This window comes from Hippopotamus amphibius, unplaced genomic scaffold (assembly GCF_030028045.1).
Source record: "Hippopotamus amphibius kiboko isolate mHipAmp2 unplaced genomic scaffold, mHipAmp2.hap2 scaffold_274, whole genome shotgun sequence".
Classification (NCBI taxonomy): domain Eukaryota; kingdom Metazoa; phylum Chordata; class Mammalia; order Artiodactyla; family Hippopotamidae; genus Hippopotamus; species Hippopotamus amphibius.
Genome location: NW_026648393.1, coordinates 1 through 72,089, shown reverse-complemented (window position 1 = coordinate 72,089; position 72,089 = coordinate 1). Strand labels below are relative to the sequence as shown.

The 72,089-nt window shown below is 39.8% G+C and overlaps 2 protein-coding genes across 2 annotated transcripts in view; both read right to left on the bottom strand.

Moving 5' to 3' along the window:
* LOC130843322 (adhesion G protein-coupled receptor E2-like) overlaps nucleotides 1-30,226 on the bottom strand; it is a gene marked incomplete at its 3' end in the record, with an annotated part of 50,942 nt that extends 20,716 nt beyond the window's left edge. Inside the window, exons 1-2 of the mRNA XM_057719749.1 lie at nucleotides 30,199-30,226; nucleotides 4,510-4,563 (exon numbers count right to left, since the gene is read on the bottom strand). Of these exons, the coding sequence (XP_057575732.1) occupies nucleotides 4,510-4,563; nucleotides 30,199-30,226 (82 nt within the window). The remainder of the gene's footprint in view (nucleotides 1-4,509; nucleotides 4,564-30,198) is intronic.
* A 6,369-nt stretch (nucleotides 30,227-36,595) lies between these two features.
* On the bottom strand, nucleotides 36,596-72,085 carry LOC130843323 (adhesion G protein-coupled receptor E2-like; the record flags this gene model as incomplete). Its single annotated transcript, XM_057719750.1, has 13 exons — nucleotides 36,596-36,919; nucleotides 48,862-48,972; nucleotides 49,058-49,226; nucleotides 50,124-50,215; nucleotides 50,481-50,547; nucleotides 52,350-52,585; nucleotides 52,867-53,064; nucleotides 63,491-63,670; nucleotides 63,854-64,074; nucleotides 64,254-64,361; nucleotides 71,256-71,433; nucleotides 71,862-71,939; nucleotides 72,056-72,085. Coding segments are annotated over 13 exons (1,740 nt in total), but the record flags the coding sequence as incomplete, so codon positions are not given.
* Between the last annotated feature and the right edge of the window lie 4 nt (nucleotides 72,086-72,089).

Genomic DNA, 72,089 nt, shown 5'->3' with positions numbered 1-72,089 from the left:
TCCCAGAAGAAACTGAAGAAACAAAAACTTACAGCCCAGGAATAAATGCTGAAAAAAATGCAAATAAAAGTAAAAGGAAAGAAAGGAAGGAAGGAAGGAAGGAAGGAAGGAAGGAAGGAAGGAAGGGAGGGAAAAGAAAAGAAAAGAAAAAAGAAAAGGAAAGGAAAGGAAAGGAAAAGAAAAGAAAATGCAGAGCAGTGATTCTCTCCTGTTCCTCTAGTAACTTCCCATTTCTTTCCCATTAACTGAGACATACTTGTGTCTGGATCAGACTCTGGGGTCAGGCAGAATTACATACTCACCTTGGTTCTCTCAGGGTCAGAGTCCCAGACTTCTATTATTCCCTCTTTACCCATAAAACACTCCTTTTCTCTTAGGTCTCTGTCCAGTGATAAAGAGAGCCAGGCTCCAGGGCCAGACCGCCTGAATCCAAAACCCAGCATGGAGCTGCCCCTTGGGAGAGCTGTTCAGGCATTTCATGCCTCAGGTGCTGTATCAACTATGCCTCTTCAGTGTTCTAAAGTGTGGCATCTAAAGCAGGATCAAATGAGTCCTAATGTCCCACGTGTATGAACAAAGTTGTTTATTCTTCTGAGTATATTGTACATGCACACCTAAAAGTGTAAATATCTTGAAGAAACTAACTTTGCTATTCATTTCTTTTAACTGTCCACAGCAACTCGTACATTACACCCTCCAAAATGTGCCCAGTTTTTACAAAAATCATATTCCACAGATGAAAAGAAATGTGGCTATTTTCATAAAAACCAAGAAATAAATTACAACCAAGGAGGACAACATATAAGAAACACCTAACCTACTAGGGAACAGGTGTAATCCTAAGCATTGAAGGAAATAAAGACTAATCAGAATTAAGCTGACCTCACTGATACTGGTTTTTAATAATTCACTGTTATTGTACTTCAAATTATATGATCTTGCATCCCCATCCCTGGGTGTGTATATTCAGAGAAAACCATAATTTGAAATGATGCATGCACCCCAATGTTCATTGCAGTACTATATACAATAGCCAGGACATGGAAACAACCTAAATGTTCATCAACAAAGGAATGGATAAAGAAGATGTGCTACATATATACAATGGAATATTACTCAGCCATAAAAAAGAATGAAATAATCCCATTTGAAGCAACATGGATGGACCTGGGGATTGTCATACTGAGTGAAGTACGTCAGAGAAAAACAAATATCATATGATATCTCTTCTATGTGGAATCTAGAAAAATGATACAGATGAACTTATTTGCAAAGCAGAAATAGAGACACAGATGGGGCATGGGATGAACTGGGAAATTGGGATTGCCATATATACACTACTATGTATAAAATAGATAACTAATGAGAACCTACAGTTTAACACCGGGAACCCTACTCAATGCTCTGTGGTAACTTAACTGGGAAGGAAATCGAAAAGAAAAAATGGATATAAATACATTGTCTATATATATGTATAGCTGATTCACTTTCCTGTATAGCTGAAACTAATGCAACATTGTAAAGCAATAATACTCCAATAGAAATTACCTAGAAAAAGGAAAACCCAACCTACTAGGGAACAGGTGTTATCCTAAGCATTGAAGGAAATAAAGAATGATCAAAATTAGGCTGACCTCATCGATACTGGGTTATTATACTGTTATTGTGCTTCCAATCACTCCATGACCCATACAAAGCCCAAAACCAAAGGACAGGTTTTTCTTAGTGCATTAGAGTTTTTAGAGAGTTTGGCTGTGCACCTGTCTGAAAAAACTAGTACAGATGGCGTGATGGTTAATTTTATGATTCAATGTGGCTCAGCCACAGGACCCAGATATTTGGTCCAACACTAGCCTAGATGTTGCTGTGAAGGTGTTTAGATGAGTTAACATTTAAGTCAGGAGACTTTCAATAAAGCGTATTACCCTCCATAATCTGGGTGGGCCTCATCCAATCAGTTGAAAGCCTCACAGGAAAAACATTGACATCCTTCAAGAAGGAGAAAATTCTACTTCCAGAGGCCCTCAGACTTGATGCAACAACAAGTCGTCCTGGGTTTCCAGCCTGAACCCCTGTCCTGCAGATTTTGGACTTTCCAACCTCCATAATCTCATGAACCATTTCCTTAAATAAATCCCTTTCTCTCCCTCTCTATGTACCTCCTCTTGGTTTTGTTGCTCTTGAGAACCTGGACTAACACAGGTGGCAAAATGAGACATCTATGTTAAATCCTCAAGTTTCCCTAGGAATAAGTTTCACCAAATTTCTCCTTTGAGTACTTAATATATTTGAGTAAATACCCTTCTTGAAATTTCTCCTCTGCTCTCCCTTGTAGAGATAGTGGGAAACCCAGAAATAAAGCAAAAGCCAGAAGTAAAGCAAAGAACAGAGAAAATTCTCAAAACTGGATAAATAGTCCCAGATAGCTTTAGCTGCCTATCGCCATTGTTATAATTCTACATACCTGGCAGAAAACTTAAATATCCATTTCTCATGGTGCAGAGACCAACAAGCCCAGCCATGCAGGATGCCTTATCTTGGTCCGTGTGTGTTGAAAGGACTTCTAGTTTTCAGTGCAACTTGTGCTTTACGTGACCTGAAAGGAAACTGCTGCTCTGGGTGATTTCTTTCCCATCTTCTGCCTGATGATTACGTCTCTGAAATTTCTAATTCTAAGTATTTGCATGGCATTACTAGCATTTGTACTGCAAGCTTCCTAAAAGGTGGTTCTTATACACTTTTTATATAGGAAGACCTCCTATATCAAATACAAAGAATCATTCTATTGGTCTTTTTGGCCCTATGAGGACCTTGGCTCAGAGTGACTAGAACAATCTATTTACTATATATTAACAGATTTCTTAATTTTTAAGTTGTTATTTTCAAATGTAGTTTCAGAGGAAGTTGCAAAACAATACCAAGAAGTCCTGAGAAAGCTTCAGCCATTTTCCTGCAAACATGACATTTTTATGTAATGATTAGTCTGTATGTGTAGATTCCTGTAACTGTTACTGCAATCAAGATACATAAATATTCCATCACCTTGAAGGTCTCCCTCCTGCCACCCCAACATCCCTAAACACTGGGATTTTTGCTCTTCAGGAATCAACATGGTCTGAGATTCATATTTGCTGACAAAAGAAAATATTCCTGATATATTTTCAAATATAGGAAAAACATACCCCTCAAATTTTCCAGGAGTCTGTGTAGTGGAATTATGGCAATTGTCCTTTTCTGCATTTTTTACCTATGTTTTGTTTTCTGCATGGCTATCTGTATTAGTCTGCTAGGGCTGCCACACCAGAATAGTATATAGACAGTGGCTTAAACGGCAGAAATTTATTTTCTCACAGTTCTGGCGGCTAGATGTCCAAGATCAAGGTCCGCAGGGTTGGTTTCTTTTTTTTTCTTTTTAACTGAGAATGGAGTTTTTTAATATTTATTTCTTTTGGGGGGGGTTGCGGGGTGCGTCAGGTCTTAGCTGTGGCATGTGTGATCTTTGTTCTTCGTTGAGGCACATAGGATCTTTCATTGAGGTGTGTGGGCTTCTCTCTAGTTGTGGTCTGTAGGTTTTCTCTCTCTAGTTGTGGTGCACTTGCTCTCTGTAGTTGCGGTGCCAGACCTCTGGAGCACATGGGTTCTGTAGTTGAGGTGCGTGAGCTCAGTAGTTGTGGTGCACGGACTTCGTTGCCCCAAAGCATGTGGGGTCTTAGTTCCCCACCAAGCGTTCAAACCCACGATCCCTGCATTGGAATGCAGATTCATTACCACTGGACCACCAGGGAAGTTTCAGGGGTGGTTTATGATGAAAGCTCTCTTCCGGCTTGAACAAGGTCCCCTTCTCACTCTGTCCTCATATGACCCTTTCCTCTCTATGTGGAAAGAGAGAGATCACTGGTGTCTGGTGGCCTCTACTTCTACAGCTTGAGCTCTTCACTCTACATCTCTTGGCAGCACCACTGCCCCTTTCACTTCACTCTTCCTTTGGCCTGTGTTCCCTTGACAAAGTGCTTCTGTGCTGCTCCCTAACTCTGCAGGTGCCCCACAATCTCTGATGTGGCTGTCCACCACCCTCAAGCCTCTGAGGCTTCACAGCCCATCGTGGGATTGATAAAGGTCTCCCCATATGGAGATATGAATCCAGGATAACAGCGACAGGCAGAAGCACCAAAGCATGTGGAGTAAGAAGGGCACCTCCAATCACAGCACACTGTGGACATGGAGACCATGGTCAGAAGCCGCAAGGAAGGGAGGATGCCAGCTGCCAGCAAGGGACCAGAGAATGGAGGAGGGGAGGGATGGCTGCTGTCAAAAAAGGAAGAGCTCAGGAAACCCTGGGCATCTGGGGAGAAAGAAATCATTTCTCTGAACCCTGGAGGAAGAGTATTTCTGAGGGTCAATTTGCAGAATAAGCCTCCTCTCCCTACACTCCCTTGTTGGTGAAGGAACACAGATGCTGGTATGCAATCCCCAGCTTCCATCCCTAATGGGCTGGCTGGGCAGACTCACCTCCAGGGTTCAGGGCTACAATTCCCATTGGCAACATCAGCAGCACAGAAAGTCCTGGGGCAGAAAGACGGGGTGACAGAAAGGAGAGTAGAGCCCCAATTTCAACCTCTGTCCCCAGGGCCACTGCCTCTCCACTAGGTAACTCTTGTCCTGCAGCCCACAGCTTTCCAGCAGGATCCTGGAGGCTCCCTGCACCAGGCTCCTGCCCTTTTCATGGAAACTTTCCCCTCCAGCTCCTGGGATTCCCCAAGGCAGCAATCACCAACAGTCATGGCCCTCCTGGAACCTCATGTCTACAGGTAAGCCAGAATATAGGCAGACAGCTGATGACAGGGACAGATCTTAGAATCTGCAATCTCTCCCAGTGGAGAGGATAAATCTCAAAGGAGAAATTCTTTACTTTGGTGTGCCTTTGTTCAGACACAGACAATGGTAGAAATCGCCTTTCTCTTCAAGGACTTCTTTCTCAGGATTACTCTTCTACCTGTTTTAGGACATACAAGTGGAGAGTGGATTTTAGTCAGCCCAAAACCTGAGTCCTAGACCCTCCACTTACTGTATGACTTTAGGCACTTCACCTTTTGAATCTGTTTGCTCAGCTGCTTAATGGGTATTATAACAATGAAAATAGGGACTTCCCTGGTGTCACAATGGTTAAGAATACACCTGCCAATGCACGGGACACGGGTTCTATGCCTGGTCTGGGAAGATCCCATGTGCTGCAGAGCAACTAAGCCCATGTGCCACAACTACTGAACCTGCACTCTAGAGCCCTCGAGCCACACCTGCTGACCCCAAGTGCCACAACCATTGAAGCCCTTGTGCCTAAAGCCCATGCTCCACAACAAGAGAAGCCACTGCAGTGAGAAGCCCATGCACTGCAATGAAGAGTAGCCCCTGCTCTGCACAACTAGAGAAAGCCTGCATGCAGCAATGAAGACCCAACTCAGCCAATAAATACATACATTAATAAATAAGAAAAAGAGGGGAGTTTCTGAGAAAACAATGAAGTCTTGGAAATTTAAAAACTATACATGAATGCCAAAAATTCTTTTAAAAATGAAAATAGGCTGCCATTATTATATAATGATACAATCAGGATTCATTGAGATGTTAAATCAAAGTGCTCGGTAAAAATAAAAGTAAAAAGCAGTCTTTCCTCTTTTTCTCTATACTGCTTTCCTGACCTAGGATACACTTAATTTTGAGGCATACTCAAGGATCTGACCATCAATAACTTTCTTGGCCTGGGTCTCCTAATGACAAGATTCCTTCCTTTTTACTGGTTCCCATTCTCCCCAGTAATCCTTCTTCCCTTCCTCTATGTGGCACAGCATGTTGTTCCAGTGAGCGAATTCCACAACAAGATGGACAGTTTGTAACTGTGACATTGGACTCTCAGCTTCTTCATCTGCAAAATGGAAATTATGAGTCCCTATTCGTAAGGTATTTGTGAGCCTATGACTTCAAACATGGAGAAGAAGCCCTGGAACACAGTAAGTGCTTAATAAATCTTGGGCTTTGGTTACACTCTCCTTGAGTCCCTTTATTATCAAGCAGGACAGCGCAACTAAAACTTTACGTTCACTATTAGGTTTCTCTTGTGGAACTTTACTAATTTATTCACAAATGTAGATATACGTTCACTAAAATTATAAAAAATAAATAAATGAGTAAATAGGAGGAAAACAACCTTTAATCCCACAGCTTTGATCTTTGGAACTCATCCAACCTCCTCCAGGCTGATCCTTCCTTAAAAACCAGTTTGCTTTGTGGATGGACCTAGAAATTGTCATACACAGTGAAGTAAGTCGGAAAGAGAAAAACAAATATCTTATATTAATGCATATATGTAGAATCTAGAAAAAATGGTACAGATGAACCTGTTTGCAAGGCAGAAATAGAGACACAGATGTAGAGAATGGACATATGGATACCAAGCGGGGAAAGGAGAGGTGGGATGAATTGGGAGATTGGGAATGATATACGTGCACTAATATGTATAAAGTAGATAACTAATGAGAACCTGTTGTATAGGACAGGGAACTGCCCTTCACCCTACAGTAGAAACTAACACAACATTGTAAAACAACTATACCCCAATTTTTTAAAGAAACCACCATACATAGTAAAAACAAACAAACAAACAGAAAAACAGTTCTCTTGATTGTCTTAAACCCACCCCCAACCCACCCCCCACACACACATACACACTCGATACTACTCTCTCCTCTTCCCTTTTGTTGACAAATGCCTAAAAATCAATATCCAAGGCAAGTACCTGCATTTCATCACTTCCTTCACATTCCTGGGCACTACCTATGAAGATGTGGGGTCCAGGGTCAGAAACAGAGGCTGAATCTGTGCAAGCCAAGCCTGGGTGGGTGTCTCAGGTATTCCTCGCCAATAGCATCACTTTCAATAGGCTGGCACCAATACAACACCCGCTACAAGTATGAATGAGCTTGGAAATCCTTCCCCTGTCAAGCCTTGAGATGAGACCGAGCTGCAGCCAACAGCTTGACTGAAGCTTTGTGAGAGACCCTGAGCAGAGGACCCAGCTAAGCTGCACCCATATTCCTGACACAGATAAAGCTGTATAATAAATTTGCATTGTCTCAAGCTGTTAAGCTTGGGGGGTAATGTGTAATGCTGTCACTAATTTTTTTAATTTTATTCCTTTCTCTTTCTTTCTTTCTTTCTTTCTTTCTTTCTTTCTTTCTTTCTTTCTTTCTTTCTTTCTGGCTGTGGTGGGTTTTCCTTGCTGGGAACCGGCTTTCTCTAGTTGTGGCGAATGGGGGCTACTCTTTGTTGCAGTGTGAGGGTTTCTCATTGCAGTGGATTCTCTTGTTACAGAGCACTGGCTCTAGGCACATGGGCTTAGTAGTTGTGGCACACAGGCTCAGTAATTGTGGCTCATGGGCTTAGTTGCTCTGTAGCATGTGACATCTTCCCGGACCAGGGATTGAACCCATGTCCCCTGCATTGGCAGGTGGATTCTTAATCACTGCACCACCAGGGAAGTCCCAATGCAGCCATTAATATCTAATACACCCCATAACAGAATTCTCCTTGATGAGGCTCTAAATTATCTTCTCAGCCTTATCTTCCCCTCCACAGCAGTGTGTGCTCCTCTCACACCTGAGTGTTGGAAGGCCAGGACTTATCTTACCCTGCTCCTGCCTCAACAAGGCTCCAACTCCAGCCAAGAAATGATCCATCCTATGTATTGGACAACATGGGGAATATAGCCAATATTTTGTAATAACTGTCAGTGGACTGACTGGAACTTTCCAGAGTTTTATTGAAATTTTTTTTAATTTTTTTAACTGATGAACATAGTGCCCAGGAGCACAGCTGCAATGATGTATCTCTCTGCATTTCCTCTATTGACAAGCCTCTATTTTTGGAATTCATAACTCAACCACAGAAATAGCTTTGCATTAAAGCAAAAAAAAAAAAAAAGGAAATGATCCTTTCTAAGCCAAGCCTAAATGTCTGCTCTTTGATAAAGAAAAAAAGATTAGCAGATATGTAAGCCCAGTTTGGTCAGTCCTCCTCAGATACAGCTGCCTGGGCAAGGAGCCTGAGGTTGCCCACTTGCAGTGAGTCCCCAGTAAAATACAAGGAGAGGAAGGGAATGAGTAGAGGGACCGTGTGGCTAACTCAGCCCATGGGTCCCCCTAATTTAAGATCACCTGTGAAGTGGGCTGAATGGTGTATTAGTCAGCTAGGACTGCCATCACAAAATAGCAAAGACTGAGTGGCTTAAACAACACAAATGTATTTTCTCACGGTTCTAGAGGCCAGAAGTCCAAGATTAAGGTGACAGCAAGATTGGTTTCTGGTGAGAACTCTCTCCTTAGCCTGTAAATGGCCATCTTTGTGCTGTGTATTCATATGGCCCTTCCTCTAGGCACACACTCCAGGTGTGTCTTTCTCTTCCTATAAAGACACAAGTCCTATTAGATTAGGACATTACCCTTATAACCTCATTTACCTTTAATTATCTGCTTAAGGGCTGTATGTCCAATGATAGTTTTACTGGAGGCTAGGGCTTCAACATACGCATTTAAGGGCAACAAAATTTAGTCCATAACAGTAGTATCCTCTGAAAATGCATGCCTACTCCATCTCTGAATGAGATCCTATTCCAAAATAGGGCCTTTGTGTGCATAATTATTTAAGGTTCTCAGGAAAAAATCATCCTAGATTAACAAGGTGGGCCCTGGATCCAATGACTGGTGTCCTTATAAGAAGAAGGGAGGATGCAGTGAGACACAGAAAGACAGAAAAGGCCAAATGAAGACAGAGGCAGAGATTGAAATGATGCTATCTTACGACAAGTAACACCCAGGGCCACCAGATACTGGAAGAAGTAATGAAGGATTCTCTTCCAGAGTTTTCAGAGGACGTATAGACCTGCCAATACCTTGACTTCAGATTTCTGGTATGGAGCTGTGAGAAAAATTTGTTTTCTTTAAAACCACCAAGTTCGCTGTGCAGTGGAAGCTAACACAACATTGTAAAGCAACCATAAGCCAATAAAAAATTAACTAATTAATTAATTAAATGTTTTTTTTAAGGCACCAGGTTGGTGATAATTTGTTACACCAGCTGCAGAAAACTAATACTACCTACAACTTGGATCTGGATCTAGCATACAGGTTCTGGAGGCAGCCTGGTTCCATCCCTTACTGTGTGTCTTTAGGCAGGTTACAGAGCTTTTCTTTGCCTCAATTTTCTCATCCATAAAATTGGGATAATAACAACACTTACCCCACAAGGCTGATGTATGGATAAAAATGAGTAATATTCATAAACTACTTACTAGAGTAACTATTACATAGTATGTGCTCAATAACTGTTAGTAGCATTAATACATTCATATGGGTATTATGATTTGAAATCAGCTTTTCAGCCATCAATGAAATCAATTGTGATTGGATTTGTATCCAATAAAATATTCCAAATTTTTCCTTTCAAGATTGAAATATTTTGCAAGAGCCAATACATGGAAACAACCTAAATGCCCATCAACTGATGAATGGATAAAGTAGAAGAGGCACATATAAACAATGGAATATTACTCAGCCATAAAAAGGAATGAAATTGAGTTATTTGTAGTGAAGTGGATGGACCTACAGTCTGTCATACAGAGCAAAGTAAGCCAGAAAGAGAAAAATAAATACCATATGCTATTTCATATATATGGAATCTAAAACATGTGATATTGATGAACCCAGTGGCAGGGCAAGATTAAAGATGCAGATGTAGAGAATGGACTTGAGGACATGGGGGTGGGGGAGAAGGGGGGCAAAGGGGAAGCTGGGATGAAGTGAGAGAGTAGCATTGACATATATACACTACCAGGTGTAAAATAGCTATTGAGAAGCTGCTGCATAACACAGGGAGATCAACTCCATGATGGGTGATGACTTAGAAGGCTGGGACAGGGAAGGTGAGAAGGAGTCATGAGAGGGAAAGGATTTGGGGATATATGTGTAGATGCAGCTGATTCACTTTGTTCTATAAAAAAAATTGGCACAAGTGTGTAAAGCAATTATATTCCAATAAAGGGCTTACAAAAAATCAAAGAAAAAAGAAAGACTGAAATTCTAAGCTCTTCAGGCAATTTCTTTTCCCTTTTCTCATTATATCCTTCCCTAAAATGTGACACCCAGAGTAGGAAATATATGAGTTTTGGTAACATATATGTCATTTTATATTTTGGTTTATGTCATGGATTCTTGAGTGTATTATATGTAAATATCTACCTTTCCAAATCTGTGAAGGCAGTAACTTTGCTTTCTACTTCTTTTACCATCTGCATAACACGTAGGCCAATATTTTATATGCAGAAGTTGCCCAAGAAAAGTGGCCACTGGTCAGATGTTGCGTATCCCACAGCAGACTAATAAGAACTGAGGCTACATAAGTGATAAATGTTTCCTCACAATCAGCAAACAAATTAGAAAGCATGTACTGAGCACCTGCATACTCACCAGGCATCAGAGAGAAAAAAACAATAAAGACATGAAAGTTGACATCTCAGGACCTCCTCCTCCATTCTACACTAATGTACTTCAAATTATCCAGTGGCCCACAAAGAGCAACAGATTAACCACATCAGATCTTTGTTAACACGCTTGGGGAGGGAGAGGTCATAGTATTCTGGGATTTCATCCAAAGCAATAATCCCATGGGTAGAAAAATGAAAAATCCCATAGAAGCTCCAAGTCTTTCCCTTGACCAAAGTGCCATCCTCTTCTCTTCAAGAAGCTAATACAAGTAAAATCCTATTTTCCCCTTTATTCTTTTACTTCTCCAGATACTACAAAGCAAGTCAAGAAAAAAGCCAAAAAAACAAAAAAAAAGGAAAGGATTCTCAAACTGGATAAATAATTTCCATATCACATTTGGGGGGTATAAAACACATTCAATGGGGTGCATGAAGTGTGCAGATCATAAGTTCCCAGCTTGATGAATTTTTATGTGTTGTAAACCCATGTAACCAAGCAATCAAGACATAAAACATTTCCACTCCCCCAGAAAGCCCCCTCTACATCTTCCAGGTGATAATTCCCCAAAGTGGGCATAATTCTGACTTCTCTCACCTAAGATTACTTATTTCCTGTTCTTAAACATTCCCAAATAGTTTGCAATGAATCATACATATTGTTATAATCCTACCTTCCTGAATGAAATGGTAAATAGCTACTCCTCATGGTGCAGAAGCAACGAAGCTCAGTTGTAGAGAACTTTTGACTTTTGATTTTAAGTAAAAAAAAAAATTCCTATTTAAGTAAACCACGTGAGAATTCATATGTGTGGGTTCCCTAGACAAACTGGGAGGAAATATCTAGCATGAATGCTTTCTTCCTCATATTTTATTATCAGACCCACAGTTCTTCTTTTTACTCCTGGTATTACCAGTAAAAATACAGCCAGCTTACTTGGTGGTGGATCAGATTTCCTATTAATATAGGAGCAAAGGATGAGACTGGCCCCAACACCCCCCCCCCCCAATAAGGCAGTTTTGTGAATACTTCATTAAGCATTCCCACAACTCTTTAAAATTAGCAAAAATTTACTGGTATTCAAAGAGGAAATGTGTCTGATATCATGAACTAGCAGGGCCAAGAATCAGATTAAGCAAAGCCTCTGCTCTTTTGACTAAATTGCTATCTTGTCTAATTAATATAACCTGAGTGGATGCACAGAAATACAGAAAATGAAAAAGAAAATAACTGGAATAGAGAACCTAGCCTGCTGCCTGGAAATACACAGGGAAGGTCATCAAATATGGCATTAATTGTAAGATGAATCCTGAGGGATGGCTAGACAGTAGGCAGTGTGAGCTGAGGGAAAAGAGGATGGAGAATCTCAGAGGTGGGTATTCTACCAGATAAGTAACTGGGATCACGTGACTGCAATCCTTCAGGGCTTGGCTAGGAAATGTGAATTTCTTCTGGAGATCGGTAGAGAATCAGAAAGAATCTTGGTCAGGGGAAGGATGTTTCGAAGTTCAGAATCTATGGGAAGTGTGTATCTGTGCAGAGGGTAAGCTGGAGGTCAACACAACACCCAGACCACTCTACATTGGGGAACAAGATTCTAGTTGGCATCCACCCACAATTAGAAAACTCCCTGGGCAAGTCTATTCCTACAAAGAAATCAAACAAACTTCCAAACACCGAAGAAAAAAGGGTTTCTCTGTTAAGCTGTCAAAATTGGGATGATCATGAGGGCATCATCTGCATCTCTCCGGTCACTGGGTATGGATGTCAAGTAGCAGATTGATGTGGCAGAAACACAGCCTCAATGTGCCCTCTCTGGGGGATCATGGAATTGAAAGACTCCCAAAACCGGAAGTCAGGTATCTCCAGAGTCCCCAAGCTAGAAGTTCTGGATTCTGGACCTGGAAATGGAAGTCCATAGGTATAGTGATTCTGCCTCCATTGAAAGCTGTTCACCTTGGGATTCAGGAGTGCAGAGCACACTTGGGGAGACATGGATTAGGATTCTTGGGGTCTAAGCATGCCTGATGCCCAGCCTATGGTTCAGGATCTGGTGTTTTGGGAATTAAAGCAATAGGAATCAAAGTGTGGAGGGACCCAAATAAAAAATGTAAACTTGAAGTAGTCAGATAATCAATGGACTCTGAGGGACAAGGACGTAAAGTCTTGGGCAGACTGACCCTGCAACCCAGTGTTCTTCCAGTGCAGGGCATGGTCTCCTGAAGTATCTCATTATGGGAAAAACAAAACTCCAAATCAAGGGCTGTTCCCTCAGGCTGGCACTATATAGAACTGGTATAAAATCCCTGTGATGGGCACTAGTCCCCACCACCAGGAAGCCTACACAAGCCACTGGAGCAACCTCCCCACTGGGGACAGACAACAGAGTTAAGAAGAACAGTGACCCTGTAGCCTGAAAAAGAAAACCCTAAATACAGTAAGATGAACAAAAGGAGAACACAGAGAAAGATGCAGTGATGAAGGAACAAGGTAAAAACCCACAAGACCAAGCAAATGAAGAGCAGATAGGCGGTCTACCTGAAAAAGAATTCAGAATAATGATAGGAAAGATGATCCAAGGCCTCAGAAATAGTACAGAGGCACAGATGGAGCAAATGAAAGAAATGTTTAACAAGGAGCTAGAAGAACTAAAGAGCAAATAAATGGGGATGAACAACACAATAACTGAAATGAAAAATACTCTGGAAGGAATGAAGAGCAGAATACCTGAGAGAGAAGAACAGATAAGTGACCTGGAAGATAGAATGGTGGAAATAACTGACATGGACAATAAAGAGAAAAGAATGGAGGACAGTTTCAGAGATCTCTGGGACAACATTAAATGCACCAACATTAAAATTATAGGGTTCCCATAAGAAAAAGAGAAAATGAAAGGGCCTGAGAAAATATTGAAGTAAACTTTTGAAGAGATTATAGAGATTATAACTTCCCTAACATGAGAAAAGACCTGGTCAATCAAGTCCAGGAAGCACAGAGAGTACCATATAGGATAAACCCAAGGAGAAACACACCAAGGCACATACTAATCAAACTATCAAAAATTAAATAAAGAGAAAAATATTAAAGGCAGCAAAAGGAAAGCAACAAATAATATAAAGGGGAACCTCCATAAGTCTAACAGCTGATCTTTCAGCAGGAACTATACAAGCCAGAAGGGAGTGGAAGGATATACTTAAAATGATGAAAGGAAAAAACGACAACCAAAATGACTCTACCCAGCAAGGATCTCATTCAGATTTGAAAGAGAAGTTAAAAGTTTTACACACAAGCAACAACTAAGAGAATTCAGCACCACCAGACCAGCTTTACAACAAATGCTGATGGAATTTCTCTAGGCAGGAAACAAAAGTGAAGAAAACACTTACAAAAATAAACCCAAAACAATTAAGAAAATACATATCGATAATTACCTTAAATATGAATGGATTAAATGCTCCAACCAAGAGATACAAATGGCTGAATGGATACAAAAGCAAGACCCATACAAATGCCATCTGCAAGAGACACACTTCAGAACTACAGACACATGCAGACTGAGAGTAAGAGGATGGAAAAAGATATGCACATGGAAATCAAAAGAAAGCTGGGGTAGCAATACTCATATCAGACAAAATAGACTTTAAAATAAAGACTATTATAAGAGACAAGGAAGGACACTATATAATAATAAAGGGCTTGATCCAAGGAGAAGATATAACAATTGTAAATATCTATGCACCCAGCATAGGAGCACCTCAATACATAAGGCAAATGCTAAAAGCCACAAAAGGGGAAAAAATAGTAACACAATAATAGTAGGAGACTTTAACACCCCACTTACACCAATGGACAGATCATCCAAACAGAAATTAAATAAGGAGACAAAAGCTCTAAGTGACCCATTAGACAGATGGAATTAATTCATATTTATAGGACTTTCCATCCAAAAACAACAGAATACACTTTCTTCTCAAGTGCACATGGAACATTCTCCAGGATAGATCACATCTTAGGTCACAAATCAAGGCTCAATAAATTTAATAAAATTGAAATCATATCAAGCATATTTTCTGACCACAACACTATAAGACTAGATATCAATTACAGGAAGAAAACAAACAAACAAACAAACAAAAACAAAAGCAAACAAACAAAAAAAACCACGTTGGAGACGAAACAACACGCTACTAAATAATTAAGACATCGCTAAAGAAATCAAAGAGGAAATTAAAAAATAACTAGAAACAAATGAAAATGAAAACATGATGACCCAAAACCTATGGGATGCAGCAAAAGCAGTTCTAAGAGGGAAGTTCATTCCAATACAATCCTACGTCAACGAATGAGAAAAATTTCAAATAAGCAACCTAATCCTACTTCTAAAGCAATTAGAGAAAGAAGAACAAAGAGTCCCAACGTTAGCAGAAGGAAAGAAATCATAAAGATCAGATCAGAAATAAATGAAAAAGAAATGAAGGAAACAATAGCAAAGATCAAGAAAGCTAGAAGGTGCTTCATTGAGAAGATAAACAAAATTGAGAAGCCATTAGCCAGACCCTCTGGAAGAAAAAGGGAGAAGACTCATATTGACAGAATCAGAAAGGAAAAAGGAGAAGTAACAGCTGACACTGCAGAAATACGAAGGATCATGAGAGACTACTACAAACAACTATATGCCAATAAAATGGACAACCTGGAAGAAATGGACAAGTTCTTAGAAAAATACAAACTGTCAAGACTGAGCCAGGAAGAAATAGAAAATATGAGCAGACCAATCACAAGCACTGAAATTGAGATTGTCATTAAAAATCTCCCAACAAACAAAAGTCCAGGGCCAGATGGCTTCACAGGTGAATTGTATCATACATTTAGAGAAGACCTAAAACCTATCCTTCCAAGCTCTTCTGAAGAATAATAGAGGGAGGAACACTGCCAAACTCATTCTACCAAGCCACCATCACCTTCATACCAAAACCAGACAAAGATGTCACAAAAAAAGACAATTACAGGCCAATATTACTGTAGTACATAGATGCAAAAATCCTCAACAAAATACTAGCAAACAGAATCCAACAGCACATTAAAAGGATCATACACCTTGATCAAGTGGGGTTTATCCCAGGAAGGAATCATCAATATATGCAAATCAATCGATGTGATACATCATATTAACAAATGGAAGGATAAAAACCATATGATCACCTCAATAGATGCAGAAAAGGCTTTTGATAAAATTCAACACCATTTATGTTAAAAACTCACCAGCAAGGGGCATAGAGGGAAACTACCTCAACATAATAAAGGCCACATATGACAAACCCATAGCCAACATCATCCTCAATGGTGAAAAACTGAAATCATTTCCTCTAAGATCAGGAACAAGACAAGGGTGGCCACTCTCACCACTGTTATTGGGCATAATTTTAGACACAGCAATCAGGGAAGTAAAAGAGCAAAAGCAATCCAAATTGGAAAAGAAGAAGTAAAACTCTCACTGTTTGCAGATGACATGATTCTATATATAGAAAACACTAAAGATGCTACCATAAAACTGAGTTAATTACAGAATTTGGTAAACTAGCAGGATACAAAATGAGAGTTAATCACAGAATTTGGTAAACTAGCAGGATACAACATGAATGCACAGAAATCTCCTGCACTTCTATACACTAACAATGAAAAATCAGAAAGAGAAATTAAGGAAACACTCCCATTTACCACTGCAACAAAAAGAATAAAATACCTGAGAATAAACCTACTTAAGGAGGCAATAGACCTGTACACAGAAAATTAAAAGACACTGATGAAACAAATCAAAGACAACACAAACAGATGGAGAGATATACCATGTTTTTGAATTGGAAGAATTAACATTATGAAAATGACTATGCTACCCAAAATAATCTATAGAGTCAATGTAATACCTCTCAAATTACCAACGGAATTTCTCACAGAACTAGGACAATAAAATTATGTATATGGTAAAACAAAAGTCCCCAAATAGCAAAAGCAATCTTGAGAAGAAAAAACAGAGCTGGATGAATCAGACTCGCTGACTTCAGACTATACTACAAGGCTACACTAATCAAGACAGTATGGTACTGGCAAAAAAATAGAAATATAGATCAACAGAAGATGATAGAAAGCCCAGAGATAAGGTGCATATATGGGCAACTTATCTTCAACTAAGCAGGCAAGAATATACAATGAAGAAAAGGCAGCCTCTTCAATAAGTGGTGCAGGGGAAACTGGGCACCTACTTGTAAAAGAATTAAATTAAAACATTCCCTAACACCATACACAAAAATAAACTCAAAATGGATCAAAGATCATAGTGTAAGGCCAGACACTATAAAACTTTTAGAGGAAAACATAGGCAGAACACTATGATATATCAAAGCAAGATCCTTTTGACTCACCTCCTATCATAATAGAAATAAAATCAAAAATAAACAAATGGGACTTAATGAAACTTAAAAGCTTTTGCACAGCAAAAGAAACCATAAACAAGACAAGAAGAAAACACTCAGAATGGGAAAAAATATTTGCCAATGAAACAACTGAGAAAGGATTAAACTCCAAAATATAGAAGCAGCTCATGCAGCTTAATACCAAAAAAGCAAAAAACCCAATCCACAAAAGGGAGGAAGACCTAAATAGACATATCTCCATGGAAGACATGCAGATGGCTAACAAACACATGAAAAGATGCTCAACATCACTCGTCATTAGAGAAATGCAAATAAAAGCCACAATGAGGTATTACCTCACACCAGTCACAATGGCCATCATTAAAACATCTAGAAACAATAAATGCTGGAGAGGAAGTAGAGGAGAGGGAACACCCTGCACTGTTGGTGGGAATCTAAGTTGGTACAGCCACTATGGAAAACAGTTTGGAGGTTCCTTAAAAAAGTAAAAATGAAACTACCATACCACCCAGCAATCCCACTATTGGGCATACACCCAGAAAAAAAACATAATCCAAAAAGAAAAAATATATTTTATCACTCACCATGCACTGCACTAAATTAGGACAAATCCAGTTTCTAATTTCACAGAGCTTACATGTAAAAGAAAATTCTTTCTCAGCTAGAGTGAAACCAGAACCCCATGAATAAAGTCTCAAAGTCCTTACATTTTGTAAGCTGAGATGGCTAAAAAGGTGTATATAGAACTGCACATTTTTTAAGTTTTATACACATATATAATCGATTGTTTCATCCTCAGCATGTGATCTAGGCAAGATCTAAATCCAGAGAATTGCACCTACAAGAAATGTCCTATGGACTGCCACTGACCACATTTGTATCACTTTGAACAAAAACAAAAATGATTGTAGGTAATTATAACACATTAAAATCAAAATATCCATGAGTCCACCATGATGTTGAAAATATTAGCCAACAAATACAGAATATATGATAGGATTAGAAAATCATACTTATTCAATATCCAGGAACTGGCAACTAAAAACACCAGGGGAAATCGTTGTTCAAGAACAGTCTAGTCCCACAGTGTCAAAGAATCCCCTCAGAGACTACTGCTTATTTACAATGGTCAAAAGGTACACTTACAATATAGAGATTGGACAGTCCCTAGCTGAACTAATATCAAGCTTAATATCATTAGTAGTGGTCAGCCTGACATGATGTATATTCTGATGAGACATGAAGTTACAACAACCCATTGGTGCTAAAGAATTTGTGTCAAATTGGTCTAACCTAAATTTAATCTAGCCTCTAGACCAAGAGTTGGCAAACTATAACCTCCAGGTCAAATCCAGGAAGCTGCCTGCTTTTGTAAAAAAAACTATTATTGGATCATAGCCACACCCATTCACTGATTCATCGTCCACGGCTGCTTTCAGGCTACAATGTCAAGGATGTCATCTGCTTTGACTGCTTGTGAAAGAGACTTCAAGGCCACAAAGTCAAAAATATGTACTACCTGGCCCTTTCTAGGAAAAGCTTACAGGCACCTGTTCTTTCAGCCCTGACTTTCAGTATACATGAAATACAAGGGAAAGGCACACAACTTAAATGACATCAGGAGGAAACAATCAGGCAAATACAGAACATAGGGCATTCAACAAGCCCATTGGTTTGGACTCTTTTAAAGTCAATATCATTGTAAAAACTGACTAAGGCTATTCTAGACCAAAGTGACATAACAGTCAAACTCAATGTCAATTTTAGTAGGGCTCTTGTTCAGACACACAGCTATAAAAAAATATTTTGGAGACAATTGGGATAATTTGAATATGCATCATATATTTAAAGTTATTATGAATTCTTGATTTTCCTTAGTGTAATAATAGTACTGCAATTATGTACAGCATTTTCTTTAAATTCTTCAATATTTGAGGAAGACATATTTAAGGATGAATGTTACAATGTGTTCATTGAAAATCAACTATAAGCAAGAAAATACACACATTGAGAAATATTTTGTAATGTGGCAATATCTTAATAATTGTTGACTCAAGGTAGAGTCTATGTAAGATCTTATTTTTCATTATTCCAAATTCTTTCTGTGTTTAAAAGTTACAAATAAAAGCTATCATAAAAGTAAATAAATGTATCATTAGTTTTTAATTGCTTAAAAATATATACACCCATGAAGTTTTAGATGTACAAAAATGCCTTTTTCTACACAAAACTAATTTTGTAAATAGATATATTACAAATACATGAATTTGTTTGGCTATATGCTGATGCATTTAAAATCTAAAAATTAAAAATAAAACACAAGTGTTAAAACATTACCAGAAAATAAAGAGGACTTCCATGTCTGCCTAGGAAATAGAAAACTGAAAAAGGGCCACCCACAACTTAACAATGAGAAATATCCATACAAACTACAACAAGATTCATTCTCTTGGACCCATAGAGAGCTGAGGTAACAAACCACAAAGGAGCCTAAATTCTAAGAAAAGACAAGATAATCCACAGAACGATCATCAGGAACACTGGCTTACATATGGCAAAACAAAACAAAATTAAACAAAACCAAAAAGACTGATTTGACTGCCATAGAAACGCTTACAGGGAAATCATCTAAATATTGAAAATAATTGCTAAGGGCCAAGTGTGGGAAATCATAAGAATATAGAATATCTGAGGAAGTGGCAAGAATGTGGAGACATCCTCTCAGAGATGCAGCCACAATGGGCAGATCTACAGCTGAAAGTAAAACCCTCTGGAAAAACCACCCCACAGTAGGCACAAGATAACAAGGTAACAATAAAATAAATTGGAGGTAGAGTGCAGTGAATCCTAGCTAGATACATTCAACTTCCTCAAAAATAGCCTACTGAAAGAACAGATTGCTATTTCTGATAATAAATTAAATATGCTTCAGTGTCTGGAGTCGTACACACACTGTCCGACATTCAGCTGAAAATTATGAAACACAACCAAAAGCAAGAAAAGAACAACCATGAAGAAATCAATGGAACCAGATTTAAAGATAAACTAACAGACAGGAGATACTAAATAATTATGATAAATATTTTAAAGGCTCTAGAACAGTAGTTCTTACCTGGGGGACAATTTTGCCCCAGGGAACATTTGGCAAAGTCTGGAGACATCTTTCATGTCACAGTTGGTGGGGAGCCTACAGGCATGTACTGACTGAAAGCAAGGGGTTCTGCTCAACATTCTACAATGCACACAACAGCCCCAGCCACAAAGAACTATACAGTCCCTCAAATGTCACATGGTTCTGAAGTTGAGAAACTGGGCCCCATATCCCCTATACTATACAGACCCTAAAAGCAGGTGTCTTTCTTTTCTCCCTTACAAAAAGATTTGCTACAGAAACATGTAAAGTGTAAAGACAAAAAAAATTTTGAACAGGAAAATTCACTCTCTTTTGTTACCCCCAAGGTTGAGAAACCCTGTTCTACTGGGAAAAGTGGGCAATATGAACATACGGGAAATTACAAAAGAAAAGAGAAGCTAATATTTAACATTTCATAGATTACATTCTTTTACACAAAATCCAAAGACATTTGACTTAAATAGTCATACATTACAAATAATCTATACAGTTAAGTAAAAATATACAATACAAATTAAAAGTAATGTTTTCAGAGTTTTATGATGACTCTAAATTCAGTATTTTACAAAAAAATCTGGCCTCAATCCTTGGCAAAGTTGGGAAGTTCTTGCAATGCCACATGTTTGCTAATAATTGAAGTTTCTACAGTTTTGGGGGAGGATGCTTTGTCAGATGTAAGACATCAAAATTTTTCTCAGTTGGTCCTGTTTTCAATTAACTAGATACTTTCTAATTAAAAAGTGTTCTTACTTTGAAATTTGCAAGCCTCCATTCATACTGAATGGCAAAATAAATGGGGATATATATGTATGAATAAAAAACAATAAAATACATATATCTGTAGCATAGCTTCTATAAATACATGAAAATATCTCCCATATACAATACTGCATGTAAAACAAAACCAGCCTGAAACACAATATGCACATTATAACTGAGTTAATTCTTATAAGTCATAATGTATATTTTACAGTTGCAAAGTCAAGACCCTAAGCTTAGAGGCATTAACAAAAGGTTTCACAACTTCTTTTGTATTATCTCAGATGTTGCAACAAGAAGATATTACTACTAATATGATTTAAAGGTTGTAATTTTTGCCTTGGGTTTGTAAGGAAGAATACACATTTGAGTCATAATGTGTAAGATTTCTTCTGAGGGAACAGGGATTGAGACAGGGTTCAAGAAGAAATTTGGGAGAATCTTTCATTTCTAGTGAATTATTTAAAGTTACAACATAAGCACTTACTGCTTGTCTACTTCACAATAGATAATGTACATAATGAGATGTCTTCTACATGTTTGGACAAATAATTCAAATCTTATAACTACTCATTTTTGTTTTGACATGAAGATCAAACAGAAATACAGAAAACGTGTAATGTTGAAATTTATCAGGAAGAGCATTAGTCGGGATTACAGGCAGCTCTGCGGTACCAGCTTCCCCAAGCCTATTCTGTGTGCTTATAGGCAGTCACAGCTCTCAACTCAGTGTGGGGACCATGATGCTGTGCGTGGAGTGGAAACAGTAAAACAAGAGTATACGGAGGATCACCCTCTCCCTGCCCTTTAAGTTGAATACTCTCTTAAGACTTTCAACTTCTCCTGTCTCCCAACAAAGAAGCCCTGTGATTTGTACTTGATTGTGGGCCTTACTTTTTCATATCAGGGTCACAGCCCAAGGATTTCACAGACAGGTATGGGGTTTCTCCTCCTCCACTCTCAAAATCATGTCCATATATCTATCAAATGATCAAAAAGCATCCACCTCAAAGTTGCAATTCTTGTTTTAATACTAAAATATTTACTAAAAAGGATCAGCTAAACAAATCAGACTTCAATTATAGTAGGAAAATACATAGCTCTGGGGAGAAAAAATGAAGGAATATGTATTTAAAAAGGAATATTTTCATGTGAAAAAAACTAACCACAGAATCATACACATAGTTCGATACAAGTTTTCTGATATGTAAATACATAAATGCCTGTAGATAAACATTAAGAAAAATTAATGGCTATGTTGCAAAGTGTAAATCATGAATACCTTTGTAAACAGAAAAGAAAATGCATGTCCACCTGTGCCTCTGTGTTGAAGGAACCAGCTGTGGGATAGGGAAATTTTTTCCCATTTTGCTGCAAGCATACATTGTTTAAGTGCTTTAACGAAGAATATTCAAATCACAGTTTTGTGATTTAAAAAATCAAAATAAAATTCTAAGACATTATAAAAGAAAAAGACATTCATGTATAACATGGGGTTTATCCCTGGAATGCAAGGATTCTGCAATAAATGCAAATCAATCAATGTGATACATCATATTAACAAATTAAAGGATAAAAACCACATGATCATCTCAATAGATGCAGAAAAAGCTTTTGACAAAATTCAACACCCATTTATGATAAAACCTCTTCAGAAGGTGGACAGAGAGGGAACCTACCTCAACATAAAAAAGGACATATACAACAAACCCACAGCAAATAACATTCTCAATGGGGGAAAACTGGAAGCATTCCCTCTAAGATCAGGAACAAGACAAGGATGTCCATTCTCACCACTACTATTCAACACAGTTTTGGAAGTCCTTGCCACAGCAATCAGAGAAGAAAAAGAAATAAAAGGAATCCAAATAGCAAAAAAAGTAAAACTGATACTGTTTCAAAATGACATGATACTATAGATAGAAAATCCTAAAGATGCCACCAGAAACCAACTTGAGCTAATCAATGGATTTGGTAAAGTTGCAAGATACAAAATTAACACAGAAATCTCTTGCATTTCTATACACTAACAATGAAAGATCAGAAAGAGAAATTAAGGAAACAATCCCATTCACCATTGCAACAAAAAGAATAAAATACTTGGGAATAAACTGAACTAAGGAGGTAAAAGATCTGCATGCAGAAAACTATAAGACACTAATGAAAGAAATCAAAGATGACACAAACAGATGGAGAGATATACCATGTTCTTGGATTGGAAGAATCAACATTGTGAACATAACTATACTACCCAAAGCAAGCCACAGATTCAATGCAATACCTACCAAATTACCAATGGCATTTTTTACAGAACTAGAACAAAAAATCATAAAATTTTATGGAGACAAAAAAGATCCTGAATAGCCAAATCAATCTCCATGGGGAAAACCTGGAGCTGGAGGAATCAGACTCCCTGACTTCAGACTATAAAACAAAACCACAGTAATCAAGACAATATGGTACTGGCACAAAAACAGAAATATAGATCAATGGAATGGGATAAAAAGCCCACAGATCAACTATGGTCAACTAATCTATGACAAAGGAGGCAAGGATATACAATGGAGAAGAGGCAGCCTCTTCAATAAGTGGTGCTGGGAAAACTGGACAGCTACATGGAAGAGAATGAAATTAGAACACTCCCTAACACCATACACAAAAATAAACTAAAAATGGATTAAAGACCTAATGTAAGGCCAGACACTATAAAACTCCTAGGGGAAATCATACGAAGAACACTCTTTGACATAAATCACAACAAGATCTTTTTGGACCCACCTCCTAGAGTAATGGAAATAAAAACAAAAATAAATAAGTGGGACCTAATGAAACAAAATCTTCTGCATAGCACAGGAAACTATAAGCAAGACGAAAAGACAACCCTCAGAATGGGAGAAAATATTTGCAAACGAATCAACAGACAAAGGATTAATCTCCAAAATATGTAAACAGTTCATGCAGCTTAATATGTAAAAAACAAACAACCCAATCAAAAAATGGGCAGACCTAAACTGGCATTTCTCCAAAGAAGACATATGGATGGCCAAGATGCACATGAAACGATGCTCAACATCACTAATCATTAGGAAATGTAAATCAAAACTACAATGAGATATCACCTCACACCCATTACAATGGGCATCCTCAGAAAACCTACAAACAGTAAATGCTGGAGAGGGTGTGGAGAAAAGGGACGCTCTTGCACTGTTGGTGGGAATATAAATTGATACAGCCACTATGGAGAACAGTATGGAGGTTCCCTGAAACACCAAAAATAGAGTTTCCATATGACACAGCAATCCCACTACTGGGCATATACCCAGAGAAAGCTATAATTCAAAAAGACACATGCACCCCAATGTTCATTGCAGCACTATTTACAATAGTCAGGACATGGAAGCAACCTAAATTTCCATTAACAGATGAAAGGATAAAGAAGATGCGCTATACATATAAAATAGAATATTACTCAGCCATAAAAGGAACAAAATTGGGACATTTGGAGAGACATGCATGGACTTACAGATTGTCATACACAGTGAAGTGAGTCAGAAAGAGAAAGACAAATATCCTATATTAACACATATATGCACAATGTAGAAAAATGGTACAAATAAACCGGTCTGCAAGGCACAAATAGAGACACAGAAGGAGAGAACCAACATATGGACACCAAGTGGGGAAAGCAGGAGGGGCTGGGGTGAGATGAATTGGGAGATTGGAATTGCCATATATACATTATTAATAAGAAAAAATATATATGCAGTTTATTGTATGTCGATTGTATCTCAATACATGTTGTTAAAGAAAAAAAAGAAATTCAGATATATTAATAACGAACTATGTCTCACTTTAAAGTGTTCACCTCTAGAGGAGATTTCTTCTCTGGATTATGGGGCCAATTTACAATTTTGGGGTGTGTTTGTATCTTCCATACTAGTTACTCTGCCTGCAATCTCTCTCCCTGGAAACGATTCATTCTCCACAAAGCACACAATATCTTTCAGACGTGGAGGAAGGAGGAAGAAACAACACCTAGTCACCCCCAATATGCTAGCTTTACTTCACTGCTTGAAAATGTCTAGCTCCTTCCTCAATCAGACAGTACACAGTACTTTTCCAACATGCAAACCCCTAAACAGAAGGCCCTCCCCCCAAAACTATGAAATAATGCCACAAACAATGATGCCGCGTTCACCTCCTACCACATCTTTACAGTATTTCAGAGCTGAGAAATTCCGTTTATACTGAATTCAGTTTAAGCACTGGCTCAGCCAGTTGCCATTTATTCACCTTACAGAAATTATTTCATGCCATATGCCTTAGCTTCCTCATCTCAAAGCCCTCTCGTTATCTCCCCCAATTCTGTCTGGCATCACTCCATTTTCCCCTCTAGCTCTTCCACTCTCTTCTCACAGTCAGTCATCCACATTTTCTCACCAGGACACCGCTGCCATCTGGCTGATCAATTCAGGCCCACAACAGTTTCCCCTGTTCTCTGACTCTCTCCAGCTCCTTTCCAGGCTCTACATTCTTCCGATTTTTTCACATCTACCATGCACGGAAATCTTATCTCTTGGTTCTCACAATCCTCAACGCCCACACCTTGGGTCCTGAGTCCCTGACTCAGTGTTCATGGATTCCCTGACGCCCATGCAATCTCAGTTCCACTTAGTGCAGATCCACCGCTCTGGTTTCCATTTACAGGAAGTCGGAATGTCTGGTTCCCAGAATCCTCTTGTCACAAACTTCCGGTTTCCAGACTCTAAGGATACCAACTTCTGGCAATCAGTTACAAAGGACTGAATCCTAGCAAAGGTCATTGATATTCACCAGACCACAGGAAGTCTCTCCTCTAAAAGCCTCTGTAGTAGGGAGCTCAAGGAGAACACTGACCTCAAGATGTGCATTGCAGCTTTGAGGGAGGAAAACAGAAACCACTGAAATGAGCAAAATGGTTGAAAAAAGACACCATTAACAAAGCCTGAAGACAAGTTAAAATATTTGCAATATTAATAAGCAATGAATATCTATAATGTATGAAGAACTTCTAAAATTCAATATTAAGACTAACAAAATAGTAGAAACAGAAATTCATAGGTAATTATCAGAAAAATATAAGCAACTTGCTAAAAGTACATAGTAATCAAGAATATTGATATTCATACAAGGAGCTAATGTTGCCAAGTATTAGTTTGAAAAAATCTTCAGTATCGTAATCAAAACATTCAGTATTGATTAGACCAGGGTGAAATGGATATTCTCATATGGTTCTACCCTAAACAGATATAAACACTTTATTCAGCAATTTGTCACTAGCTATAAAAATTTAAGATGCACATACCCTAGGGCCCAGAAATCCCTCTTCTTTTAATACACTTTAAAGAAACAGTCTCTTATTCATAGAAAGATATTTATGAGAAGGTTTTTTGCAGTAAATTTGCAAAAATGGAAGACTAAGATATATGCAAACAATAAAAGGTACAACACCAAGAGTGGACCCTAATGTAAACTATGGACTTTGGGTGATTATGATGTCTCAATGTAGGCTCATCAAGTGTAACAAATGGACCACTCTGGGGAGGGTTGTTAATAATGGGGGAGGCTACACATGTGAGAGGGGGCAAGAAGATATGGAAAATCACTGTACCTTCCTCAATTTTGCTGTTTACCAAAAAATGCTCTTGAAATATTGGTCTTTAAAATTATATATAGCAGTTAGTCTGAGGCCCACACCTCTTGTGCCTTCCTACATTCTCTTTTTGTTTTTAAGCTCTCTATTGGAATATAATTGCTTTACACTGCTGTGCCAATTTCTGAGGTACACCAAAGTGAATCAGCTGAATTTATACATGAATCCCCACCCTCCCTCAACTCCCTCCCACCCTCCCTATCCTGGCCCATCATCGAGTTTATCTCCTTATGTTATGCAGGAACTTCCCACGAGCTATCTATTTTATGTTTGGTTGTGTATATATGTCAATGCTGCTCTCTCACTTCTTTCCCCTAAGTTGCCCCCTGAAACTATGACATTAACATGGTCTTTCTCATGTGGGTTCTGAGTCCACCAATAGGCTTGGAGAATCCTTCCAAAGGACTGTCATCCAATCCAAAACATAAGCCCTTTTATGGGTGCATATCCATAGCTATTCATTGCAATAAAAAATAGAAAATTACAAATAATCTATTGTGTAAGTAAAAATATGTAAAAGGAATGGTTTTTAGAGTTTTTGGAGAACTCCAAGTATCTGGCATTCAAGGAGAGGAGAGAAATGAAGCAGAAAAATAGTTGGAAAATGGCTAAAACTTCGCCAAATTTATTGAACGACAATTTACTGATTCCAGAAGCTCAGCAAACCCTAAACAAAATAAATGTAGAGAAAAGTACAACTAAGTATATGATAAATGAAATGCTGAAAACCAAAGATGAAGAGACAATCTTAAATGTAGCCCAAAAAAATGATATGTTACATACAGGGAAACAACATCATAAATTTCTCTCAACTTCCTATCAGAAAACATTGAACCTGGAAGACAGTGTAAACTTAGAGGGTAGTAGCAGTTGGAACACATGGATGCATCAAATCCAGGTGTGCTATCACATCCCGCAGGTCCAGCTTCAGGGGGACGGGATGATGATGTAGCCAGGGCTGTGAAGAGAGCTATTTACATATGAGCATTCTGTGTTATCCCATTCAACTTCTCTTCCTTCCTCTCAGACAGACCCGGAATTCTGGCCCTGATTGGAGGACTTACTTTGGCTTATAGGGTTTGGCAAACTACAGGTCATGGACTGGCTGCCTGTATTTGCAAACAAAGTTTTATTGGCACAGAGCCATGCCCATTCACTGATATATTGTCTATGGCTGCTTTTTTGCAGCAACCACAATGCTGAGTCATTGGGACAGAGACTGTAAGGTTCACAAAACTAAAACTATTTCCTGTCTGGGCTGTTATAGAAGATTTACTGACCTCTGGTACAGCACGGGAAGGATCTCAGAGAAGACACCTCATCCCCTTCCTTTATGAATGCTACTACCAGAAAATGAGTCCCTGACTCAGAGGTCCATGAAAATGTCAAATATGCAACTTATTCAAAATGTTCACTGCTACCAGACAACACAAATGTTCATTAATAGGAAGTAAATATGGTACAGCCATACTAGGGAATATTCCACAGTTGTGAAAAAGCTATATATGAAAAATAAATTCCAAATTATATACATAGTATGAACCCATTGCTATATCATATACATATACATATATATATCATATATATACATATATATGACTATATAGATAGATATAAAAGTGTAAACAGTAGTTATCTATAGAAAAAATGACTCTGTGAATGAGGGATGGGTCAGAAATGGCATGTGAGAAGAAACTAGATTTCTGTCTCTTTTAAATGGGTTACAACAAGAAAAAATATTATATACTTCTTGTGCAATTAAAAATATATTAAATCATTAAGTTACTAAAAGAAAGGAAAGAGACTCATATAGGTGGATAATTACTTCTGCCTATTGCTAATGATATTCATACCCTGACTTTTATGATTCTCACTCATACACAATGGCTGAATTTGTGAATAGAAAAATATTTTAATATTTTCCAGACTCCATTTTACTCAAGTCTCTCTCCACAAAAACAACAGCCTTCCAAAAGCATAACTAATTTTGTGGGAGAGGGATGTCACTTTCTTGTCTTAAAGCTTCAGCTTGCTTTGTGAGGCAGATGGCATAAAGTCCAAACTCCTTATCTTTTTCCCAGTATATGTCGATTCCTTCCAAATACCACTCCAAGCAGACCTTCCAAGTTCATCTCCTCCTTTCAGGCATTATCTCAGTATACTACCTTATTTTTAGCATTGAGACTGAAGTATATCTACACCTGGGAGCACATCCTGGCTCAGCTCCTTGCTAGCTGTGTGACCATGGACAAATTATTTCATAGCCTTAAGTCTCATTTTCTTCATCCCTGAAATGGGTATAAAAATTCTTTTGCTCATAGAGTTATTTGATATATGAAATGATCTATTTTCTGATTAAACAAATAGCAATTGATTTCTTATCACAAATCTGGCACTATGTTATGTGCTTGGCACTGGATATCCAATGGGCAGGAAAAATAGACATAGTTCTTACTCCTTAGAGCCAGGAATCTGGTGAAAGAGAAATCCATGTGTTAGCAATTGCACACTGAATGGACCTCTGTAACAATTGAGGCAACTGTTATGAATAAAATGAACATAATTTTTAAAATCTTTCCAAAGATAATCCTTGAGATGTTAGTTGGTATATAGATGGATGTTTTGTAAATATTTATAAACTTCAACTTCTTTTAGTGTATACTAAGGAAAAATTCATGACTGCCTAGGATGATGCTAAGTTTAAAAAAAATCTGAGAGTCAAAATAAAGATAAATGTGACAGCAGATATCAAGAATATCAAACATCATGATACTGTCAGAGGAGTGCCTGAAGTTGGAGATCATTGACTCAATCCAAAGGGTTTCACACCCCCAGTGGTTAGTTCTCAGTGACTAGTAGTTGTCATTAGTGGAAGCCTCCTAGACCAGCTCCAGGCCACGCATGCTCTTTGGCTTCAGAACAACATGCAAGGGATGAGAATCAAGTGTGCCCCATGGGGTACCACCTACCTGAGTGTGGAAGACAAGAAAGTCAAAGAACAGGAGAGGGTAACAGAGAAAATTGTGCATCAAGTCAACCATGATGTTCTCAGTGTGGAATTGCTGGCATTTTGTTTTTCTTTCTTCTTTCCATATATTTCCAAATGTTCTGTATTCTTCCTGGATTTCTTTAGAAATCAGAAATGCATCCTATGTTCTCTCTGAATAAGGCATCAATACTGTATTTCTAATCCAAACAATGGTTGCTCAAAGGCATTATATAGCACATCTGCCAATGGATGCGGGAGTGGAGAGGAGAGCTATGGGCACAGCTGCTCCTTTTCCTTCTCTTCTCTTGGAAGAGCTTCTAAGAATGGCCTCTTCATCTGGCTCTTCCAGCTTTTCCTCTCTTCTCACTACTTCTCACTTCTTTTCTCCACATCCCCCACCCCACTCTGTCCTGAAGGCACCACTGTCTCCTCCTACCTTTATCTTCCTACGCCTCCTGAAGCCTGCAGCCCCCCAGCCTACCCAAACCCCTTGCCCATTCCATCATTGTCCCATTTTCTCTCCCATTCCAATCTGCCTGATCCACTCATTTCCACCAATCCCAGAATCCCTCAGGCCCCAGATGCTAAAGAGCCTTCAGAACACTCTGACTCCATCCGAATGCCCATCTCCTATTTTCCTCCCTGGTCTGACCTATCTGCCCTACCTTGCACATTCTCTTCATACTCTCCCATATCCCTCTTCCAGCAGCAGCCTCTAAGCCCCTCACCTGGCCCCATGAGTCCTACTAGGTAACCACCCCCCTCAAGCCTTCTCATGTCTCCCCCAAACACTCCACCCCATATCAAAGTTACTATAATTCCTCCCCAAATCCTCACTCCTTTCCATTCTTCCAGGACCCTCATACTTCACTGCCTTCTTTTACAACCATATATTCCAGTTTCACATATTGTGCCCCTCCACCCACCCTAGGTGTGCCCAGTGGTTCCAGACACCTGAAAACCATAGGAGTTCTGTCCATCTTGGAGTGCAAGTGCAGATTCCTCAGAGTGCTCTGAGCTCTCCCAGTACAGGCAGCTCTCCTCAATTTCCCCAGACCTCCCCCACTTAACACTCTCCCCCCTCCTGCCCCCCCCCAGTTGCTGTACCACCTCCCCCTATTCAGCCCACCATCCTGAATCCCCATAATCCCTTTGAGTTCACCCTCCATTGCTGCATATACCCCTGTATCCTCTGTCCCTCCTGGTCTCTCTCACCCATCCTCTACTCCCTCCCTATGATTACAGTTACCCAAACATAGCCTCTCTCCAGCATCATGGTGCTCCCACTTTCTCCCCTGGCCCTCCACAGCACCTAGTGCCTCCATAGGACCCCCAATACCTAGCTTTCCAACACAACCCAATTCTTTTTAAAATTTTTATTGAAATATCGTTGATTTACAATGTTGTCTTGGTTTCGGGTGTACAGTAAAGTTATTCAGTTATACATATATATAAAGATATTTTCTTTTTTACATTCTCTTCAATGTTATAGGTTATAACAAGATATTGAGTATAGTTCCCTGTGCTATACAATAAGTCCTTGTTAGTTATCTATTTTATATATAGCAGTGTCGATATTTTAATCCCAAACTCCTAGTTATCCCTCTCCCCTCCACTTTGGTAACCATCAGTTTGTTTTCTATGTCTGTGAGTCTATTTCTCTTTTGTAAATAAGTTCATTTGTATCCTTTTTTTAAATTCCACATAGACAGTATCATATGATATTTGGCTTTCTCTGTCTGACTTACTTCATTCAGTATGATAATCTCAAGGTTCATCCATGCTGCTGCAAATGGCTTTATTTCATTCCTTTTTTATGGCTGGGTGATATTCCATTGTAAATATACCACATCTTTTTTATCCATTCATCTGTCTATGGACACTTAGGTTGCTTCCATGTCTTGGCTCTTTTAAATAGTACTGCTATGAACATTGGGGTTTACATATTCTTCTGAATTATGTTTTTCTCAAGATATAGGCCCAGGAGTGGGATTGAAGGATTATATGGTAGCTCTGTTTTTAGTTTTTTAAGGATCATCTCCATAGTGATTGTACCAATTTACATTCCCACCAAGAATATAGGAGCGATAGAACCCAATTCTTAACCAGCCCCCTCACCATTGCCCCAATCTTCCTATATTCACTCCCAAATTTTCTTTTCTATCCAGTTCTTCCCAGGCTCCTGTTCTTAACTAACTGTAGTTGTTTGATCTCTCACCCCAGAATGCCCCAAAGGAAGACAAACGAGTCTAGCTTACTCTCTAGCACATGCCTGCAGTACCAAGCAGCCTCCAACAGATCCTTCTGTTCATTCCATTTCTCTACTACTTCCTCAGTAGCCCTCCTTCCATTTCAGTTCTTAGGCCACCTCTCTAATCTTGAGGAATTTCCATAACCCAGCCTCTCACTTTTGCAGAATCTGGCCACTAGGGCCCAAATGCCAAACTCTGGATATTAAATTCATCCCAGGACTTGATTTTGGTGGGAGAGAGGACCTCGGTCCTTGACTTTTTTGAAGAAAGAAGTCCACAAAGACACTAATATTGCAAAGCAGGTACAGGGTTTCCTGGAAGCACAGTATGTGCAAAGAGAACAAAGAAGCAGTTCATTTAGGGCAGAAGTGAAAATTACACACTGGGAGAAGCTTGTCGGTGTCCTTGCTAGTGAGGAGCACACAATAGGGGCAGTGTAGGTGGTTAATATGGGGTTAAACTTCTGGGATTTGGATGAGGGTGACTCCCCTTTTCCCTCCCCTATGATTATGTCATCTGCAGTTCCTTATTTGAATTCCCACCAGGTATCATTTTGAATTTTCCCCTTGAGCTCATAAGTGAAAGGGGGAGGGTCAAAACCACAATACTATTGATATTATACTCATGTTACCATGTGACCAAGGTTACCAGAGGACGACTTGAGACCCCCCACCCCATGCCTGTTTTGGGCTGGGAACTCCTCCCAACCACAAAAATGAGTAGGCTGTGGTGAGCCACTTGGTCTTTCATCCAATTACCAGCAACCTGTGCATTTTTACTTGTGCATGTTCCCTGGTTTTCAAGGTCATAGTTTCTAGCTCAGATGCTACAGCGTTTCTGTTTTAGATGCTGTTCCTCCATACATCATGGCCTCGTTAAGTGCAAAACAAGGAGATGGCTTTGCCTGCTGCCTAGTGCCTATGTATGAGGAGGTTGTCCTTGAACCCGGCCCTGCCTTTCCTACCTCAGATTCAAGGACTGAAAATCTGAAGATTCTGCTGATTGTATTTTTGTAGTAACAGACTTTTAAATTTTCAGTTCCGTGACACATGGGCTCCTTAACCTCAGCTTTGACAGCTACTTCTTACTTACATCTTCTTATTTAGTTACTTCTTCTTACTTCTGTTGTCCACATTCTAGGTTCTACACCAGGGGGCTAAACCGTGAATGAGTCTCTGTTTCCTCATTCATACAGTGACCTTCAGATCTACAAAGAGGAGAGCAAGAGAGAGGAACCACTAACAGCCAACCTCCCAAACTGGAGAGCTGAAAGGAAAAACCTCTTCAACCTCTCATCATAGCCTCATTAGCCTTCCCCACCATTCTGATGGGTGTGATCTTGTCCTGAAACTCTAGCATGGGAAGTGTAACCCCACTTCTGAGCCATGTCTCAAGGAAGTTTCTGACTCCATGATATACCTCTGGAGAAGTGAGCTGGGAAACCCCCATGCCTACTTGCCCTGCTTAACTCTTGTTTGTCTTTGGGTTTCATAGCGGAGCTTAATCCTCGTTTTTTCACTTAACATTCAAAAACCAACCATGAGAAAGTTAATATTGTTATTCCTTTCATAAATAAGGAGACTAATTTTAATAGATTTTAAGTAATGAAGACATAAGGGTAAATGCTGAAATCTGCCTCCCAAATGATAATCATCTAGGTATGCTGCCATCAGCTGACCCAGAGCTCTCTCCCAACAGTCCTCCCAGCCAGGGCTGTGTTCCACTTCTGCCATGTCCCCACAGGGGCTGTATGTCCCCTAGACCACAATATTTACCCTACTGTAATTTCTCTTTCTCCTGTTTTCCATCTTAAAGATTGTTGTGGACTGAGTGTTTGTGCCTCCCTCAAATTTATGTGTTGAAAACCTAACCCCCAATGTGATGGTATTTGGTGATGGGGCCTTTGGGAGATAGTTAAATGAGGGTGAGGTCCTCATGATACTATTAGTGCCCTTATAAGAGACACAAGAAAGCTTGCTTTTTCTCTCCCTCCACACTCAAGCATTGAGAGAGGTCCCTATAGCACAGAGTGAGAAGACAGCCAACTACAAGCTGGGAAGAGAGCTCTCAATGAACACAGATCCCTCTCAAACCTTGATCTTGGAATCCCCAGCCCCCAAAACTGTGAGAAAATTAATTTCTATTGTTTAAGCCACCTAATCCATGGTATTTTGTTATGGCAGCCTGAGCTAATACACAGGTCATCAAGATTCCTGGGCACGGGGATCATGTTTGTCTTGTTCATTTCCGTTTCCTTCTGTTTGGCATCACGCCTTTCAAAAAACTATGTGCTCATCAAATATTTGAAGAGTTAATGAATAAATTCACATAGGATGAAGAGATCTCCTCAACATCCTAGGACAGGGGTTGGCAAACTACAACCCATGAGCCAAATCTAGCTCACCACCTGTTTTTGTACAGCCCACAAGCTAATAATAGTTTTCATATATTTTAATTGAGGTATGAGTGATATATAATATTATATTAGTTTCAGGTATACAACAATGATGATTCAATATTTTCCTATATTACAAAATGATCACCAAAATAAGTCTAGTTAACATCTGTCCCCATACATAGTTACAATTTTTTTCTTATGATGACTTTTAACATTTGCTCTCTTTGAAACTTTCAGGCAATACAGTATTATTAACTATAATCACCATCCTATACATTATATCCCCATGAATTCTTTATTTCATAAATGGAAGTCTGTGCCTTTTGACCTCCTTATCTTTAACACACACACACACACACACACACACACACACACACACACACACTCCCTCAGGTAACCACCAATCTGTTCTCTGTATCTTTGAGCTTGGTTTTGTTTTTGTTTTTGTTTTCAGATTCCGCATATAAGTGCAATCATAAAGGATTTGTCTTTCTCTGACTTGTTTCACTTAACATAATGCCCTCAAGGTCCATGCATATTATTACAAATCGCAAGATTTAATTTTTTCTTATGGCTGAATAGTATCCCTCTGTGTGTGTGTGTGTGTGTGTGTGTGTGTGTGTGTGTGTATCTCACATCTTTATCCAATCATCCATTGATAGACATTTCACATTTTTAAATGGATGAAAAAATCAAAAAAAGAATGATATTTTGTTTCATATGAACATTACATGAAATTCAAATTCAATGTCCCTAAAGTTTTGTTAAAACACAGGCATGATACAGCAGTTTTCATGCTCCAACATCAGAGTTGAGTTGTTGCTGTAGATATGTGACTGTGATGGTTAATTTTGTGTGTCAACTTGCCTGGGCCATAGGATGCCCAAACAGCTGGTCAAACATGATTTCTGGATGTATCTGTGAGGCTGCTTGCAGAAGAAATTAGCACTTGAATTGGTGGACTTAGTAAAGCTGATGGCCCTCTCCAATGCGGATGAGCAGCATTCAAGCCACTGAGAGCCTGAACAGAACGAAAAGATGGAAGATAGTTGAATTAGCTCAGCCTGACTATTTGAGCCAAGATATCAATCTTCTGCCCTCCACACTCCTGGTTCTCAGGTCTTCAAACCCAGGCTGGACTCTACATCAGCAGCAGTCTGGCTCTCAAGCATTCAAACTATACCACTGGCTTTCCTGGCTCTCCAGCTTGCAGATGGCAGATTGCATTATCTGCCTCACCCTCTATTATCAACGGTGTCAATACCTCATAGTAAATCTTTATGAATATGTGTGTTGTGTGTGTTTGTGTGTGTGCCCGTGCATGCCTGCATGCATATCTTATTGGTTCTATTCAATATTTCTCTGGCAAACCTTCACTAATATACTGGACCACAAAGTCCAAACTATACATATCATGATCTGAGTTTTCACACTGTCTGCATCTTGGTGTGAGAAAGAAAGAAGATGGTGTCTGTCAAATGGTTTCTACTTTAATAGCCCAGCTGTAGAGACTTGATTTATAGGACTCTCTCAGGCTCTGAATGAACTCTAGCTGTAAAAAAAAAAATCCCTTTATTTCCCCCTGAAGCTCCATGTCTCTCTTCATCTCTGCATTGGACATGGTATGTAAGCAATATTTTTGAATCAGCGAATAATGAAACCCATTCAAAACAGAACAAAGAAATTAAGAAATCCAGACTACGGTGTGAACATCCTTATTCTTTTGGATGATGTTTGTATGAAAATCCACCAAGCTTGGTTTTCTTGCTCATAGACATTCAGCATCTGGAAGAGTCTTCATAGGAAGGAGAGGCTTCAGAAAAGAGCTTTATCCCTCATAGGTGAGGAATTGCGCCACAGCTGGCCCATGATATATTGAAAGTTTTTCTCTTTATTTTTTAATTGAAGTTTAGTTGATTTAGAATTTTGTGTTAATTTCTGCTGCATGGTAAAGTGACTCAGTTATACACATATATACATTCTTTTTTATATTCTTTTCCATTATGGTTTATCCCCAGTGTTTAAAGTTTTCTGAACCCACTGTAGAGCACAGAAAAATTCCACATCTTGCGGGAATTGAGTATCAAACATGTCCACCATGACTTCTTTCATTTGCTGACATGATGAAATTCTTGAAACACACATGGGTGTGTTTCAAAGTCTTTTTTGTCCTCTCTTAATGACTCAAAGATTAACAACTCAGATTTTCCATGGGATAAGAAGATACATATCAAAATAATTTTTGTTGGCTACACCACGAGGCTTGAGGGATATTAATTCCCTGACCAAGGATCAAACCCAGGCCCACAGCAGTGAAAGCGCCGAGTCTCAAAAAACTGGACCACCAGGGAATTGCTCAAAGGTATTTATTTATTTATTTATTTATTTATTTATATTTATTAGCTGTGTTGGGTCTTTGTTGCTGCGCACAAGCTTCTCTAGTTGTGGTGAGCAGGGGATACTCTTTGTTGTGGTACGTGGCTTCTCATTGCGGTGGCTTCTCTTGTTGCAGAGCATGGGATCTAGGCACGTGGGCTTCAGTAGTTGTGGCACATGGGCTCAATAGTTGGGGTTCACAGGCTCTAGAGCACTGGCTCACTTTTGTAGCACACAGGCTTTGTTGCTCTGCAGCATGTAGGATCTTCCCAGACCAGAGCTTGAACCTCAGTCCCCTGCATTGGCTGGCAGATTTTCAAGTATTGCACTACCAGGTAAGCCCAGGTATTTTTCATTAACCTAGAAAGATAATATTTTAGAAATAATACATAAGACTATAGAAAGATATATGTTTCCTTTGAAAAAAAATAAGAACTTTAAGAAGCATTTAATTACAAAATCTCCTTGCCACAAGGATTTTTCAGGGTAAGATCAAAAGGCCTATTACATTGCATGCATTTTGGTAGAACCTGGCCTTTCTCAGAAGCCCTATCCCCCAACATTTCCTAGCCCCCAAGTTACACATTATGAGAGTAATTAAACGTACCACCAAAAAAATTATCTATCTGTTTCAAAATGTATGGCCTGATTCCTCTGCTTCAGGGTTTCTGAAATGTTGTTTTATGCACAGAATCATAAAAGAGAGCAGGTGGAAATTTAGTCAAAGACTGGAAATGTTATATATTGCTAATCACCTGAGATGGAAAGTAAGAATTATTTTCTTGTACTATTCTTATCATGTCCAATATGAGTTACTTATTCCAAAGGTCTTTAGGAAGTTCAGGGTCATTTCTGGTGTTCGGGATGGGCAACTTCACATACTTATCTCTACTCAGGAAGTTCATAAATATTGTGCTTCAGGAAATTATATAGAACTAAACACAAGAGAAAATGTGTTGTTTCTCTTGAACAAGACTTCAGGAGGCCATAGAAGAGATGCCAGAATGAGAGGGAGACATTCCTACATCTTTGAAACACTGGAGACACCAAGTTTTAGGAGACAGTAAAAGATGTAATTACATTAAACAATGGATTTCTTTGGCCTTTTGCCCGAAAAGAGTAGAAATAGCTGACCAGATTACTTGCACTTCAGAATCCTTCAATGGCTGTTGATGCCATGACTGTATTTCTCTATACAGAAAGTACATTTCTTTTCTTCACTGTGTGTATCATCTCTGCAGGGCTTATGGGACAGTGGCAAATATGAGAGTGAGTCAAAAATTATCCTCACTCTGGCTGCAGAATTTATAGAAGTTTTAATATAACCAGAGTGTGGGTAATTTTTGACTCACCCTCTATTCAAATACATATAATATGAAGCCAATTTGGGTGGTTCTACAATAAATCAAACCTAAGTGCAATAGGTGTGGCAGGAAGAGTAATGATCCCCCAAAGATGCCCACTTCCTAACTCTGGAACCTGTGAATATGTTAGCTTACATGGGAAAAAAATGGATTTTAATGATGTTGAGGTTGAAGAATTATGTGGGATTATCCAGATGAGTCAATGTACTGACCTGGGTCTTTATAAGGGAGAGAGGGAAGAGGGCCAGAGACAAGGAAAGAGATACAGTGACAGAGCAGAGGGGAGAGAGAGAGAGAGATTGATTTCAAGGCTTTGAAGATTGACTGGATCATGGGGCCACTAACCAAAGAATGCAGGCAGCCTCTAGAAGCTAAACAAGGTGAAGAATCAGATAGTCCCCTAGGGCAGGGGTCCTCCAACCCTGGTCCCTGGACTGCTAATGGTCCATGGCCTGTTAGGAACCAGGCCACACAGCAGGAGGTGAGAGGTGGGTGAGCAACCACAGCTTCATCTGTATTTACAGCTGCTCCCCATCGCTCACATCACCACCTGAGTTCTGCCACCTGTCAGATCAGCGGGGGCACTAGGTTCTCATAGGAGCTTGAACCCTGCTGTGAACTGCACATGTGAGGAATCTAGGCTGGGCACTCATATGAGGATCTAATGCCTGAGGATCTGAGGTGGAGCTGAGGCAGTGATGCTAGTGCTAGAGGGTCACTGCAAATACAGATGATCATCAGAAGAGAGGTCTGACTGCACAGAGACTATAAGCAGTCAATTGCTAGCAGACTCATATCAAAATCCTATCAGGGAGTAGCAAGTGAAAACAAGCTCAGGGCTCCCACTGAGTTTGCATTATGGTGAGTTGTATAATCATTTCATTGTATATTACAATGTAATAATAATAGAAATAAAGTGCACAGTACATGTAATGTGCTTGAATCATTCTGAAACCATCCCCCCCACCCAGGGCCTTGGAAAAATTGTCTTCCATGAAACCGGTCCCTGGTGCCAGAAAGGTTGGGAACCTTGATTTTAGTCCCATAAGACCTACTTTGGACTTCCAACTTCTGGATCTGTATGATAAATTTGTGTTTGTTTTTAGCAGCAGGTCTGTGGCACCTTGTTACAACAGCAATAGGAAACACACAATTGAAGTATAGTTTTGGAAGTATCCGTTTTCTGGGATTCTGGAGTGATGGAAGCTCAGATCCTGTTCAGCGACTCCCAGGAACACAGTTATGGCTTTGCTGAGGCTGAGCTGACTCAGGCACATGGAGGGACAGATGTTAATCAAAGAGTGGAAACCAAGAGCACAGTGACTCTGACAAATGCTCTGCAGGAAAGGTACAGGGACTACCAGAGTGAAAATTATGAGAACCTGACCTAACCTGAGCAGGCAGAGAAGGCTTCTCAGAGGAATCAACATAGAAGCTGGGATCTGACGGCTTGTATAGTTTTGACTCAAGGAAGACAAAAGAGTGTTTCAAGGAGAGGGAATATGTACAAATCCTTTGTCCCAGAGAGGCACCGTGAATTTACAAAATTCAAAGAAAACTGATGTGGCTGGAATAATGGTGAGTATATGGTAGAGAGATGGAGAGGTACTCAGGAGATGACACAAACATATTCTCACTGATGTATGGCTCCTGGTTTTGATCCTACATGTAACGGGTTTAACAAAGAAGTGACATGATTTTATTTGTGTTTGGAGAAGATCCTTCTGATTTCTAAAGGGTGCATAGGGAGGTGACAAAGGTAGAAAGAGTAGTCAGTTAGGAGGATACTGCAGTTGTTCAGGCAAATGAAGGTGGCAGGATGACCAAGGAGGAGGGGATGGAGGTAAAGCCAGCTGGACAGATTGGGAATATACTGAGAAGATAAGAACAATAGGATTGAAAATGCATAGGTTGTAACAGGAAATAAGATAATTGCTGAGAGTAACTTTCGGATTCCAAACTTGTGCCACAGGATGGATGTGGTGCCATGTAGCTGGAGAAGGACACCATGCGAAAGGATTGGATTAGGGTAAAGATTATATTGGAAGGCTGAGTTGAAGATGTCTTGGAGATACCAAAGATGTCAATACTCCTCTGGATCTCAGAGGAGAAGTCACAGATAAAGAAACATATGTGGGACTTCCCTGGTGACCCTTTAGTTAAGAATATGCCTGCCAGTGCAGAGGTAACAGGTTTGATCCCTGGTCCACGAAGATCCCACGTGACATGGAGCAACTAAGTCTGTGTGCCACAAATACTAGCCTTCAGCCTACTGAGCCTGCGTGCCACAACTACTGAAGCCGACATGCCTAGAGTCCGTGCTCCACAAGAGAAGACACTGCAAGGAGAAGCCTGTGTGCCACAATGTAGTGTAGCCCCCACTCAGCCCAACTAGAGAAAGACTGCACATGCAATGAAGACCCAACACAGCCAATAAATAAGTTAATTAATTAAAGAAACACACATGACCATCATTTGCATCTAGATGGTGGCTGAATCTAAGGAATGAATGTTATTGTCTAGGAGGAAAGAATTTAATGGGAATTGAAGTTGTTCTGGAACCAATCCATTGGCTACAACTATAAAGGAGACAAAAAGAGAAAAGCAAGAGGGAACAGAAGAAAGACATGGGGGGATGTATAAGTAGAATCTAGAGGGGATAGGGGTAGAGTGCTTCATGGGAAAGGAGTGATGAATAATCACAAGTTTCTAAAAGGACTTTTGAAGAGATGGAAATCATTGTAGGTCTAAGAGATATTTGCTTTGGTGAAACTGGGGGTGGGGGAAGAAACAATATTTGCATGGGTTGAAGGAGTGAGTTTAAAGCAACAAAATTGAGACAGAGAAAAAAATCAACTCTTGGCCGGTAGCCAGAAGATGGCCAAGAAGTACATGTTTGTAAGATAGAAGACAACCAAACATGTTTCCATGACTATGGAAAGACTGCTGTTGAGAAGGTAAGGGAGAGAGGGGGGAAGGAAGGAGAGAGAAATGGAAAGGGGAAGAGAGAGAGAGAATATGTGTGAACAATAATTTAAGGATAATTGATAAGCATGTATGATGGGACTCAAAGTGCAGGTGGAAGCATCATCTTCAGAGAGGAGAAGGAACATTATCTCAATGATACAAGAGGATGCAGGCTGATGTTTGGGATGGCATGGAGTTCACAGTGTGTCATCATGATGATCTTGATTTTCTCTGTGAAATAAGTGCTGGGAACATTTCCTGAGAAGGGGAGAAGAGGTAGAAGATTCAGTGCTGGAACCAGTGATTATGGAGGTTGGGTGGACAATCTAATGAGAGAAATGCAGGACTTCTAGGCACAGAGCAGGCAGGATTTAAGAGAAGATGAAAGAGGTAAGAAAACATCGGTAAAAGAAGTTTGTAAGTCTAGGAGGAGAAAAGATGGTGGCAAAGTAGAGGGACGTGGAATGCATCCCTCCCCACAGATGCATTGCAAAGGCACCAAAAGACTCAATAAATCCCACAAAGAGCAAACTGAACACCAGCAGATGACCTCAGACACCAGAAAAGACAGCAAGGATCCTGACATAACTGGTAGGGAGGCATCTACAATGGCTCAAGGAGGATGAAGTGGCTGAGCTGTGGCAGACAGGAAGGAGTGAGAAACACACGGATGGTCCACACTACAGCTCAGCTTTCCCGGACTGAGACATTGATTCACAGCTGAACAGAGGGTCCGGGAGTGGGAGCGTGGAAACCAGAGAACTGGTTCAGGGTGAGAAAAATTGTTGCCAATAAGGTGATGGGCCGAGAGGACAGGAGGGAAGAGGTCCACAGCTAGGAGTGCCTGCCCCTGAGAGCTGCCTGGCCATGATGGCAGCTGGATGCTGCAGGCTCACAGGCAGGGGGGAGGAGCCATGGTCATAGCCTCTCTCTCTCTTTCAGAGCCTGCAACAAGCAGTGGAGGGACCCCTGTGGGCCACCTAAGGCTCTCAGGGATCACAAGTACCCTCAGGCCCTTGGGCAGGGCTAGCATAAAGCCCCAGGAGGCAGCAGAGAGCAGGCTTGGAACTCCGGCAGCAGGAAGACTGCTGAGAAAAAAAAAAATGGAGGAAGGCCCAACTCTGAGACTTTCTGTTTACACCTGAGCCACCGGTGTCCCTCTGCAACAGGCACCTCCAAGCCCGAATGAAACGACAGTGCACCACTGCTCACTCACTCTCAGGGGAAGGAGCCACTATTGTACCCTCTCCCTCCCACACATCAATGCTTACAGATGAACAATAAAGGAAGCTCTGCTGGTCACAGCATAATACAAAAAACCCAAGGCGATTAGAAGGACACTTACAGCTGAGACTCTAAGGAAACAGAAATATTAGCATCAATTCTACTGAATTGGTCCATTCTGGGATCAGTTATGGATTTTTATGTTTGTTTTTCTTTTTTCTTTATTAATTATGATCTCAGTGCTAAGGGATCTACAAGTTTTAAAAAATATTTTTTATTCTATTTTTATTTCTAGCCTTTCTATATACTTCTATTTCTAGCTAAGTTTTTCGTAGTATGGACTATATATCTCTCATACCTTCCTTTCATCTCTATCTTTTATACATTTCTATTCCCTTCTTTTTATTTGCATATTTCCAGCCACACTATGCTCTTCTTTTCTCCTGTCTTCCATCCATTTTTAGTTTATTTTATCTTAAAATACTTATAAGCAACACTATCGACCTGCTCAGACTACTTGCTCTATTCTCCAGATGACGCACCACCTTGGTTTTTAATATTAGGCTTTTGTCTTTATCTCAGTTCTTAACAATTGTCTAATTTCATTCTGAGAATCTCCATTCTGTCTGGTGGTACTCTAGCTATTTGTTATATTTGATCCTAGCTTTCAACATCTCCCTGGATTTGTGTTTCTAAGAGTAAGGGGTTATTTGTTTGTTTGTTTGTTTTTACTTTGGTTTCTGTTTTGTTCTGTTTTGGTTTTCAATTTCTGTTGGGTTTCTCTTTGACTATCTGATAGCATACTGGGGTTCTTCTGTCAGGTTTTTCCAGAGCCTTATGTCCTAATGGATTCGGTAATTGTGTGTCTTACACATATATGTGTTTCCTAGACTTAGTCTTTGTTTAACCCAACACTGGGAAATTAGTCTGGGGCTTGCACAGTCTTCTATAAACTCTGCTATTGCTGGGAAAAGCAGCACCAGAAGATGGGACTATCATGAGGAAACAAAGAAACACCATGCAGGCAAAGGAGCAGGAAAAAACGCACAAGACCAAATAAATGAAGAGGAACTAGGAAAAATGCCTGAAAAAGAATTCAGAGTAATGATAATAAAAATGATACAAAATCTCAATAACAAAATACAGGAAGTACAAGAAACAGTTCAGAAGAACTCCGAAGAACTAAAGAACAAACAAACAGCAATGGATAACAAAATAACTGAAATTAAATACACTCTAGAAGGTATAACCAGCAGAATTACTGAGGCAGAAGGACGAATAAGTGAGATGGAAGATAGAAAGGGGGAAATAACTGCCACAGAGCTGGAAAAAGAAAAAAGAATAAAAAGAATGGAAGACAGTCTCAGAGACCTCAGTGATAACATTAAGCATATCAACATTCAAATCATAGGCATCCCAGAAGAAGAAGAAAAAATGAAAGGGTTTGAGAAAATATTTGAAGAGGTTATACTGGAAAACTTCCCCAAATGGGAAAGGAAATAATTAACCAGAGTCCAAGAAGCACAGAGAGCCCCATACAGAATAAACCCAAGGAGAAATACACCAAGGCATATATTAATCAAACTAATGACAATTAAACACAAAGAAAAAATAATAAAAGCAGCAAGAGAAAAGCAACAAATAACATATAAGGGAAAACCCATAAGGATAACAGCTGACCTTTCTACAGAAAATCTGCAGGCCAGAAGGGAATGGCAGGATATACTGAAAGTCCTGAATGAGAAAAACCTACAGCCAAGAATACTCTACCAGCAAGAATCACATTCAGAGTCAATGGAGAAATCAAAAGCTTTCCAGACAAGCAAAAGTTAAGAGAATTCAGCACCACCAAACCAGAATTACAATAATTGCTAAAGGAACTTCCCTAAGTAAAAAACACAAGAGAAGGAAAACACCTACAAATACAAACCCAAAACAATTCAGAAAATGGTAATTGGAACACACATGTCAATAATCACCTTAAATGTAAATGGATTAAATGCTCCAACCAAAAGACACAGATGGGCTGGATGGATACAAAAACAAGACCCTTCTATATGCTACCTACAAGAAACCCACTTCAGACCAAGGGATACATATAGACTGAAAGTAAAGAGATGGAAAAAGATATTCCATGCAAATGGAAGTCAAAAGAAAGCTGGAGTAGAAATATTCATATCAGGCAAATTAGACTTTAAAGTAAAGACTATTACAAGAGACAAGGAAGGTCACTACATAATGATCAAGGGATCCATCCAGGAAGAACAAATCACAATGGTAAATACCTATGCACCCAACATAAGAGCACCTCAATACATAACGCAAATGCTAACAGCCATAAAATGGGACACAATACTAGTGGGAGACTTGAACACCCCACTTACATCAATGGACAGATCATCCAAACAGAAAAGAAATAAAGACACACAAGCTTTAAATGACACATTAGACCATCTCGACTTAATGGATATTTATAGGACATTCCATCCAAAAATGACACAATACACTTTCTTCTCAAGTGCACACGGAATATTTTCCAGGATAGATCACATCTTGGGTCACAAATCAAACCTCAGTAAATTCAAGAATATTGAAATCATATCAAGAAGCTTCTTAGACCACAATGCCATGACACTAGATATCAAATACAGGAAGAAAACTGCAAAAAATACAAACACTTGGAGGCTAAGCTCCTCACTATTAAACAACCAAGAAATGATAAAGGAAATCAAAGAGGAAATCAAAGAATATCTAGAAACAAACTACAATGAAGACACAACAACCCAAAACCTATGGGATGCAGCAAAAGCAGTTCTAAGAGGGAAGTTTATAGCAATACAGTCATACCTCAAGAAACAAGAAAAATAGCGAATAAACAACCTAACCTTACACCTAAAACAATTAGAAAAAGAAGAACAAAGAAACCCCAAAGTGAGCAGAAGGAAAGAAATCATAAAGATCAGAGCAGAAATAAATGAAAAAGAAAGGAAGGAAGCAATAGCAAAAATTAATAAAACTAAAAGCTGGTTCTTTGAGAAGATTAACAAAATTGATCAACCATTAGCCAGACTCATCAAGAAAAAAAGGGAGAAGATGCAAATCAACAGAATTAGAAATGAAAAAGGAGAAGTCACAACGGACACCTCAGAAATACAAAAGATCATGAGAGACTACTACAAGCAACTATATGCCAATAAATTGGATAACCTGGAAGAAATGGATAAATTCTTGGAAAAATACAATCTTCCAAGACCGAACCAGGAAGAAATAGAAACTATGAACAGACCAATCACAAGTATGGAAATTGAGGCAGTGATTACAAATCTCCCAACACACAAAAGCCCAGGGCCAGATGGATTCACAAACATTTCGAGAAGAGTTAACACCTATCCTTCTCAAACTCTTCCAAACTATAGCAGAAGGAGGAACACTCCCAAACTCATTCTACAAGGCCACCATCACCCTGATACCAAAACCAGGCAAAGATGTCACAAAAAAAAGAACATTACAGACCAATATCACTGATGAATATAGATGCAAATATCCTCAACAAAATACTAGCTAACAGAATCCAACAGCACATTAAAAAAATCATACACCATGATCAAGTGGGGTTTATCCCTGGGATACAAGGATTCTTCAACATACGCAAATCATTCAACGTGATACATCATATCAACAAATTGAAGGATGAAAAACATGTGATAATCTCAATAGATGCAGAAAAAGCTTCTGACAAAATTCAACATCCATTTATGATAAAAGCTCTCCAGAAAATGGGCATAGAAGCAAATTACCTCAACATAATAAAGCCATATATGAGAAACCAAAAGTCAACATCATTCTAAATGGGGAAAAACTGAAAGAATTCCCTCTAAGAACAGGAACAAGGTAAGGGTGTCCACTCTCACCATTATTATTAAACATACTTTTGGAAGTTTTAGCCACAGCAATCAGAGGAGAAAAAGAAATAAAAAGAATCCAAATTGGACAAGAAGAAGTAAAATTGTCACTCTTAGCAGATGACATGATATTATACAAAGAAAACCCTAAAGACTCTACCAGAAAACTGCTAGCACTAATTGATGAATTTAGTAAAGTAGCAGGATATGAAATTAATATACAGAAATCACTTGCATTCGTATACACTAATAATGGGAGAGCAGAAAGAGAAAGTAAGGAAACGCTCCCATTCACCATTGCAACAAAAAGAATAAAATACCTAGGAATAAACCTGCCTAAGGAGGCAAAAGATCTGTATGCAGAAAACTTTAAGACATTGATGAAAGAAATCAAAGACAACACAAACAGATGGAGGGACATACCATGTTCCTGGATTGGAAGAATCAACATCTTGAAAATGACTGCACTACCCATAGCAATTTATACATTCAAGGCAATCCCAATCAAATTACCAATGGCATTTTTCACAGAACTAGAGCAAGAAATCTTATGATTTCTATGGAAACACAAAAGACCCCGAATAGCCAAAGCAATCTTGAGAAGGAAAAATGGAGTTGGTGGAATCAGGCTTCCTGACTTCAAACTATACTACAAGGCCATAGTGATCAAGACAGTATGGTACTGGCAGAAAATTAGAAAGGAAGATCAATGGAATAGAATAGAGAACTCGCAGGTAAGCCCAAACACATATGGACACCTTATCTTTGACAAAGGAGGCACGAATACACAATAGAAAAAAGACAGCCTCTTCAATCAGTGGTGCTGGGAAAATTGGACAGCTACATGTAAAAGAATGAAATTAGAACACTTCCTAACACCATACACAAAAATAAACTCAAAATGGATTCAACACCTACATGTAAGGCCAGACACTATAAAACTCTTAGAGGAAAACATAGGCAGGACACTCTATGACATCCATCAAAGCAAGATCCTTTTGGACCCACCTCCTAGAATCATGGAAATAAAATCAAGAATCAACAAATGGGACCTAATGAAACTTAAAAGCTTTTGCACAGCGAAAGAAACCATAAACAAGACTGAAAGGCAACCCTCAGAATGGGAAAAAATAATTGCCTATGAAACAACGGACAAAGGATTAACCTCCAAAATATACAAGCAGCTCATGAAGCTTAATATCAAAAAAGCAACTAACCCAATCCACAAATGGGCAGAAGACCTAAATAGACATTTCTCCAAAGAAGACATACAGATGGCCAACAAACACATGAAAAGATGCTCAACATCACTCATCATCAGAGAAATGCAAGTCAAAGCCACAATGAGGTATCACCTCACACCTATCAGAATGGCCATCATCACAAAATCTGGAAACAACAAATGTTGGGGAGGATATGGAGAAAAGGGAACTCCCCTGCACTGTTGGTGGGAATGTAAGTTGGCACAGCCACTATGGAAAACAGTTTGGAGGTTCCTTAAAAAAACTACAAATAGAACTACCATATGATCTAGTAATCCCACTACTGGGCATATACCCAAAGAAAACCATAATCCCAAAAGAAACTTGTACCATAATGTTTATTGCAGCACTCTTTACAATAGCCAGGACATGGAAGCAACCTAAATGCCCATCAACAAATGAATGGATAAAGAAGATGTGGCATATATATACAATGGACTATTACTCAGCTATAAAAAGGAATGAGATGGAGCTATATGTAATGAGGTGGATAGACCTAGAGTCTGTCATACAGAGTGAAGTAAGACAGAAAGAGGAAGACAAATATTGTATGCTAAGTCACATATACGGAATCTAAAAATGGTACTGATGAACTCAGTGACAAGACAAGAATAAGGATGCAGATGCAGAGAATGGACTGGAGAACTCGAAGTTGGGGGGGCGGGTCTGAAGGGGAAGCTGAGACGAAATGAGAGAGTAGCATAGACGTATATACACTACCAACTGTAAAACAGATAGCCAGTGGGACGTTGCTGTATAACAAAGGGTGTTCAACTCGATGATGAATGATGCCTTGGAGGACTGGGACGGGGAGGGTGGGGGGGGAGTCGAGGGAGGTAGGGAATACAGGGATATGTGTATAAAAACAGATGATTGAACTTGGTGTACCCAAAAAAATAATAAATAAATAAATAAAATGAAATAATTATTTAAAAAGATGCAAAGCAGCCTATATATATATATATATATATATAATTTTCTTTAAAAAGAAGTTTGTAAGTCTAAACCAGGTAGTGTTGGTTCTTGGTAATCATTGCCATGAATTATCCTATGTCATTACTGCTTTTCCTTCCTACTTTTGCAGTGGGTAGAGGGTGCCAAAAATATCATGCAATCTTGTTAAGAAAGTCTAAAATGCCAGCTAGTACATTTCCATTTAATGCATAAATAGGCACCTAAGCCCCCCCAGTTCTGCATTTTTGAGGGGTGTTACTGAGTGACTCTTACATAGAGGTAGATGTAGAGGAAAAGGATAGGATACTATGGCTCTGGGTAGAATGAACCTCATCACTTCAGATCATTGATTCTTGCTTATTTAGTTAACCATGCACGGCACATAGCAGGTGTTCAATAAGAGTGCTGATATATGAGTCAAGATAGTCAAAGTTCCATAAGGAATAAGAGTTAAATCTATATTTTAAACAAACAGAGACCATTGCTCCTGGATAATGAGTCAAGCAGTAAACCAAGTGTGAGCCATCCCAGGACATCAACTGCTCGTACCTAGTTTTCCAGTGTCACAGGCACGTGCTGCACAAGTGGATCAGTTAGTGAAGTGCTCTGGGAGCAGTGCATGATCTTACCTCACTGTCTTTGCAGGCATCTGACATGGCCCTGCTAGACAGCGTGTACTTCTCAGATACGGCTCCGATTTTCTTGATCCCTTTGAACCATTTCCTGTATTGCTCCCGGACCTGTAGAGGCAAAGCATGCTCTGGGTCAGATGAGAGAGAGGAGTGGGGCTGGAAAGAGTCCTGAGTGGGATGCAGGCAGTGATACCTGCTGGCTGAGGAGGCAGTACACCAGGAAGATGAAGACACCCTGCAGGCTGTTGATGATGGTGAAGAGATAGGCCATGATGTGGGCAGCCCATCCCACCTGCAGGATTCCCAGACACCACGTGCATCCCAAGATGAAGAGCTGAGCTGTGGCTTTAAATGTCAGCATCCTGGGTAGGAGAAGAAAAGAAGCTCCTGATACAACTAGAGCAACACAATCAAAGCCATTCTCATCTTCACCCCATGGATGCTCCATCCTTCCCTTGTTGGTAATGAGTTGTCAGACTGAGTTGTGATTGGCTTTCATCTTTACTGTCAATGATTCTCCACAATAGAAATCCCACTCAGGTCCAGGGTGGCATTTGCATTTGGAATGAAGAGGGTAGTGACACTTCATAATTTATGTTGCAAAAAATTTATCTTTATGCTCCATGGAGATCCCTAATTTCATTCAACCAACATTACTGAGGAGGTACCATGCATCATGCTCTGTGCTGGGGTCTGGGCATTAAAAATAACAAAGGTGAGATTTCTATTTTCATAAAGCTCACAATCTACTCAAATCACTAATACAACCAAGCAATAAGATGCAAAATTTGGAAAGGATAATGATAGAAACATGGAAGAAAGGGCATCAAACATGCACAAGGGTTCCTGGAGCAAAGGACTGCCTAAGCCTCCTAGGAGATTTGATGTTGACTAGGACTTTTTCCAAAGAGAGGAATGGAAGAGAGGTGAGAAGGTGCTTGAAATGTGGGTGGGGTATGGAAGGATGCTGGGTTGTGGGAGCAGCCACAGGTTTTTCTAAGTGCTTCATGGAAACATAACTGTTCTCTGCACTTGGTCATAGGACTGCTGACAAAAGTTCAAAGAATATCACAAGATGGGATTAGAGATGGACAGAGCACACACCTGGATCTGAACTGGCTGCCATAGGACAGCTGCATGTGTTTTACTCTGGGTTCCCCTAGAAAAACCTAGGAAGGGACATCAGGAACTGCTCAGGCACATGGCTTTGCTCTTGGGACTGCACACCTGTGGAGTTGTCAGCCTCTTCTCCATCTTACCTGGTGTTCTGGAGGGTGGACACATCACTGTTGAGGGAAGAGAGTTTGCTTTTCAAAATCCAGAGGGTCATCAGAAAGAAAGTTAAATTGACCTTCAGAAAACCACAAAACATTTATTGAATAAAACATCAATCTGCTCTCCAGCCTGTCCAACATTAATTCCACACTTAAGTAGTTTTTCTGTTTAGTAACAATGTTAGAATGTTTAGCTTTAGGAACAGTCTTAGATAATCAAACCAAACCCATGACAACCCAGGAACATTCCTGTTCCTGTCACATCCCCAACCCCCACTTGGAAGTCTGCTCTTCTAACGACGCTCAGCTGAGCATTAACGATGCTTTGATGTCATCACTCACAGAGATGATAGCACAGACTGGTCCAAGGAAACCCCATTTAAATCCCTTTTCTCGTTGGAGCCAGCAGCTGGGCAAGGGAGAAAATTAAAAATGCATTTGTGATAAAGAAGATGTGGTACATATAGACAATGGAATGTTACTTGGTCATAAAAAGGAATGAAATAATGCCATTTGCAGTGACATGGATGGACCTAGAGATTGTCATACTTTGTGAAGTAAGTCAGAGAAAGACAAATATCATATGATATCACTTATTGAGGAATCTTTAAAAATATGGTACAAATGAACCATTATCAGTACAAAACAGAAACAGAATCACAGAAATAGAAAACAAGTTTATGGTTACCAAAGAGCAAAGGGAGTGTATAAACTGGGTGATTGGGACTGACATATACACACTACTATATATAACATAAATAACTAATAAGAAGCTACTGTACAGCACAGGGAACTCTACACAATACTCTATAATGACCCACATGGGAAAAGAATCTAAAAAAGAGTGGATGTATGTATATGTATAACTGATTCACTTTGTTGTACAGCAGGAAGTAACACAACATGGTAAATCAACTGCAGTGCAATAAAAATTAACTTTAAAAATGCATTTATCCTTAGGGATCTGGAACAATTACATACATCCACTCATTCATGAACAAATATTGAGTGTCTCTTCTGTGATAGACTCTGTGGTTGGTTCTCTAGTGGTGAAGAAAGTAAACACGTCCTTTAACTCCACAAATCTCACATCAGTAGGAGACACACGATGTGACAATTGTAAAAAGTGGGAGGCTATAAGAATGTATCATTGAATGTCATGCTTAGTTTTGGGTATAGGGAATTAGGATGGTTAGAGAAGATTTCCAAGGAAATGATATTTTAGCTTAGACATGAACAATGAGTGGATGTTACTGAGATAAACAGTGTTGAAGCAGGAAAGAAGTCTGTAAACCTTGAAAATATCAGGCTAAGTTAAAGAATCTAGTCACAAAAGGCCACATGTATGATTGCATTTATGTGAAATACTCTGAATAGGCAGACTCATAGACACAGAAAGTAGACTAGTGATTGTCAGGGGTTGGGGCAGAGGAATGGGTAGCAAGAAGAAGGAGTGAAAGTTACCATGTATGAGGATTCTTTGGGGGAGTCGAAAAAGTTCTAAAATTAGATTGTGGTGATGGCTGTACACTGTGACTGTTCTAAAAACCACTAATCTGTATGCTTTAAAAGGGTGAATTTTATGGTATGTGAAATATATTTCAATAAAAATGGAAAAACTAAACCTAGTATTCAAAGCCTAAAATAAAAGAGTGCAAGCTAAGGAGCTTGACTCCCTGAATTTGATTCCAGCTCAGCTGCCTACTAACTGTGCACCCTTTGGCATTTACTGAAACTATTTGTGCCTCAGTTTACTCATCTGTAAAAAGGGGCAAATGACAGTATCTACCTAATAATACTGGTGTGAGGATGAATTGCACTAACACATAGTAAAATGCTTAGAAAAATGTCTGGCACAAAGTATGCACATTGTAAATCTTAACTCTGATACAATCTATTATTTTGATTATTTACAACAGCTCCACTACTACAAATGAAAAATTGGGACATCATACAGAATCAGCATAAAGAAGCAGGTTAGATTTTTCTAAATGATATCCTAAGCATTTCTTTTGATTTCACCTTTGCTATTTCAAGGACAGAGATTAAAGGCATTCTCCTTAATTACTGTCATCTTCCACTACGAAGATGTCCTAGGGATTATTACTTAGTATCTCTCTATATTATGCTCTGGCATAATAAAATGCTTCATGGGTCATATAATACCACAATTGTGCTGAAGAGATAGGAACAGTGGGAGTCTACATTTACCTGGTCGGTGTTCCATAAAGATGCGGCCTGGATGCTGCAGAAATGACCACAATCACAGCTGGGACTCCATAGCCCACTGGGAACATGAGCTTCTTCATGAACCTGTTGACACTAGAGTAGTTGACCACCGTCAGGTTGCGTGCAGTGAGGAAGAGGTGCAGGCCCTCCAGCAGCATCCAGGTGAAGGAGGCCAGGTAGAGGTAGTGTAAGGCACCCGCGATGATGGCACACAGCACCTGGGGAAGGAGGAAGCTGTCACCAGGAGGGATTGCCGGGGTAGAGAATGACCCCTGGACTTCTTCTATACCTTGCCTCTGGAAATGTTCTGATGTATATGAAGGAGTGGTCAATGGAGTGTTCATGTTCTAGTTGGGTCCAGCAATGTGAAACTGATTACTTACCCAGCTCACCTTTCCCCTAACCCAGGTCTTTTTATTAAGATGTTCAAGGCATCACAGCTCCAAGAACTCAGCATCCCCTTGGGCAGGGCAAGGGCATTCTGGGACAGTATAAGTACCTTGATCTCAGTTCTGTCGATGGCTGTTAGGAAGAGCAGGTGAGCCAGGAAGAGGCAGAGTGAGAGCTGCAGGTGGAGGGAAGTGCTGGTGTTCTGGATGGCTTTGCACAGCAGGAAGGTGAGGGCCGCCAGGAAGAGGCACAGCAGAGAGAGGCTCAGCCCCACGTAGGTGATCATTGTCAGTGCAGGATCCTTCTCCTGGGACCCAGCAGAGAGGAGATCACAGTCACACTTTCCTGCTCTGGGGGAATGACCCACCATTGTTGTTTTCATTTTTAGGCATACAAAAATCAGGTATGGAGGATCCAGGTAGATTTGTTATGTTTGTGGATAACTTTCTCCAGATTCTGAATGTTAGAATTTTATGAGATCTGAACAATTAATTCTGACCTTGGAAGAATTGAGGGAAAGGAGAGTCCTTCATTGAGACCCAGCCCTGGAACTCAGAAGGGTTCATTTTTCTTTGGACTTTGGGGCACGACTAAGCTTATGGGTCACCACGAGAGGTTCACAGAAGCATGAAGCTCCATGTTGAGCACCATCCTCCATCCCCATCATGTGATGGTGTGTGACAGAGTGTGTACCTGAGACTCAGTGTCCAGGTATTAAGTCCCCACCATGGACTCTGCTCACCTCATCCCTGCAATATGTGTTCCTGGCTGGTCACTAATCCTTACAGATCTAGAACTGCATCCTTGGTTAAGGAGGAAAACTACTACACGTTGACAAAGGTGGTAGCTTAAAATTCATATTTCCCTCCCTATTCTTGCAAATAATCCTAAATCTATGCAGAGAATGAAAAAAAAAACCCACCAATTCCATTTCCCTGTAACTGGTAGAGAAAGAGAGGGTGGGAGGGAGGGAGGGAAGGAGGGAGGGAGGGAGGAAGGGAAATGCAAATGATAAAAAAAAAATTGGAAGTAAATGTTCAAAGGAAGTGCATCTGGATAAACAGCAAGTGGGTATTATTTACACTGTTTTTAATTTGCAACATATCCGTGAGCTTGAAATGTTTCTCTCAATAAAGTGTTAAAAAATAAATAGCAAAAAGCCCTGCAGATGAATCTTGATGCATACTATATCTGAGAATCTTTGATGTAACAAAATCCTAATTTCCCCACTATATAAAGAGCCCCCTAAACCCATTTTAAAAATGTATCACCAATCCAATAGAAAAATGGACAAAGGTTGTGAACAAATTGTTTCCAGAGAAAGGAATACTAATGGCTCAAATTAAAATGCCCAATTCCATTCATAATAAGAAAAACACAAAATCTTTCTTGGATACATTGACCTCTCAGATGAGTAAAGATCCAAAATGTTGATAATATCTTGCAGCAAAAGCATGAGGAATCACACACCCTCATATAATGCTGGAGGGAGGGAATTCCCTGGTGGTGCAGTGGTTAAGAATCCGCCTGCCAATGCAGGGGATACAGGTTCAATCCCTGGTCCAGGAAAACCCCACGTGTCACAGAGGAACTAAGCCCGTGTGCCACAACTACTGAGCCGGCGTACCCCAGCTACTGAAGCCCTCATGCCTAGAGCCCATACTCTGCAACGAGAGAAACCACCACAATGAGAAGCCCGCACACCACAATAAAGAGCAGCCCCCACTGGCTGCAATGAAGACCCAATGCAGCCAATCATTCATTCACTCATTCATTCAATTTTTTAAAAATGCTGGAGGGAGGATTCAACCCTATAAGTTGAAAAATGGAACTACCAACACACAATTATGAATGTCACCCAGTATACATCCTAACTGTATACTCAAACATGAGAATAATGAAGTGTGTGTAAATCATTACAACATTCCTGATGTTAGCAAATGATCAAGAAAAAAAAACACTCATTGTGAGGAGCCTTGATACGTAACAAATGGCACATTCACACAACAGAAGGCAATGTGGCCATAAAAATGATCGAAGAATCTCTTCCTGGATGGAAACAGAATGATCTCTCTGAGGTAAAAAATAAAAAAAAAAAAACAGTGAAAAAAATGCCACTGTGAGAGTGAAAAAACGGGGGACCAAGAACAAATACATGTATTTGCTTTAGGTATGTAAAATAGCCATACACAGCTGTAGGAGAAACCAACAATATTGGTTGCTGAGGCAAGAGGAAGTAGGTGTCCAGGGTTAGGGGTGAGATGGAGAATCTTCAGTGTTTCCTCTCTTATTCTGTTTCAATTATGAAACACAAGTATTTTCACTCTTCAATAAATATAAAACAGTATATAAATAAAAGTATTCATATTGTGTTATCTTGCAATGTGGCAGGAAGAAACACCACCTTGGAAAATTGTTCAAACTCCTGGGGACTCCTAAGAGTCTGGCCATTTGGCTAAGAACCTTTTCATGCTAATTTTCCTGTGGATGCTCTGAGGTCATCTGAGTGACTCTCTGGTTTTTATGATCCAGAGGAAATAACCAGCTCACCTAGCCAGGGCAGGAGGCAAAGATGGCTTCTGACCCACTTGTACTCACTGGCTCCCCAGGGCCCCTCTGACTTCTGCCATCACCAAATCTTCCTTTCTACAGCCCTGAGCACCCCTCTCCTGAAAAGCCCTGTGGTAAACAGAAGCCCAATTTGGCAACCACACCCCACCCCCATCTTCTTCCAGGTGTTCAATCAAATGCCAATCCAGGTGCTGCTGGGAAGAAATTTTTTCAGGTGGAATTCAAGTCCTCCATCAACTGACTTAAAGAGAGCAAGTTTATCCTGGGTGGACCTGACCTAATCAGGTGGGCCCTGAAAAGATCTGGGCTCTTCTTGGAGAAAAAGATTGAAAGTGTGAGAGAGCTCTGACACAAGGGAGCTTCTCCTGCTGATCTCCACGTAGGAACACTGATGCACTGTGAGAGGACACAGATGAGAAGGAATGCAGGCAGCCCCTAGGAGCTGAGCCTGCTGCCCTGCTGACAGACAGCAAGAAAATGAGACCTCAGTCCTACCACCACAAAAAACTGAATTCTGCCAGAAATCAGGGGGTTAGAGGAGGACCCCAACCTCTGGGGAAAGACTTATAAGACTTGTAGGACTCTGGATTGGAAAAGATGGCAGTGAAGTAGAGGGACGTGGAATGCATCCCTCTCCACAGATGCATTGGGAATGCACCAAAAGACTCAATAAATCCCACAGAGAACTAACTGAACAACAGCAGACGACCTCAGACACCAGAAAGGACAGCAAGGATGCCAACATAACCTGTAGGGAGGCATCTATGATGGCTCAAAGAGGGTGAAGCAGCTGAGCTGTGGCAGATGGGAGGGAGTGAGAAACACATGGAGGGTCTGCACCACAGCTCAGCGTTCCCGGACTGAGATGTCAATTCACAGCTGAACAGAGGGTCTGGGAGTGGGAGCATGGGAACCAGAGAGCTGATTCAGGGTGAGAAAAATTGGTGCCAGTAAGGTGATGGACCAAGAGGACAGGAGGGAAGAGGTCCACGGCTAGGAGTGCCTGCCCCTGAGAGCTGCCTGGCCATGATGGCAGCTGGATGCTGCAGACTCACTGGCAGTAGGGAGAAGCCATGGGCATAGCCTCTCTCTCTCTTTCAGAGCCTGCAGCAGGCAGGGGAGAAACCCCTGTGGGCCATCTAAGGCACTCATGGATAACAGGGACCTGCAGGCCCTCGGGTGGGGCTAGCTTAAAACCCCTTGGAATGCCAGCAGCAGAGAGGGTGTTGAGAACAAAGAAGCCTGGAGAGAGGCCCAACTCTGAAACATTCTGTTTATACCTGAGCCACCAGCACCCCTCTGCAACAGGCACCTCCAAGCCCAACTGAAATGACAGAGCACCACTGCTCACTCACTCCCAGGGAAAGGAGCCACTATTGTACTCCCCACACACCAACACTTACAGACGAACAATAAAGGAAATTCTGCTGGTCACAGAATAATACAAAAAACCCAAGGTAAGTAGAAGGACACTTACAGCTGAGACTCTAAGGAAACAGAAATATTAGTATCAATTCTATTGAACTGGTCCATTCTGGGATCAGTTCCAGTTTTTTTTTCTTTTTTTTTTTTTTATTAATTACAATCTTAGTCCTAAGGGATCTACAAGTTTTATAACATATTTTTATTCTATTTTTTATTCTATTTTTATTTTTAGCCTTTTTATATACTTCTATTTCTAGCTAAGTTTTTCGTAGTATGGACTATATATCTCTCATACCTTCCTTTCATCTCTATCCTTTATACATTTCTATTCCCTTCTTTTCATTTACATATTTCCAGTAACACTACACTCTTCTGTTCCCGTCATCCATCCATTTTTAGTTTATCTTAACATATAAGCAACACTATCGATCTGCTGAGACGCCTTGCTTTACTCTCCAGATGACACACCATCTTGGTTTTTAATATTAGGTTTTTGTCTTTATCCTAGTTTTTAGTACAATTGTCTAATTTCATTCTGAGAATCTCCATTCTGTCTGGTGGTACTCAAGCTCTTTATTATATTTGATCCTAGCTTTCAATATCTCCCTGGATTTGTGTTTCTAAGTGTAAGGTGTTGTTTGTTTGTTTGCTTGATTGTTTTTGCTTTGGTTTCTGTTTTGTTCTGTTTTGGTTTTCAATTTCTGTTGGGTTTCTCTTTGAATATCTGATAGCATACTGGGGTTCTTCTGTCGGGTCTTTCTAGAGCCTTATGTCCTAATGGATTCGGTAATTGTGTGTCTTATACATATATGTGTTTCTTAGACTTAGTATTTGTTTAACCCAACACTAGGACATTAGTCTGGGGCTTCCACAATCTTCTATAAACCCCTTTACCAGTGGGACAAGCAACCCCAGAAGTTTGGACTACCATGAGGAAACAAAGAAACACCATGCAGGTAAAGGAGCAGGTAAAAAAAATCCACAAGACCAAATAAATGAAGAGGAAACAGGAAAAATAACTGAAAAAGAATTCAGAGTAATGATAATAAAAATGATACAAAATCTCAATAACAAAATAGAGAAAGTACAAGAAACAGTTCATAAGAACTCAGAAGAACTAAAGAACAAACAAATAGCAATGGATAACAAAATAACTGAAATTAAAATTATGATACATAGTATAACCAGCAGAATGACTGAGGCAGAAGGATAAATAACTGAGTTGGAAGATAGAATGGGGGAAATAACTGCCACAGAGCAGGAAAAAGATAGACCTAGAGTTCTGTCATACAGAGTGTAGTAAGTCAGAAAGAGAAAGACAAATATTGTGTGCTAACTCATATATACGGAATCTAAAAATGGTACTGGTGAACTCGGTGACAAGACAAAAATAAGAAGGCAGATGCAGAGAATGGACTGGAGAACTCGAGGTTTGGGAGGTGGGGGCTGAAGGGGAAGCTGAGATGAAGTGAGAGAGTAGCATAGACATATATATACTACCAACTGTAAAATAGATAGCCAGTGGGAAGTTGCTGTATGAAAAAGGGAGTTCAACTCGAAGATGGATGATGCCTTAGAGGACTGGGATGGGGAGGGTGGGGGGGAGTCAAGGGAGGGAGAGAATATGGGGACATGTGTATAAAAAGAGATGATTAAACTTGGTGTACCCCCCAAAAAAATAATAAATAAATAAATTTTTAAAAAAAGAAAAAGGAATGGAAGACAGTCTCAGAGACCTCAGTGATAACATTAAGCATATCAACATTCAAATCATAGGCATCCCAGAAGAAGAAGAAAAAATGAAAGGGTTTGAGAAAATATTTGAAGAGGTTATACTGGAAAACTTCCCCAAATGGGAAAGGAAATAATTAACCAAGTCCAAGAAGCACAGAGAGTCCCATACAGAATAAACCCAAGGAGAAATACACCAAGGCACATATTAATCAAACTAATGACAATTAAACACAAAGAAAAAATAATAAAAGCAGCAAGAGAAAAGCAACAAATAACATATAAGGGAAAACCCATAAGGATAACAGCTGACCTTTCTACAGAAAATCTGCAGGCCAGAAGGGAATGGCAGGATATACTGAAAGTCCTGAATGAGAAAAACCTACAGCCAAGAATACTCTACCAGCAAGAATCACATTCAGAGTCAATGGAGAAATCAAAAGCTTTCCAGACAAGCAAAAGTTAAGAGAATTCAGCACCACCAAACCAGAATTACAATAATTGCTAAAGGAACTTCCCTAAGTAGGAAACACAAGAGAAGGAAAACACCTACAAATACAAACCCAAAACAATTCAGAAAATGGTAATTGGAACACACATGTCAATAATCACCTTAAATGTAAATGGATTAAATGCTCCAACCAAAAGACACAGACTGGCTGGATGGATACAAAAACAAGACCCTTCTATATGCTACCTACAAGAAACCCACTTCAGACCAAGGGATACATATAGACTGAAAGTAAAGGGATGGAAAAAGATATTCCATGCAAATGGAAGTCAAAAGAAAGCTGGAGTAGCAATATTCATATCAGGCAAATTAGACTTTAAAGTAAAGGCTATTACAAGAGACAAGGAAGGACACTACATAATGATCAAGGGATCCATCCAGGAAGAACAAATCACAATGGTAAATATCTCTACACCCAACATAGGAGCACCTCAATACATAAGGCAAATGCTAACAGCCATAAAAGGGGACATCGACAGTAACACAATACTAGTGGGAGACTTGAACACCCCACTTACATCAATGGACAGATCATCCAAACAGAAAAGAAATAAAGACACACAAGCTTTAAATGACACATTAGACCATCTCGACTTAATGGATATTTATAGGACATTCCATCCAAAAATGACAGAATACACTTTCTGCTCAAGTGCACATGGAACATTTTCCAGGATAGATCACATCTTGGGTCACAAATCAAACCTCAGCAAATTCAAGAAAATTGAAATCATCTCAAGAAGCTTCTCAGACCACAACGCCATGAGACTAGATATCAATTACAGGAAAAAAAACTGCAAAAAATACAAACACATGGAGGCTAAACTCCTCACTATTAAACAACCAAGAAATCCTTAAGGAAATCAAAGAGGAAATCAAAAAATATCTAGAAACAAATGACAATGAAAACACAACAACCCAAAACCTATGGGACACAGCAAAAGTGGTTCTAAGAGAGAAGTTTATAGCAATACAGTCATACCTCAAGAAACAAGAAAAATAGCGAATAAACAACCTAACCTTACACCTAAAACAATTAGAAAAAGAAGAACAAAGAAACCCCAAAGCGAGGAGAAGGAAAGAAATCATAAAGATCAGAGCAGAAATAAATGAAAAAGAAAGGAAGGAAGCAATAGCAAAAATTAATAAAACTAAAAGCTGGTTCTTTGAGAAGATTAACAAAATTGATCAACCATTAGCCAGACTCATCAAGAAAAAAAGGGAGAAGATGCAAATCAACAGAATTAGAAATGAAAAAGGAGAAGTAACAACGGACACCACAGAAATACAAAACATCATGAGAGACTACTACAAGCAACTATATGCCAATAAATTGGATAACCTGGAAGAAATGGATAAATTCTTAGAAAAATACAATCTTCCAAGACTCAACCAGGAAGAAATAGAAACTAAAAACAGACCAATCACAAGTATGGAAATTGAGGCAATGATTACAAATCTCCCAACACACAAAAGCCCAGGGCCAGATGGATTCACAGGCGAATTCTATCAAACATTGAGAGAAGAGCTAATACCTACCCTTCTCAAACTCTTCCAAACTATAGCAGAAGGAGGAACACTCCCAAACTCATTCTACGAGGCTACCATCACCCTGATACCAAAACCAGGCAAAGATGTCACAAAAAAAGAACATTACAGACCAATATCACTGATGAATATAGATGCAAATATCCTCAACAAAATACTAGCTAACAGAATCCAACAGCACATTAAAAAAATCATATACCATGATCAAGTGGGGTTTATCCTTGGGATGCAAGGATTCTTCAACATACACAAATCATTCAACGTGATACATCATATCAACAAATTGAAGGATGAAAACCATATGATTGTCTTAATAGATGCAGAAAAAGCTTCTGACAAAATTCAACATCCATTTATGATAAAAGCTCTCCAGAAAATGGGCATAGAAGGAAATTACCTCAATGTAATAAAGCCATATATGAGAAACCAAAACCCAACATCATTCTAAATGGGGAAAAACTGAAAGAATTCCCTCTAAGAACAGGAACAAGGTAAGGGTGTCCACTCTCACCACTATTATTCAATATAGTTCTGGAAGTTTTAGCCACAGCAATCAGAGGAGAAAAAGAAATAAAAGGAATCCAAATTGGACAAGAAGAAGTAAAATTGTCACTCTTTGCAGATGACATGATATTATACATAGAAAACCCTAAAGACTCTACCAGAAAACTGCTAGCACTAATTGATGAATTTAGTAAAGTAGCAGGATACAAAATTAATGAACAGAAATCTCTTGCATTCCTATACACTAACAATGGAAGAGCAGAAAGAGAAAGTAAGAAAACTCTCCCATTCACCATTGCAACAAAAAGAATAAAATACCTAGGAATAAACCTGCCTAAGGAGGCAAAAGATCTGTATGCAGAAAACTTTAAGACACTGATGAAAGAAATCAAAGACAACACAAACAGATGGAGGGACATACCATGTTCCTGGATTGGAAGAATCAACATCATGAAAATGACTGTACTACCCAAAGCAATTCACAGATTCAGTGCAATCCTGATCAAATCACCAATGGCATTTTTCACAGAACTAGAGCAAGAAATTTTATGATTTCTATGGAAACACAAAAGACCCCGAATAGCAAAAGCAATCTTGAGAAGGAAAAATGGAGTTGGTGGAATCAGGCCTCCTGACTTCAAACTATACTATAAGGCCATAGTGATCAAGACAGTATGGTACTGGTACAAAAATAGAAAGGAAGATCAATGGAATAGAATAGAGAATTCAGAAGTAAGCCCAAACACATATGGGCACCTTATCTTTGACAAAGGAGGCACGAGTATACAATGGAAAAAAGACAGCCTCTTCAATCAGTGGTGCTGAGAAAAATGGACAGCTACATGTAAAAGAATGAAATTAGAACACTTCCTAACACCATACACAAAAATAAACTCCAAATGGATTAAAGACCTACATGTAAGGCCAGACACTATAAAACTCTTAGAGGAAAACATAGGCAGAACACTCTATGACATCCATCAAAGCAAGATCCTTTTGGACCCACCTCCTAGAATCATGGAAATAAAATCAAGAATCAACAAATGGGACCTCATGAAACATAAAAGCTTTTTCACAGCAAAAGAAACCATAAACAACACAAGAAGGCAACCCTCAGAATGGGAAAAATAGTTGCCTATGAAACAACGGACAAAGGATTAACCTCCAAAATATACAAGCAGCTCATGTAGCTTCATACCAAAAAAGCAAATAACCCAATCCACAAATGGGCAGAAGACCTAAATAGACATTTCTCCAAAGAAGACATACAGATGGCCAACAAACACATGAAAAGATGCTCAACATCACTAATCATCAGAGAAATGCAAGTCAAAGCCACAATGTGGTATCACCTCACACCAATCAGAATGGCCATCATCACAAAATCTGGAAACAACAAATGTTGGAGAGGGTGTGGAGAAAAGGGAACTCTCCTGCACTGTTGGTGGGACTGTAAGTTGGCACAGCCACTATGGAAAACGGTTTGGAGGTTCCTTAAAAAACTACAAATATAACTAGCATATGATCCAGTAATCCCACTCCTGGGCATATACCCAAAGAAAACCATAGTCCCAAAAGAAACGTGTACCATAATGTTTATTGCAGCACTATTTACAATAGCCAGGACATGGAAGCAACCTAAATGCCCATCAACAAATGAATGGATAAAGAAGATGTGGCATATATATACAATGGAATATTACTCAGCTATAAAAAGGAGTGAGATGGAACTATTCTTAATGAGGTGGATAGACCTAGAGTCTGTCATACAGAGTGAAGTAAGTCAGAAAGAGAAAGACAAATATTGTGTGCTAACTCATATATATGGAATCTAAAAATGGTACTGGTGAACTCAGTGACAAGACAAGAATAAGGACACAGATGCAAAGAATGGACAGGAGATCTTGAGGTTTGGCATGTGGGGGCTGAGGGGGAAGCTGAGATGAAGCGAGAGAGCAGCATAGACATATATATACTACCAACTGTAAAATAGATAGCCAGTGGGAAGTTGCAGTATAACAAAGGGAGTTCAACTCGATGATGGATGATGCCTTGGAGGACTGGGACGGGGAGAGTGGGGGGGAGTCGAGGGAGCGAGGGAATACGAGGATATGTGTATACATATGGATGATTGACCTTGGTGTACCTCAAAAACTGGTACAAGAGTGTAAAGCAATTATTTTCCAATAAAAATTAAAAAAAATTTAAAAATAAAAAAATAAAAAAAACACCTACATGTTGACCTTGTTGACCTGACCAAAAAGATGAAAAAAAAAAAAAAAAGACTTCTAAGACTCTGAACAGACAGCCCATCTACACCATGCCTATTTGTTGAATGGAAGAACCTGCAAGATAATAATTTATATTTTTTTAAGTTTCTAAATGTGTGGCAATTTGTTACACTGCAATAGACATTGAATGTGGCCCCTCTGAGGGCTCTCACCTGCACATCGTCGTGGGCCATGAGGACGGCAAAGATGCTGAGATGGGTGCACTGGCAGGTGGTGTTGTTGTTGCTGGTGCCCACCATTCTGCAGCCTCTGGTGGCCCAGTGACCACTTCCATTCTGGCCATGCTCCCAGAAGACACAGTATACCTTCTTCCTTGGCTCAGGGATCACTGACTGTAGGAACAGGAAGTAGGTGTGAAATGCTGTTTCTGTAGCTCAGAAATGCTGACCCAAAGCTGGTTCGTGAAGGGATTTCCTGGGGATATGATGCACACATGGGGGTCCCCCTGAAGCCCAAGGTTGTGCCCAGGACTCAGGTCTCCTCCACACCCACAGCTCTATCCCACAAGGACTCACATGCTGGAAGACAAAGGTGACTGGGAACCTCAGGTTCTGGGTGTCCTTGTTGCTGATGAAGGCGGATACAACATCTGACAGCAGGACAGGTGAGATTTTCTGCACCAAGCCCTGGGGTGTCTCATGCAGATCTGCCTGTTGCTCAGTATCCAGGACCAGGGGGCCCTCAGCCAGAAACTTGCTCATCCCTGGAGTGGACAGAAGGCCCACCACAGTAGGGCCTGCAGGACAAGGCTGAGGTTGACATCTTCCGGTGCACAAAAGGTGCCCTTCTTCAGATAGACTCTTTCCTTTTGACCCACCATAGCCCACACTTCCCTTTAAACTTCAATTTTCTATTTGGCATATAATTGGGCATCTTGACACACTGTGATGACATTCCCCCTATCTCAGCCATTACCTGAGTCACCAGAATCATGCACTGTATCCCAGGTCAGCAACATCTTTGTCTGATTTTGACTCAAGGTGATATTCCTGTATCCTTGCTTCTGCACCTCCAGTGACAGTTCTGTGAGTTGTGGGAGGTAGATAAGTCATTGTGATTGTAGTGGTTGCTATAACGCCATTTTTATACTATATCTGTTAAATTATTATGGATGAAAAGCATTTACTGCCAAATTAGCAAACAAAAGATGCTGCCCACACCCCCAACCTTGAGCCTGAAGGATCTCAGGATGGAGATAAATAAGCAGTCCGCTGCCAAGCCCTCACACTGCAGACACCCCCAGCAGTGCACCCTGAGGGACTCAGGATGGGAAAGAATACAATAGGTTTTCTTTAATTAATAGTAATCTTTTGCTGTTCCAACTATCTGATTTTTGTTGCAAAACTTCTACATATCCTGGCTCCCCCTTTACCTCTTTGGAGCAGTCCCTCAGTGCTCTGAATAAAACATAATTCTCAACTTTTAGGTTGTGCATTGTTTTTCAGTCAACATTATATTATGACCATTATTGCACTATCTAGCTCAATCATTTCATTCAGATAATTTTAAATCATGATATAATAACAGTTAAAACTGTTTCAATCACAACTTTACAAGCTTATTTAGCAAGAGTGAACATAGAAGACTATTACAAGTAGCTAAAAAGATAAGGTGTGTCATAATGCTTAATGTTTCTGTAACTGTTGGTAAGGTTTACATGCTATAACCTCATATTATGTTATACTATATATATTGTATACCAGATATGAAGTGAAACATTATTCTTATGTATACCAAATGATGCCATTATTTTATATAAATTATAATGTTACACATGACATTTGGTATACATAATAATGCTACATACATATATATATATGAAACCGAGCAGAACCCTGCATCCCACCCCCCAAGTACAGAGGCCCTTCCATGTCCCCTGCCTCTCGTTGTAGAAAAGCTGAAGTCTCCCAGGCCTTGCTAAGTCACAAAAAAGTAAGCTCAAGCAGTTAATGATTAGGACATTCAAGTCACAGAATCTTTCCATGTCTGATGCACATTCCTGAGTTGTTTTACTGATACTGTAACTGCCACCAGAGGGAAAAGCTAATTGCATAATGACCAGACTGTAGCCATGACATAAGCTGCTCCATCTATGGTTAATACAATTCCAAGAACTGGCCTTAAGAAAAATAGGATTAACATTATTGCACATAATAAGCTACAAGGGTGAGTCAAAAATTATCTGCATTGGGTTATATTAAAACTTCTGTAAATTCTACAGCCAAAGTGTGGATGATTTTTGACTCACCATTGTATATTTTTGTGGGTATCAAAATAATTGTAGCTTTCTCTGCCTATGTATGTAAGCAGGCAACTAAAATTGTTGGCAAACAGATGCTACAGACCCATGCTGACATCTTCCACTCTGAGAATATGGAACCCTATGTCAGCATGGAGAAGTTACAGAAGGCAGACCCTCACCCCTAATCCCATGGAAATGGAATGATATCTAACAGTGGGAATTTGTAAGCAGCTGTTTTGCCCTTTTCTGTTTGCCTATTTCTGTTCCCCTTAAACCTAATAGAAATGAGATCACTAAGTAACATTGTTTTTTTTTTTTTGCTGCATTGGGTCTTTGTTGATGTGTGTGGGCTCTCTCTAGTTGTGGTGAGTCGGGGAGGGGTACTCTTCATTGCATTGCATGGGTTTCTTAGTGCAGTGGCTTCTCTTGTTGCAGAGCACGGGCTCTAGATGCGCGGGCTTCAGTCGTTGCAGCATGCAGGCTCAGCAGTTGTAGTACTCGGGCCTTTCCCACACCAGGAAACAAACCCAGGTCCCCTGCATTGGCAAGTGGATTCTTTATCACTGCAGAATCAGGGAAATCCCCACTAGGTAACATTTAACCTCAATTCTGAATTACGATCTATTAAATACACACAATACCTTGCGTAACCTGTTGATTCTGTCCCTAGATTAAAAGAAGTAGGAATGAAGAATTAAGTAGTAAAAGAATAACTAGCTCTCTACCCTCAGGGACCCCCATAGCAATTCTGCAGGCAGACCATGTGGAAAAGACAACATTTGAAGAAAGATCATGAGGAGTCACCAGCCTGCATGCAATAGAAAATGATGCAGAGCTTGACTTCCTGCCTTAATGAATCACTGAGATTCTTTCCCTTGTTTTCCTTTAAAAACTATCATGTCTTGGACTTCCCTGGTGGTGCAGTGGTTAAGAATCCACCTGCCAATGCAGGGGACATGGGTTCGATCCCTGATCCAGGAAGATCCCACATACTAAGAAGCAACTAAGCCTGTGTGGCACAACTACTGAGCTGGCATGCCACAACTACTGAAGCCCACATGCTCTAGGGCCCATGAGCTGTAACTCCCCAGCCCATGTGCTGCAACTACTGAAGTCCAAGTGTCTAGATTCCAGGCTCTGCAACAAGAGAAGACACCACAACAAGAAGCCCAAGCATGGCAGCAAAGAGTAGCCCCCACTTGCTGCAGCTAGAGAGAGCCCATGCACAGCAACAAAGACCCAAAGAAGCCAAAATATTAATTAATTAAATTTTTTGAATTGTCATGGCTGAGCAGAATATTGAGAGTTGGCTTGGGGGACACAAGTTGCCTTCTCCCAAGATTGCAAGCCTTCGCATGAAAGCAACTTTTCCTTCCTACCAGCACTGGCCTATTGAGTGTTTGTTTTTGAGTGACTAACAGCTGAACCTGAGTTTATTAACATGTATACCATCCGAATTTACACAGTATTATTAGAAACTATGAGCAAATTAGATAACTGTAGTATAAACCCTGACTGTTTTTTTATTTTTTTATAATGCTAGTGCTTAACTTAAGCTTTAATTGCTCAGGCATCCATTTCAAAGAGGCACTCATTTCAAATACAATAAACACATTGCCAGACAGGGGACTAGATAAAGAGTCAGGCTACCTCCTCTTACTGAGGCTCTTTTGTTTTAGAGATCTTCATTGATTTCAATAACTGAATGTGTAGGCTACTTGTTTTTATCTCTTCTTACACTTTAAATTCTGGCTCTTATGTTTTAAATTCACCAAGAAAGAGTGAGCACAGGGCTTCCCTGGTGGCACAGTGATTGTGAGTCCACATGCCAATGCAGGAGACATAGGTTCCATCCCTGGTTCGGAGGATCCCACACGCCATGGAGTAAATAAGCCTGTGTGCCACAATTACTGAGTCTGCGCTCTAGAGCCCACAAGCCGCAACTATTGAGCCCATGTGCCACAACTACTGAAGCCCACATGCCTAGAGCCTGTGCTCTGCAACAAGAGAAGCAACCACAATGCGAAGCCCAAGCACACCAACAAAGAGTAGCCCCACTCCTTGCAACTAAAGAAAGCCCACATGGAGCAACAAGGACTCAACATAGCCAATAAATAAATAAATATTAAAAAAAAAAAGTGTGAGCCCAAATCCTAGGCCCCCAAGAACTACCTCAATAAAAGCTAACCCCAGGGCCTCTCTCTCTCTTACACTCTGTATCTTCCCCTGTGATTTGACTGTGTGGGCTCAAGTGCGCCGTGTAATTTTCAAGTCTTATACGTAATAAACTTTTATCTTTTCAAAGTTTCCTGATAGTTATCACTGAAGGGCATCTGGCAATCATAATAAGAACTATAACCAGGCAGGACCCTATGGGGCTTTCCTAGGACAGACCCTTCCCCATGTCCTCTGCTTTAATTCCTCTCTGAAGAACCTGGATAACAATATCTAACGCACATTTCCTGAGTCATTTTACAGATGCTAAAAAACCCCACCAAATGGAAGAAGTTAACTACTTGATGACCATGAGCACATAGACCCCAGGGCTGCTGCAGCCTGAGGATTGATATGACAATTGCCCTGTTACTTCACCATCAACCAATCAGAGAATTGTGTGTGAGTTGATCACATACCCTGAGACTCTGTTCCCTCACCTTGGCTTTTAAAATGGTCCCTAAAGCTCACTGGGGAGTTCAGGTGTTTTGAGTATTAGCTGCCCTGGACTCCTTGTCTGGCACCTCACAATAAATGCTGCATTTTCCTTCACTACAACCTGATGTCACTAGATTGGCTTTCCTGCAAAAGGGTGAGCAGATTCAAGTTTGGTTTGTAACAGAACCACAAGGGCCAGTCCAACCACAACACTGGTTACTGACAGGCTGAGACCAACACAAAACAATAACCTAGATGAAATAGACAAATTCCTACAGACACACAAACTACAAAAGGTACCTGAAGAAAAGATAGAAAGTCCAAACAGACCTCTCACTAGCAAGAATACTGAATGAGAACTCAAAACTTCCCAAGATGAAAAGTCAGATCAGAATTCTACCAACAATTTAAGGAAGAATTGACATGAATTCCTTGTAAATTCTTCCAAAAAATAGAAGAGGAAGAAACACCACCAAAATAATTCTACAAGACCACCATTACCCAGAAAACAAAACCAGAGAAAGACATCACAACAAAACCAAACTCTACATCAATATCTCTTATGAACATAGATGCAAAAATCTTCAACAAAATATTAAGAACAAATTTATCCAAGGAAGCTTAAGACTTCTACACAGAAAACTACAAAAGATTGCTAAAAGAAATGTAAAATCCTAAATAAATGGAAAGACATTCTGTGTTTATGGATGGCAAATAATATTTTTAACATGACAGTATTCCTCAAAGTGATCTGCAGATTCAATATAATACTAAAAATATCACAACTGCATTTTATTATGTATTGCATAAATGGAAAAGTTCATCCTAAAATTCATATTGTATTATAAAAAGCCCAAATACTCAAACTTGAAAATGAAAAACAAGTTGGAGTATTCACCTTCCTGATTTTAAAACTTACCATTAACCTACAGTATTCAAAACAGTATGGTACTGGCATATAGATGGACACAGACCAACAAAATAGAATTGAGAGTCCAGAAGTAAGCACATACATCTATGGTCAGTTGATTTTCAACAATGGGTGCCAAGACCTTTCAATGGGGCAAAGAATAATCTCAGCAATAAACTATGCTTGGACATCTAGCTACCTACACAGGAAAAAAAAAGGCTGTTGGACCCCTACCTCACACAATGCCCAACAATTAGCTCAAAATGGCTCAAAGACCTACATTTAAAGCTAAAACAAGAACACAAGAAAACATAAGGATAAATCTTCATGGCTTTGATTTGGAAATGGATTCTTAGATATGACAAGCAATGCACAAGGAACAAAAGAAACAATAGATAAAATGGACTTTATCAAAACAACGCATCTGTCTGCTAAAGTGAAAAGACTATGAAGAAAGTGAAAAGACAAGCTACAGAATTGGAGAACACACTTGCAAGTCACATCTTTCACAGGGTCTACTCTTAGAATATATAAAGCACTCTTACAGCTCAAGAACCAAATGCCAAACAACAGAATTTAAAAACAGGCAAAAGATGGTGAGTTCCCTGGCAGTCCAGTGGTTAGGAATTGGCCTTTCATTGCTGGGGCCCAGGTTGAATCCCTGGTGGGGGAACTAAGACCCCACAAGCTGCATAGCACAGCCAAAAACAGAAAAAATAGGCAAAGGACTGGAAGAGACATTTCTTCAAAACAGATACACAAATACTCAACCATGCCATGAAAAGATATTAAGCATATTTAGGCACTAGGGAAATGCAGATCAAACCGTAATGAGATATCACCTGACACATACTAGAATGGCTATAATGAAAACAAACCAAAATGGAAGTAACAAGCGTTGCTGAGGATGAGGAGATTGGAACCCTTCTACATGGCTGCTGAGAATGGAAAATGGAAAAATAGCCACTTCAGTAAAATAGTTTGGCAGTTTCTCAAAAAGTTGAACATAGAACTACCACATCACTCAGCATTTCCACTCCTAGTTATGTGCCCCAAAGACCTGAGAACATTTATTCAAACCAATACTTGTACACCAACACTTGTGCACAGTAGCACTATTCACAACAGTCAAAGGTGGCAATAACCCAAATATCCATCGATGGATGAATGAAAAAATAAAACGTGGCATATCTATACACAATGCATTATTATTCAGCCATAAAAAGGAATGAGATGTTGATACATGATGCAACATGAAATAACCTCAAAAACATTATGTTAGCTGAAAGAAGCTAGACTATCAGGTCACATACTGTATGATTCTATTTACACAAAATCTCCAGGACGGCAAATCCATAGAGGCAGAAAACCAATAATTGGTTGCCAGGGCTGAAGGAAAGAAGAAATGAGTGACTGCTTAGGGGTGCAGAGAATACTTTTGGGATTATGAAAATATTTTAGAAATAAAGGTGAAGGTTGTACAACTCTGTGAATGTACTACTACATGCCACCCAATTGTACACTCTGGTTAAAATGGTGAATTTATATTAGGTGAACTTCACCTCGATAAAAAAAATCATACTTAAACATCAAGGAATAATAGATTTATATTCTTCCAAATTTAATACCTTGCTTTCTTTTGAAGCCATTTATATTTTATCTTAAATTCCTCCTTATAATTATTTCATCAGCTAATAATTTATTTTACAATGAAAAATTACATGCTTTACAGTTTTTCATTTCTTGTCAATCTTTTTTCACTTTTACCGAAGTATAATTGACATACAATATTATAATAGTTTCAGATGTACAATACAATGATTTGATATTATTATACATTACACAATGATCACCACAATAAGTCTAGTTATCTGTTTCCATATAATATTATTGAATATATTCCCTATGCTGTATATTACATCCCTTGATTTCTTTATTTTATAACTGGAACTTTGCAACTCTTAATCCCTCTCATAACCTTTTCTTTTAATTTGTTTATGACATTAACGCTGAAATACAAGCATGGTCCCTTGGCTCTAGTGGGATTGCAAGAGGAATGAGGCAGGGAATAGGCAGAGCAGGAGCCTGGGGGCAGACTCAGGTACTTACTTACCTGTGCCTGCAGATGAACTGAAAGTCAGTGGTCCATTGGGCAGGGCCTTGCTCAGCCCTCTCAGGACATTTTCCAGGCCAAAGAGCAGGCTAGAGGCCACAAAGTGCTGCTCGGAGTGGGGCAGGGTTTCCAGGTCCCCAGGGGTCTCCAGCAGATCACCCAGCTCCTGTACGAGGTCCTGGGGGGATGGGGACACAGAAGCAGTAGCCCACGCACCTCACAGGCTGCACGAAGGCATTACACACTCAGTCGCAGAGAACAGAGTCAAGAGACTGTTTGGGTGATAAAGGTGGGAGTGGATGGGATTCCCTGGATGGTCTTTGCCCCTGGAATCCAGGCACTCAGAGGTCAACCCTGTTCATGAATGCCAAGAGTTATGTAAACCCAATATCCAGAAACAGGAAGAAGAAAGGTCATTAGTAGGTGAGCGTGAGTGTCTAACAGTGAGTCCAGATTCCTGCAGTGTCCGCTCTTCCCACCCACCCTGGCAGAGGCAGGGCACGACAGCAGTGCGCTCTTGGTGTTGGGGAGTCTCCTCCCAGACCGCATCTCTCCCAGGTCCCTGTGGAACGCCTCCACCTTGCCTCCCCTGGGTCCTGCCCTTACCTGGATAGTGCCCTGGACAAGGGCTGAACTGAAGTTTCTGCCCAGATCGTGGATTTTGTTAAAGAAGTGAGAGAGCCTCTGGGGAGAAGATAAAGTGGTCAGAGACCCTCATGAGAGAGTGGGGGGTCTTGGGGGAAAGGGGCGGGCTGTGCGGAGGGATTTCCTGCTTCCTGGTGCCTGCTGAGGCCACTCACCTGGCTCTTGATTCCAGGGGGTGCGGTCCAGGTG